At 38.7% G+C, this 72,089-nt stretch overlaps 2 protein-coding genes and 2 long non-coding RNA genes across 10 annotated transcripts; 2 read left to right on the top strand and 2 right to left on the bottom strand.

Moving 5' to 3' along the window:
* Window positions 1–12,079: 12,079 nt before the first annotated feature.
* On the top strand, window positions 12,080–14,169 carry LOC113302308. Its single transcript, XR_003336741.1, has 4 exons — window positions 12,080–12,266; window positions 12,649–12,816; window positions 12,913–12,983; window positions 13,065–14,169. It is a non-coding gene; the product is annotated as an uncharacterized LOC113302308 (long non-coding RNA).
* A 9,065-nt stretch (window positions 14,170–23,234) lies between these two features.
* LOC113303184 lies at window positions 23,235–26,832 on the bottom strand. Of its 7 annotated transcripts, XR_003337337.1 has the most exons (9): window positions 26,290–26,832; window positions 25,676–26,210; window positions 25,522–25,593; window positions 25,360–25,431; window positions 24,971–24,996; window positions 24,777–24,829; window positions 24,613–24,683; window positions 23,799–23,870; window positions 23,235–23,625 (listed from the first exon to the last, which is right to left on the bottom strand). It is a non-coding gene; the product is annotated as an uncharacterized LOC113303184 (long non-coding RNA). The 7 variants fall into 7 exon arrangements; XR_003337336.1 differs by having other exon boundaries at window positions 24,613–24,996; window positions 25,676–25,914; window positions 26,109–26,210; XR_003337333.1 differs by having other exon boundaries at window positions 24,613–24,996; window positions 25,676–25,914; window positions 26,038–26,210.
* A 6,534-nt stretch (window positions 26,833–33,366) lies between these two features.
* LOC113303636 (NAC domain-containing protein 86-like) lies at window positions 33,367–38,156 on the top strand. The gene is made up of 7 exons (XM_026552682.1): window positions 33,367–33,421; window positions 33,632–33,986; window positions 35,363–35,640; window positions 35,739–36,110; window positions 36,273–36,755; window positions 36,967–37,045; window positions 37,167–38,156. The coding sequence occupies exons 2-7, from the start codon at window positions 33,830–33,832 to the stop codon at window positions 37,937–37,939; spliced, it is 2,142 nt and encodes a 713-aa protein (XP_026408467.1). The 5' UTR covers window positions 33,367–33,421; window positions 33,632–33,829; the 3' UTR covers window positions 37,940–38,156.
* An 842-nt stretch (window positions 38,157–38,998) lies between these two features.
* LOC113306593 (NAC domain-containing protein 86-like) lies at window positions 38,999–41,804 on the bottom strand. Its single transcript, XM_026555524.1, has 3 exons — window positions 41,466–41,804; window positions 40,817–41,094; window positions 38,999–39,669 (listed from the first exon to the last, which is right to left on the bottom strand). The coding sequence occupies exons 1-3, from the start codon at window positions 41,620–41,622 to the stop codon at window positions 39,373–39,375; spliced, it is 732 nt and encodes a 243-aa protein (XP_026411309.1). The 5' UTR covers window positions 41,623–41,804; the 3' UTR covers window positions 38,999–39,372.
* Window positions 41,805–72,089: the final 30,285 nt, after the last annotated feature.

Below are 72,089 nucleotides of genomic sequence, written 5' to 3' on the forward strand. Positions count from 1 at the left end.
CCACGCCATGGCTCCAGGTGGTTCCAAGGCCAATATTGAAGGTTAGACAGCCCATATTCGGAAGTTTTGGTAACTAATTTAACTTCCGATTAATTCAAAGACAAAATTTGAAAAGTATAAGTTTTTCCCAAATTCTGATTTTTGGGCCATCGTACATTCAGAACTTTACAAAAAACCTATCCTCCGAATATTACAAGTTCAAAACAAACCATGCCATGGCTCCAGGTGGTTCCAAGGGCCAATATTGAAGGTTAGACAGCCCATATTCGGAAGTTTTGGTAACTAATTTAACTTCCGATTAATTCAAAGACAAAATTTGAAAAGTATAAGTTTTTCCCAAATTCTGATTTTTGGGCCATCATACATTCGGAACTTTACAAAAAAATTATCCTCCGAATATTACAAGTTCAAAACAAACCACGCCATGGCTCCAGGTGGTTCCAAGGGCCAATATTGAAGGTTAGACAGCCCATATTCGGAAGTTTTGGTAACTAATTTAACTTCCGATTAATTCAAAGACAAAATTTGAAAAGTATAAGTTTTTACCAAATTCTGATTTTTGGGCCATCGTACATTCAGAACTTTACAAAAAACCTATCCTCCGAATATTACAAGTTCAAAACAAACCACGCCATGGCTCCAGGTGGTTCCAAGGGCCAATATTGAAGGTTAGACAGCCCATATTCGAAAGTTTTGGTAACTAATTTAACTTCCGATTATTTCAAAGACAAAATTTGAAAAGTATAAGTTTTTCCAAATTCTGATTTTTGGGCCATCGTACATTCGGAACTTTACAAAAAACCTATCCTCCGAATATTACAAGTTCAAAACAAACCACGCCATGGCTCCAGGTGGTTCCAAGGGCCAATATTGAAGGTTAGACAACCCATATTCGGAAGTTTTGGTAACTAATTTAACTTCCGATTAATTCAAAGACAAAATTTGAAAAGTATAAGTTTTTCCCAAATTCTGATTTTTGGGCCATCGTACATTCGGAACTTTACAAAAAACCTATCCTCCGAATATTACAAGTTCAAAACAAACCACGCCATGGCTCCAGGTGGTTCCAAGAGCCAATATTGAAGATGCAAGTCCATCATCAATCGAAAACATACTTCGAAGATGCAAGCGAACAATTACATCAATTGCAACAATGGAAGAAGAAATACAAAAAACGAACAAACAACCCAAAAAAATTAAACCATCGTTAGTGGCAACGGAGGAGGAGGAAGAGGAAATCAAGGCTAAGAAGCGAGGTCAAGAACAATTCCATCATAGAGAAAGATTAAAACAAGTTGAGGAAGAGACCGAATGGATAAAAAATTATTACATTGTGAAAGATCTACCCAAATAACAACAGGACGATCGTATATTTTGGATTAACGTTTCATTGGGTCCTTTTGTTGGTAAGTACAAGAAGCCACGCCACAATTATGAACCATCGCATGTTTCTTCAAGGGTGCACCATGTTATAAAATTGTGTACCGATTACAACCGTATTCTTGCTAGGCACAGAGACGACAGGTTTGCGGCACAAGATGCTTATTCCAAGTGGAGAGGAGAGTCGTTTCTACATTTCGAAGCCGCGTTGATTGTTGCATATCGGACTGGGAAAAAAGAATAACATGTGATGTTTGAGTGCTGTAAATTCAAATTTTTAATATTAATCGGCGGTTTGATAAAATATGGAATTCCCGAATATGATTAATCGTATTGAAGTGTTATAATACTGTTGTTCCGATTACATAGTTTCAAAAAAAATATAGTAATCAGCCGTTCCTCGAAAAAAAACGATCAAACATCGTCATCATCCGAGGGGATCAATTCGAGTAACTCAGCGGGAAAGTTGTTGTCCATAACAGGATCCCAATCAACCATGTTGGACTCATATTGTTTCACCCAATCCTTGCAATGGTTCATCGGGAAGTAATCGTGCCACTTACTCAACGGAGGTAACGGACAATCTTTCTTTACTCTTAAAACGATAAAATGCATTTCATTCACAAATGCCATTACGATTCTTCTACCTTTAACCGACTCGTCGCAAGACGTTCTTGTGGGTGCAAACGTCATGCTAAGTCCATACATAAGAGGAACAAAGAAATGTACCACGCAATTCAAAACGTCCGCTAGGAGATATCCAAATTTAGGCATTGTCATCCAATACTTGGATCCGATCGTCTTCAATCCCTTTCGACACTTCACACGCGCAACTAAGTTTTTGAACTCTTGTTCTTTGTCGTATCTATCTCCTCGCCTCATCATCTCCATATAAAAACCCTTGTCCTTCACTAGTTGTACCGCCATCTTATTTCTTAAATATTGGCATTGGGTGACATCTTCGATATCCGCCTCTCTAAAGTAACCCATTTGTTCCGTAGCAACGTGAAACCCACAATTTCCATCCCCATCAACCTCGTCGGTCGAAAAACAAATGGAATGATAAGTGGAGGGAGTTGTTCCAAATACTCTTTGTATATTGTATATGTGGATCGATTTGGTCTTCCATTAAGATCTCTAGGGCAACGAAGAGTACCTTTGTCCTCTTTTATAGTAAGAATTTCCATTGGTTGGGTTTTTGCGAGGCGTTCATTTGTCAACAACTTCTTCAACAACATTGGGTTGACTTACTTGTCGGGTGGTTGGTCCACTTTGATCATTTCTTGGACGACCTCTTTTCTTAGGTTCCGGCTCATCTTCAAATTCGGCTTCCGAACGCTCGTGCCTAGACAATATTCTTTTATTAGACAAATACTCCTTCAACTCTTTTCTTTGGATGGTCCTCGACACTTCGGTGTTCGGCCTACCGGTGTTCTTTTGCTTAATAGGTTCATCAACCTCCCTTAAACAAGGGTGAAGGGCTTCCTCCAAATTATGCATCAATATTTGCTTTTTGGTGCCGTTTGATGTAGCGTAACGCTCGGCTATTCGTGCACACAATTCCGACTCGAAGAAAGACGGACCATCAACTACCGGGGTGTTCGGAGTGAAATTTAATTGCTTCCAAAATGGGTGAATATCATCGATGTCAATCACTTCAACATACCTACCCAACTTATGACGACATGGGAGTCCAATACCTATCATATCCTTGCAAACACAAACCGTATTCTCGTCATCATAAGTTTTATATAACTTCAATTGTTTCATCATGCGATTTATTGCCCATCTTGAAACTTTATGAACAACTCCCCTTAGAAGCAATTTTTCCTTAATATGTTCCATCGGGAATTGGTGTACACTAAATTGCATACATTTCCTAATCTTTACGAGATCACGATTGGTGAATTCATGGATTGCTTCTTGGATCGACACAACTCCATTTTGACTACCAATTAGTATTTTCTTTAGTCGACCATGAGACCCCTCCGCAATGCTTGTCGCCTCGTTCTTGAAGTTACGATATTCATATGTCCATGCAAACACAAACCTCTCCTTAATCGTTAACCATTGTTTTTACAATACTCAACCGGTTTTGGGTAGTCCGTGCCGTATTCATCCTCAAATTTCTTCAAGTTACATTCGTAAATTTCCTCGGTCATCGACCAAACGATTTTGTCCCATGCTTTCATGAACATTTTCCAAATTATTCCATCCTCCTTCCACTTTTCTTCAAATAGCCTATCCTCTTCCTTACGTTCTTCCAGGTTAATTTACTAATGCGCTCATCCTCTTCCTTTGACCTCTTGGTACCCTTCCTTGGTCTTTTAGCTTGGAAATGATGATGGCAATTGGTTTTGAGATTGCATTGAATGTGCCACGTACATTGCAAGTTTTGGGCTTCCGGAAACACTACCGCTATTGCATGCATTAAGGCTTGATCGTTATCCGTTACAATAACCCTTGGAAAATTATCACCGTTATAAATGGACCTCAACGTCTCCAACATCCAAATGAAACTCACATTGTTCTCATGATCCATTAAACCCCATGCAATCGTAAACGTGTTTTTGTCCGAAGTATGGCAAGCAATGTTCAACAACGGCATGTTATACTTGTTTGTCTTATAAGTAGCATCTATCAACAAAATTTGATGAAAGCATTGAGCCAATTGGATCATTTCGGGATGTGCCAAGAAAATACGAACCACTATACCATCCTTTTCTTCCCTTCTCAAGGTGTAGCCGTGTAACTCCGCTAACCACTCCGATTGTTGCATGACCGTTCTACCATCCCAATCAGTCCTTTTGATCGTAGCTAGGGCCGACTTAATTGTAGACAAAGAAGACAAGTTGTCGGGATCGTCCGCCTTTATTTTACTTAAGATCGCACTCGCTTTTTGGATCCGCATAGACCTCACCGTCTGCATTTGATGTGGTTTTAACTTGGCAACCATTACATGTCCAATTAAATCCAACGGATCATCATGGTTGTGACAACCGTTATCAACTTTATACATTTTATACTCTTTACCTTTAATACCATCGGGCTTATAGAAGACAATCTTAAATGGGCATCCTATCTTCTTGGTATTGCTTCGGTATTTCCTATTCGTCTTCCGTATGTTACTATTCTTTCCCTCGTGACTCTTTCGCGTCCCACCTCGCTCACAAATCATTTCAAATCGAGTGTCACTAACATGATTATTTTGAACTACCACGCACATGTTATCTTTTGCCTTGTTCATAAGCCATTCCTTTGCCTCCTTCTTACTTCCAAATGTCTAAACGTGCATAAAACAAAACAAATCTAAGCATAACCATTTAACATATAAATTTTGAAAAAAAGAAAAAAAGTAGTAATGAGTATACCAAATCGTTTGCATAGTATAGGGAAGTGTCGGGCCTCAAATAGAAGTCATCAACAAACTCTTCAACGGCCTGCATATGAAAGCAACAAATTATTATACAATAATCGGAGGTTATTAAATAAGTCAAACTTCCGAATTCTATATTCGGAATCCTATCGGTTACCAAAATACCCGATTTATGCAAATGAATGTACACAGTTTACTGAGTGCAAAAAATGATATAATCGGAAGCTAAATATATAGTAAACCAGCCGAATATAAATAACCGGAAGATAACTTTAATCGATAAACATCCGATTTTCAAGTTTTCGGAAATTTTATTTCGAGGCCACTGTTATATTCGGCGTCAAAGAATGTTAAACTATTACCGATTGTAAAGGATAAGAATACTGAGTTTTGAAATTTTCTGAGGAATTCGTTTTTGGGGCCATTCGGGGGTAAATAACTCTACATAACTACCGAATGTAGATATTTTTGGAAAACCAGTTTGGGGTTTTTTCTCATCTTCGGCAGTAAACTAGTATCTTGTAACTACCGAATATACATATTTGGTACTCAGTGTGTTATATTCGTAGGTTTATTCTACAAATTATCTACCGAATCTGGGTAGTTCATGGCATTCAATGCATGCAATAATCGGTTTTTCTTGTTTACAAAAGCACACAAACGCATGCAAATCGAGTATTTGAGTTTCTTAACACAATACCTGTGTTTTACATGCATCGTTAGCTTCAATATCGGGCGATTCTCCATTTTCTTCCATGAAAGGGTCGTCTATGTTTTCCTCTCCACAAAAGTTTGGATCATTCAACATATACCCCAAATCGTCTTCTCTAAACGGTCGTGAACCCTCAACATTTTGTTCTTCGTCATGATTCTCACCTTCTTCTTCATATCCATCCATTTTTGTAGTGATAAAATGGGTTTTCTCTTTTTTTCCTTCACCTTCTTCTCTATAACTCTAACAACTCAAAAATGAAAAAGAAATGGAAAAAATGAAACACAAATCATTCTAATACTGCACCGACTACAACCGGAAGTCTGGGAAATATTTTGGCTTCCGATTGCAATCGGAGGATAACAATGTTATCATATCCTCCGAATTTATAAGGGTAATTTCGCCATTACGAATTACGCGAGATAAGGGCTGGCTACATTTTCCCTTTGGGTGACCTTTTTTATTTTATTATTGGCCCCTAAATCTTTTCGAGTGGCCCCTAAAAACACGAGGATAAAAAGGATTTGCAGGGAAGTTTCTTTTCAAACTATTTATTCTTTTTTTATACATATCTTATTATCTTTGTTGACATCTGTATACAACTTTGACTTTGAAATCTTAACTACCTTTTCTAATTTTCTTTGTAGCCAGGGAGGGTATGAGTCGTTGATTTGTTGATTAACGCTTGTGATATGACAAACACTAGATTTTACTCTTATCTCAAACAGAACTCATTGAGCACAAGCACGAGACATCAAAACGCTAATATACAATGACGCGATTGACGACATTGTTTCTATAAATGGGTAACAGAAAATCTGATCGGTATTATTTTATTAACTTATATTCACGTATTATAGTGTTTTATATATTATTTGATCAATATTACCGAATAAATTTGATTTTCCTTCTTCTCTAATTTTTTTATAAAAGCAAAAAAATAAAATAACCATCTTAAGATGGTTTATAGTTTTTATTCCTTTGATAAAACTATAATCACCAAAAATTGGTGTTATCACATATTTGGTTACTTTATAGTAACTAATCACGATTCACATGCATGGTTCATTAACCTCCGTCCAATTAAGTTTGGTATCTTCATTTATTCGACGGAGATCATGTGATTTTTATAATCGGTTTCTATATTTTTTCTACAAGAAACCATCTATCAACCGCGAAGTGGATTTTCACTATGCGATGACTAAGTCGACATTTCTTTTTCTTTTCGTCGATGGAATTTTGGTGTATCTTACATACCAATCGGTATTGGTTTTCTCTATCAGATGGTGTTAAGATTGGCATTCTAAGAAATTTTAGCCAATATTTTTTTCTCTGTAGTTTGACGATAATCGCCTAAACAAACCTTTACCAATCATGGTTTTATTTTTCTACTAATAAACCATTGGTTTCCATTTCTTACGGGAAAACGCGGATTCCTTAAGAACGAAAATGATCTCTTTATTTCTTAATAAGAATCATATAAGCCAATTGATTTGGTTTTTCCCTATCCATCCTAAAGGGAATATACAAAGTATCGTTATTATGATATTAACTACCGTTGTTATAATATTAACAATTGCAAACACCAAGAGGAATTGCTACATTCTTAAGGGATATTGAGCATTTTTTTTCTTCCTCATGGTAAATCTCCAAAATTTAAATAGTTCCATTTGTAGTTGGAATTGGACAATAAAGATCAAAGAGTGCGCACCCAGCTTGTTAACCTATATTACTAGTCTTTGTAATGATCACATTGATCTTAAAATTAGTTTATTTTGATGAAATAAAATGTCCATAATTTCACTCTTAGGTGAATGGATATCTCGTCGACCTTATAGGTCATTGGAGATTTGGTTGCATATTTTATATACTATAACTATTAAAATCCATGGTTGATGTTAAATTTGTATGTCAAGTGGACTGCAATTTTTAAGGACTTTTTCTTTATGACTTTTGAAGTCATTATCTACAGTCCAACTGGTATTGTTAAAATGCAGAAATTATTATGAGTATATGTCCTTGATTTAATCGGATAATACTCTATGAAACTTGTTTTCGTATATGAGATGACAATTTCCGCCAGAATCAGGGGGAGGCTCTATGCTATTAGAGGTTGACATTAATTAACTTAAAGGTTATATCACTTCTCTCCGATCGTGATCAAATCGAAAAAAGGCTGTCATTAAATAGGCGTGAAAAATCTCATTTAGCTTTCCAATAAGCTCATGCCATTTGAAAAGGCAAATCCAATCACATCTAGCAAGCATGTACCATTTTTATATAGGCTACAAATATGTCCCAACAGAGTGTATGGTAATATGATTCACATTCTCAAAATTCATATCTCCTGATTTGAACAATAGGATATTATAACGCCCATGGGTGCTGGTACCAGAAAATTTTGAATTTTTCAAAGTATGCATACACTGAATATTATGTGAGATCGTGATAAGCTAATATGATTGTTGAATATTCATTTATGGTAGCTACTAAAATAATAAATACGGTGGTTCTTAACCACTCTGAGGAGGAATATCGACATATGTGATCGGTTGACATACAATCCAATTAGGTTGGATTAATTTCTTGATTGATGCAATTTTGGATCCAAACTTAACACCTTAAACATTCCAAGCCTATTAATTACATGTTGGTGTAGTGATATTGCGCCTTTATATGAGAAATATTTTCGCTGTACAAACGATTTGAAGGTTTTATTTGTTTTTTCTCAAACCCCAAGATTGGTTTAATATATTGATCTCTTTATATGATGCATTTGGCGTGGTAGTCTTTGAATGACTCTTATATATCCAGAGACCATATTTGTATTTGTAACCCTTGTAGGATTCAAATTATATTCTGGCATCCACCTGACTAAATTATCAGGTTTAACAATCCTTTAAGTGTTTTAAAAAAATTTGGTACAAAACCAAACATCCGGATTAATCAGTTGAAGATATCAACTTTATAGATCTCTTGAAGGGTCCTTAAAAACACGAAAATCCACGTTTTAGCAGCATAAGTTCTATTTTTCTTTTATTTCTTAAATCTGCAGGTAGAATTATGCTAGCGTAAACTCGTCTTTAAGATAGACTAGAGTTACTATTTTGATACTTATTTTTTTGATAAACTCATGTAGTTGAGTTAGCATCGATAAATACGTCAAAAGTTGTACTCTTTTCCCTTGGTTTAAGGTTTTGTCCCATGTGGTTTTCCTGACAAGGTTTTAATGAGGCAACATCTCGCAGATGATGATTTTTTATTCAGAATGTTGATATTGTTCTCTTTTTCCTTCGTCCAGATATTTTTTTCCCATTGGGTTTTACTGGAAAGGTTTTAGTGAGGCAATTTATTCAACATGGTGGTCATCCAAGAGGGAGTTGTATTGGTGGATTCCCACCATTAACTAGGTCATTTTGTTAGACCAAATCAATATAACAAGCCCTTAGTAATTTGGATGTCATTCCGATCCACATAAGGTATGACCACAAATTCAGTTTTGTTCACTTAAGGTAATTTATCTACATCTTGGCTCTTTTTTGAAGAAACTACATCAACAACTTCTGCAAATCATCTCGGGAAGCTAACAATCCATGACACAAGCTCTCAATGTGTTGAAGAAGAATGTAGACTCCGGAAAAGTATTATCGAAGGCATTACTGCTTGTGCAACACAAATGAAGATATCATCAACTACCCGACATCTTCATGAAAGCACAATCCTCTTCTGCATTCAAGAAATTCGTTCTTCAAGAAATTCTTCTTTACCGATCAAAAAATAAAATAAAATTGGAAAGTCTCGACTAAAAGATTTGCTCGCCAAGATTTGACTGAAGTATTTATCAGGGGAGCGCCATCATCAAATTATGGTTGGCCTTTCAGCCTTCGTCTCCTTATGATTATACAACATGTAAAACATAAAACAAAAGAAACATATTTGCCTTGACCACATGTCATAAGTCTCTTATGCCAAACTATTTTACTTTATCATGCGCGATCCTGTACGTTTTACTTTGGACTGTTTGGTGTAGGAGAAAAAAAAATTGCCTTCAAACTATCATTCACCGAGAACTATTTTTACTCTATCCTCTCTAGTCTCTTTTCAAAACCTAGAAAACTCTTCACCACCATTAACCCTTCCTGTTCAGATCTAGTCCATTTAGGGCCCTGAAAAAAAATCTTTTCTTTTTCTTGTATTCTTAGTAATTAGCTAGTAGTTTAGGTTAGGTTAGTTTAAGTTTTTGTTTCGAGCATCATTGCTTTTAGAAGATTCATGGTGTTTTTGTAGGTGTTTTTTCCCTTTTATTTGTGTCTTCTCCTTTATGGAGATTATCAATGCGCTCTTGTGGCGTTTCTCTTTGATTTTAAAGGAGATTTTGGGTGGAAGTTCAAATGTGGTGATCAAGACTCAAGACTTTGGGCATATTACTCTATTTAGATTAGAAGAATAAAAAAATCTATCAAAATGGTTGGATTATAATCCCAAAACCATCCTTTTAATTTTTCGGTTGCTTTGTACTCTTGTTAGAGTTTCTTTATTTCTCTTGATGAATTACTCTTTGTTAGTACCTTTTAATTGTGTTTTGATTTTGATCTTGATGTTCTTAAAGTAAATGTAATATATATTTTATCATGAATGAAACTTTATGAGATCTTACCAAAGAAAAAGGGTTATATAACCCTTGTTAGGCTGTTCTAAGTTTTCCTATATAAAAATAAAAGGGTTCCATGTATCTTAAATAGCTTTCTGCGTATGACTCTAATTTGTTTTTCAGCAATGTTGGTTTCCCAAAGAAATTAAGTTTTTTTTTTTTTTTTGAAACAAAAGAACTTTTCATTAATGACAATTCATTAATGGGTTTAAAATCAAAATTTAGAAAGGTAGGATCCTATGATATGGTTATATTGACATTGTCATGATGAGGCCATTTTTCTACAAAACACAAAAGACAACGAATCTGAAGCTATTTTTTAGCGACATGTTCCTCATACAAAACTTTACACTCCTGCAAAAATTAGAACATTCCGAGACGTATAAGATCACCGTATACCATTTTTAATATCAACGGTTGAAATTAAAATTTGTGGATGATGAAGATTCGTATTTCAGAATACTCTCATTTTTTATAGGAATGTAGAGTTTTATAAGAAGAACATGTCACCCGGAAAATTGGTTTCAAATTTTGTGTTTTGTAGAAAAAATGGCCTCACCATGTCATGATAATGTCAATAACCATGCCACCGGATCCTACCCCAATTAATACAAGGAAAAATAAAAGACATACCATATAAGTATATTACCGAGAAATCCGACAAGAAAAAGAGAAGAGTTGCCGAAATATGCCAAATACAAGCATGCATAAGATCCATTAAATTGAAGGAGTAATGGTTTTTCTGGGATTATATTCCAATAATTTCATTAGTTTTTCTTAGAATTATAGATTTTTTTTTTAAAAACTTTTTTTATTGGATAACAAATATTACATGAAACTAGTTGGAGGCCTAACAAGCTAAGCTCCAACGGCGTACTACTACATTATCTGAAAAGGTTTTCGTGCTAGCCTACCAGCGAGCCTCATGAGGAACCAGCCAAGGTTATTAGTTTTTCTCAGAATTATAGAATTTGGTTTTTTAAACTTTTTTTTTATTGGATAACAAATATTACATGAAACTAGTGGAGGCCTAACAAGCTAAGCTCCAACGACGTACTACTACATTAACTGAACATGTTACCGTGCTAGCCTACCAATGAGCCTCATGAGGAACCAGCCAACGGAGCCGAAGCGGATAGGGGGATTGATTATGTCGCAAGTGGGGCAAGCAAAATCTACCTTCCATGTCAAATACTGTAATATTGCATCAAGGACTCGAACCTGGGACCTCCTGGAGCACATTAACCTTTTGAGGAACAGGGATGTCCAGCTGAGCTGGCTACCCGTTTTAATTATAACTATAGAAATTATAAGTTTTTTTTTTTTTTTGAAGCATAGAATTATACTCTCTCAATTCCTTTTTAATAGGATGGTTTTGTTTTTAGAGAAATTTAAGGAAATTAAGAGAACTAATCATTGAAAGTGGTTCTCATGACACTTGTCAATAAAAGAAGTGAAGTGAAATGGTCCCGTAACACTTGTCAGCAAAAGAAGTAAAGTGAAATGATCCACGTGACACTTGTCATCAAAAGAAGTTAAGAGAAAAGTGGTTCCAAAAAATTAAAGTAACATTTGACTTTTCCAATTAGGAAACCAGCCTATTTTTTTGAAACATATATTTAGAGAACCCATCCTATTAAAAAAGAACGGAAGGAGTAAGTTTTTGTAGCAAGATGGAAGCGGGGATGACATAATTAAATTATAAAAGGAGAAAAGAACGTAAAGATGGATTGATGAAAAGGAAAGAGCGAAGCTCTGGAATATTACGTATTCCATCAAAAGGTACTAAATTGGTTGAACTCGCTAAAAACCTACAACCATGTGCGCGTTGGGAAAACAGTTGGACCGGCCGTGTGAGTTATTAACATTTTTACCTAATTGACCTTCATAGTCGAGTTAAGTACAGTGATGCGGGTTAGGTTAGAGTATATCATTTTCCGTATAATTAGAGCATAATTTTTTTTTTGTGTTAAAGTTCTGGGTATTCATATGTATGTTGAGATACAAGTCAATTAGAGCATAATTTTTTTTTTTTCATTTTCCGTCATGGCGTTAAAGCTTGTGTTTTTATGGCTGATTATGGTGATACTACAGAGAAGGAGGAGGAAGAAGAAGAATCAAGTTTGCTTGTGAGGCAGAGTAACAAGGTAATACTATAATTTAGCTAATCTGCTCATAGTTTGATGCTTGAGTCCTTCATTTTTCTTGGGTTTTCATAAATAATATTATTCCCCTCCATCACTATTTTAATCATCTGCCAAAAGAAAAGCAAACAGTATTGCTCACTGCTGTTTAATAAAATGTCTCAATGAAATAATTGTCATGTGCCTTAAATTTGATTCAGTTTTGGATGTTAAAGAGGTTTTGATCAAATGGTTTTGTTTATATAAGGTTTTTGAGTAATGGGTCTTCATACTGATAGTCTATACCTGCCATTTTTTATGCATTTTGTTTTATTGATGTATAGTTCAAATGTGTTATCCCTAATCTTACAGTTGTGGTTCCTTGTGCCCTACACTCAATTGATAGGTTAAGGTGAAATGGTGAATGAGTCTGCTACTCTATCAAGTTACAACACTATTTCATAATTTTACAAGGCTAGTGTCCAAGCAAGGCATGTTGGCATAACACGGGAAATTCATCCCTCACAACAAATACAGGGAAAACTTCTGCATGAAGCTCAAAAAATAAATAGAGGTAAGAACTCTCAGTGTGGTGGTAAGGTCATGTTTCTTCGCATCATGTAGAAATTCATATTCTAATGCGGTTGTCATGCTGTGAAAGAAATTCCAGCTAAGTTGTTGAGAATACAAGAAGCTGCAGCCAAGCGTGTGAGAGCAGTTGCATAGGCCCCGTCTCTTCAGGTAATTTATGATGTATAATTTTTTTTGTCATCGTTATATCTGAAGTTGTTTCTTATATAAATTCTCTTGGCCTTAAACCAGCTCCTTATAGTGCATGACGGTGGGGAGTCGTGTTTTCTCTTTCTTGTCGTGCCCTCACTCCGCTACCGCGCACGGTCATGGAATTGTAAATCCTAACTTTCTAAGAAAATCGATCTGAACTCATAGGAACAGAAACGGGTGAGTTGAGCTCCGTAAATCGGGCGACTGACTCAGTGAAAATTTCTTCGTCAAATCTTCGTTTCTTGTGCTCAGTTCCATTAATTCAGGTGAAATTTACCCTAAACTTCATCTGAATCCGTTTCTTTTCCTTATGACTAGTCATTAAATCAGGTGGTTTTATGGATTCTCGTCCTAAATCCACTATTTTTGAATCTTTTAAGTCAAATATGTTAGGTTTCAATAAAGAAAATAATTCTCAAGTAATTCCATCGATTAAATTACCAGATGATTTGTTTGAAGAAAGCATTAACCTTTGGATATTTTCTCTTATTGGAAGACTTAATTTACAACAGACTAAATGTGTTGATGCTGCTGTTATTCTTCGTCAACAATGGAAATTGACAGGTGACTGTAAACTCATTCCATTAGGAAGAAGTTTTTTCATAATTAAGTTGGATAATGAAACAGATCGTCAATATATCAAGGAAGGCAAATAGGAAGTTCTTAATCAGATTTTAAAAATAAGAAAATGGATCTCTAATTTTCGTCCAGAAATTCAGAAAACTTCAAAAGCTATGGTATGGGTTAGATTACCAGGACTAGGTCTTGAATTTTGGAGTGAAAAGATTCTGTTTAAGATTTGCAAGGAAATTTGTACACCAATCAAACTAGATGAAGCTACAACTAAATGTGAGGTTGGGTATTATGCAAATGTGCTTGTTGAAGTTGATTTTGCAAATACTATTCCTAACAAAGTTTGGATTGGCACTAAAGATGGTGGTTTTTTTCAGGATATCTCAATTCCTGTACGTCCAAAGTTTTGCTCAACATGTAAAATAGTTGGGCATTTTATTACAGAATGTAGGGTTGAGAGGAACAAGATACATCAAGCAAGTAATGATCAGATTAATAATAATAGCAAGCCTACATCAACTCATGTTCAGCACCAAACTCCTAAAGCTAATATTGATCATACTCCATTTGATATTTGTGACACATCAGAGATTGAGAAAAATATTGCTAATATTGAAAGAAGGCAAAGTTCTATTGCTAATAGTAATCAATGCCTTGAAGAAGATGATATTGTTTCCAATATAATAACACCAATGAATTTTCAGGTTACTAGTAATTTAACTTCAGCAAACATAAATAGTGGGAGATTCAATGCTCTCAACCAAGAGCAACAAAATGAAGATGATGTGATTAGTGTTGATGAAGAAATCTTAGAAATGGAGCCTCAAAAACAGATCCGTATTACAGAAGATACTGAAGTGGATAGTGTTGTCAAATTTGGAAATGCAGTTTCAGATACAACTTCTAATAAAGTCAAGACCAAAAATCAAAATATGGAGGTTGGAAAAACTGATCAAGTAAGTGGAGCAATAAACTTGCTCAACATAGCTGTAGCAAATAGCTTACAAAACAGTACTGTCAATTTTGTAAATGGTTCAAATGGTAAAGTTACTAATGAAGCAGTACAAGTTACATTTTGGGCTAAGGTGGTAGAAAAAGAAACTTCAACTTCTTCTCCAGTCAGTCCAAGAGATAATGTGAAAGGAGTTAAACAAGTTCCAGTCAATAATAAGTATAACTTTAGAAAGAATCAGGGTAAAGGGGGTACCAAAAACCTCTCTTCCAAACAATGAAGATTTTGTATTGGAATATCAGAGGCCTTAGAAGAAAAAGGGCTCAAGACAAATTATGGTATATGATAAATCAATTCAGCCCTTCTTTAGTATGGATTGCTGAACCAAAAGTTCAGTGTAGTGTCTCCTTTTGCAGCAAATTAAATCTTCCAGGAATGGAAAGAATTGTTATTCATAACTCTACTTAAAATAATAAAGGTAATATCTGGCTTTTTTGGAATAAAAATCTTACTCAACCTACAGTTATATCAATGTCAAGTCAAATGGTTACTGTTAGTATAGGTAATGTACTTGTCTCTGGAGTTCATGTACATGTTAAGTTAGTGCAGAGAAGATTTCTTTGGTCTGAAATGGAAGTGATTAATGACCTCAACAAACCTTGGATAATCCTAGGTGACTTCAATGCTATATTATCTCCAGATGAAAAAGTGGGTGGAAGGTCTCCTAACAGAAACTCAATGTTGGAATTCAGTGAATGTTTGAATAAATGTGAACTTCTTCAAGCTCCAAAAACAGGTATGCAATATACTTGGTCTAACTGCCAGCAAGGAAAAAAGAGAATACTCTGTACACTTGATAGAGTAGTTTTCAATCAAAAATGGCTGCAAATATATGGTGATTGGGGGTACAAAGTAGGACCAAGAATTGTTTCAGATCATTCTCCATTATTGGGTGGCTGTGCTAGCATTCCAAAACCAAAAAATGTACCTAGAAAATTTCAAAAAGTGTGGATCAGCCATCCAGATTTCTTGTTTGTAGTAAAAGCAAGTTGGTCAAATGTTATTGAAGGTGATCCTGCATTCATCTTTATGCAGAAAATGAAAGAGTTGAAAAGAGTATTAAATGACTGGAACTAGACAGTTTTTGGAAATGTGCATGTAAAACTCAAAGAAGCTGAAGAGAAAGTCTTGGAGATGATGAAAATATCTGATAATAATCCTTTTGACTCTGAAGCATTGGATGAGTTAGTTAAGGCACAAAATGAACATGTAAATAAAGAAGTGCAACTCAATACACTAATGAGGCAGAAGTCAAGAATCAAGTGGATAAAGGAAGGAGCAGACAATACAAATTTTTTTCATACTAATCTGAAAATAAGGAATTCAAGAAACTTAATTACTAAATTGGAAGTCAATGATGGGAATGTAATATCAGATCAATCTCAAATTGCAGATGAACTGGTGCGATACTTCCAAAAAAAGTTTGAATAACAAGGTGTCAACATTAAAGAAGAATTACTAGAAGTTGTTCCTCAACTTATCACTGAAGAAGATCAAAGTTTTTTGGATGACATTCCTAGTGCAGAGGAAATCAAGACAATGGTGTTTGATATGGACCCTGAAAGTGCTCCAGGTCCAGATGGTTTCTCTGGAATTTTTTATAGAAGCTGTTGGGAGATAATATAAGATGATCTGGTGGCTGCAATTCAATTTTGTTGGAGGAGGAGATTCATTCCTAAAGGTATGAATTCTAGTTTATTAGTGTTAATACCAAAAACACAAGGAGCAAAGACAGCAAACCAGTTCAGGCCTATAGGTTTGAGTAATGTTATATTCAAAATCTTTGCTAAGATTATTACTAAAAGAATGAGTAGCTTTATGATCAAATTAATATCTCCACAACAGTCAGCTTATATAAAAAGAAGAAGCATACAAGAACAAGTTTTACTTGCATCTGAGTTAGTGAATGAAATAAAGTTTAAAAGAAGGGGAGGAAATGTGGGACTAAAATTGGATATTTCTCAAGCTTATGATTCTGTAAGCTGGGAATTTCTCATGAAAGTATTGATGAAATATGGTTTCTCTTCCTCTTGGTGTAATTGGCTAATAACTCTATTTCAATCAACAAGAATTTCAGTTATGGTGAATGGTGGTCCATGTGGATTTTTTCCAGTTAGTAGGGGGTTAAGGCAGGGAGATCCATTATCTCCAATTATATTTGTTCTAATGGAAGATGTGTTGAGCAGAAATATTTCAAAATTGGTGTCCAATGGAAAAATTCAACCCATGGTGATAAAAAATGGCATACATCCCACTCATTTGTTTTTTGCAGATGATGTGTTCATATTTTGTAATGGATCTAAAAAAATTCTGAAGAACTTACTAAATTTATTGGATGATTATCAAGCCAGTTCAGCACAAATTATCAACAAAACAAAAAGTAAGTGCTTTGTGGATGGAGATTCAGCTGCAAGGAAACAACAAATAAGTGAAATAGTTAACATGGAACTGTCTTATTTCCCAGATAAATATTTGGGTGTCATTTTATCTCCAGGAAGAATTACTTCAGCAATGGTGTGGCCCATGGTAGAGCAGATTCAAAGCAAATTAGCTTCCTGGAAGAGTAAGTTACTTTCATTTCAAGAGAGAATAATTCTGATTAAATCAGTATTATGTAGTATTCCAATATTCTCAATGGCTATCTATAAATGGCCAACATCTGTTATCAAAATTTGTGAAAAGATCATTAGAAATTTTCTATGGTCTGGTGATGGTGAAAAAAGGAAATTGAAAACAATATCATGGAATAGAGTTTGTACTCCATAGAAAGAAGGTGGACTGGGGATTAAAATGCTTGAAGTGATAAACAAAGTGCTTCTCATGAAAATGCTGTGGAAAATGAATAATTCAAATGAGGAATGGGCTCTTTTTTTATCTGCAAAATTCAAGAACAAGAATGGACAGTGGATCACAAAATGGAAACAATCATCCATATGGAAAAGTTTAAAATGGGCATTGAATTATCTAAAAGAAGATATAAAGTGGAGTATTGGGGATGGAACCAAAATATCAGTTTGGTTTGATACTTGGATTGGAGAAGTACCACTAGTGGAACAAATTGGTCACTCTGAATATGTTAGAGATAATATTGGAATGAAAGTTGCAAGTCTACTGAAAGACAATTCTTGGAGTATTCCTACTGAAATTCAACTATTCATAAACAATGCAAACCTACCTGACATCAGTGGTGGTGAAGATAAACTAATTTGGATTTGGCACAAAAGTGGGAAATTTGAAAATTCTGCAGCAGTTGAAAAAGTAAGAATCAAAGAACCAAATCTTGTATGGCCAACTTACATTTGGAAGCCATTTCTGCACCCCAGCATTGCTAGCAACATTTGGAAGTTGCAGCAGGGTGTGTATATGGATGATGAAGAAATGAGGAAGATGGGATATGACATGGTTTCTAGATGCTGCATTTGTCAAGAAGAGCAGGACAACATGGACCATACATTATGGCATTGCAATTTTAGTCTGGAAATATGGTTTTGGTTGAGTTCAATTTTTGGTTTTAGAAAACCAATCTTATTTGTTCAGCTGCAAAGAACAAAAGCCCCATTATAAGAGAACTATGGTTAACAACTGCATGTGCAACCATGAGGGAACTTTGGTTTCAAAGAAATAAAATTTTATTTGAAGAAATGAAGCCTCACAACAACAATTTTAAATGCAGAATTTACAAACTGATACAGGAAGGAAGCCACAGAATGAAGGGAAATAAATGGAGCCAAAACTATGATAGTCAGGTACTATCCTTTTTCAAAATTGGTGACAGAAACATCAAGATTAACTGCATCAAAGAAAATTACTGGACTGCTCCTGCAAATAGTGTTACTTTATTTTGCTGTGCTGGGAAATCTTTTGGAGAACCAGGAAATGCAGGCTTGGGTGTAATTTCAAGGGACTGCAACAGTCAGGTAATAGGCACTCTTACAGGTGGAATTTGTGTTGCTTTATCCTCCATTGCATGGGAATATGCAATACTCTGTGCTCTTGAATGGGATGCTTTTCTAGAATGCACTAATATAATTATTCAGTCAGATTCAATAACTGCAATTGAATGCTTCAAAAGCAATGAAATACCTTGGTATATTAGAGCAAGATGGAAGAAAGCAAGCATGAAATTAGCTGAGTTTGCATTTATTCAATGCCCCAAAGAGATAAACTTCACAACAAATAACTTGGCACAAAGAGGAGCAGTCTTGAATGCTCGAGAGAGAATCATACATTCTGGGAGACCACATTTCCTGAAGAGAATAGAATTGGAAGGAGTAGCCTATCTTAGCCTATGTTAATTCATGTGTTTACTTTCCTTTTTACTTTGGCTTTACATAAGTCAGTCCTAGCTTTAGTCTTGTAATAATTTGGTCTATATTTTAGTCGTGTAACACTTTAGTCTTGCCTTTTGCCTTTAATTTTAATAAAATATATGATTTAGCAAAAAAAAAAAGGATTATATGCAGAAGTAGGCCTGGTCTGGACCGTCACTTTCATTTCTAGGCCACTTTTTTTATTTCTTGCAAAACTAGGCAAGTTAAACGGATTCCATCCACTTTAACCATCTCGGTCAATTTATCGCGTTGACTTGTCAATATCTCGCCAAAATATCATATAGGGAGATCTCATACATGTGGTAAGATTACTGAAATGTCCTTCACACGTGTGTGTCAGTCACACTAGATAAGATGTCCACGTGTTGCTATCTGAGAGCCTAATCTAACTAAGACGACATCTCGAGGATTAATTGAACGACCATGATAGTGACGCCATGATTATCTGATACCAGTCGAGATAAACTCGATCTCATTCATTCTTCTTCTTCTTATCTTCTTCTTCTTTGTTTTCTTCTCCTTCCGTTTCTTTCTTCTGCAATATTTCTAGAGATAAATTCTTAGGTTTATTGAGTTGCTGATAGATGATGGGGTTGAGGAATTGAATAACAAGAGGGTGATTGTCCAATAGATGATGGGGTTGAGAAATTGAAGAAATTAGGGTTTACTAGAGAAGTCAAGGAAGGTGGAATCGAGGGTTTAGAAGGCTAATTGGAGGTGGGTTTGTCACTAATTAAGAGAAGGTTGAAGTTTTTATTAGAAGCTGGAAGTCGGAGTTTTGAATTTGAAGATGAGAATGATGTTCTTCCCCAAATTGGGAATTAGGGTTTCTGGATTTCAATTTGGGTTTGTGTGGAATTAATGATGATATTGAGTTGGTGAAAACTGAAGAACGAAGGGGTTGATGTTGCGCTGATTATGCAAACTTGTACTGATGAAAACTCAAAATGAAATGGTAATTTGGGGTTTCTTTGATTTAGACCCGACGACTTATTGAATTTGGTTAAGAGTTGATGAATCTTATTTGGTGGTTGTAGCTGGCCTGCAAGCAAGGAACCAAAAATGTATGAGATGATATATTGGGATTGAATCATGCTTATCTAGACACGGTTTTGGATCTGTGCAACAGGGTTGTCGAAGATGGCAGGTGAACCTGTTATTAGATGGCAGGACGAAGATATGGTATAACGTTGTTGAAATCAAAACGCGATGATCTGAGACAAAGTTTTAAGGGAATTGTAATCTGGAGAATCGAGATAAGGTGGTGTGTTACTGCTTCAGGGTTCAATTTGTAATTGCTTAAAAAGGTTGCAATGGAACTATGGGATTGTATTTGGCAAAAAAGGGTGAAACGGTGTTGATGAAGGAATATAGGCTTGCAGTGGCTTTGTTGCACAAGTATGGCTGGAAGAAGATCTTTTGTCGTTTGAAACAAAGATGGTTGAAATGGTTTGGTTAGATTGCAGCTGTGGGCTGAGTTGTTGCCATGATTAGATGTATGTCTAGGATACAGGGATGGTACAGCAGGTGTTTTTGTTGAAGCTGGTTTGCAGTGGAGATTATGTTATTGTTGAAGCTGGTTCGCAGGTGTTTTTGTGGCTGTGGCAGAGTGCAGTTGGCAATGGCTGTGAAAGAAGTACAGTTAAGAGCATGACAAGGAGTTGTTGCTGCTAAAGTTGGCAGCTTTGTGCGATTAACTGGTGGTAATGAGAGGGCTCTCAATTGTAGAATCAGGTGGAGAGCAGGAGCAGTTGGTGGCAGCTGAGCTGCAAATGGTTTATGGAAATCTAAAATGGCAGCTCAGCTTAGTTGAATTTCTGGTGTAAATATGAAATTGGGTTTTACATGGATTGATTTTGAATTGAAGGACATTGGGCCAACTAATGGAACTGTGAATGGTGATATGTACAAATTTTTCCCGTGACATGATTCCCACGTAATCAGTCCACATGGCATATCCGAGCCCACGTAAGCAATCCACATGGCATATCCGAGCCCACGTGTACAGTTTTCATGTTGATTTAACTGAGTTAAATCAATGATATAACATTAAATCAGTGATACAAAGGACTTTTAGGTCTTTTTAGTTACACCTAACGGTGCTAACTTTCCATCCATCACTTTTGGTCAAAACTTGCCTAGTCTAGCAATAAATAAAAAAAGTGGCCTAGATTTGAAAAACACCAAAAAAATAGGCCTATTTTTGTAAAAAGCCCAAAAAAAAAAAAAAGAAAAAAAAAAGAAAAAAGATCTGAACTCATAAAGGTGAATTATAAGTTTCTTTAAATTGGGTATAAGTCTTATGAAGTAATGTTAAAATTAGTTAGGTACTTTTTCCATCAAGTAGTGTTAAATTAGTTAGGTAGGTGTTTCAGGAAGTAATGTTAAATTAGTTAGGAACAATTGATCGGCATACAAACATGCATGATGGATACAACTGAAATAACCAAACTATCAAAGTCTTCAATTTAGAGTTTAATTCCGTTAGTTCAGCTATATTTCCCTAGTCATGCAAGATTTAATCAATTTTCAAAGCAAAATGTTGGCTGTCTTGTGTTGGTCTTAAAGGAAGTCGAGCTATTAATGCTTTCAATATTGGCACCCTTTGTTGTATGCATTAACTGCACAAAAACAGTAGCATCATGTTATTAGGTACCTGTACCTATTACTTTCTCTTGTGAAGTCAAAGTAGTCTTGTGTAGTGCACCTAATAAACAATGAACTGGAAGTCCCTTCCGAGATACAATCAATTGTGAGGAGCTCACTAGCACTTTGCTCAACTGTGTACGTAACAACAAGTTTCTTTGGGATATTGTTCATGTTACTAGGTCAATAACAGTTGTGTACAGAACAAAGGAATACTGATTTTGTTTAATTATAAGGCCAATACTTGGATTTAGTAGTTTTAATCGCTGAAACTAGTGGATAGATTACTGATTTTGTTCCATTATTATTTCGTTGGTGCTACTTACCGAAGGGTTTGTGATGTACAGGTAACTCAAACTCCGTGTGGTGGATGGCGCCGTCCTCTACAGTGTTGCATTACGTTGAGAAGGACTTCAGTTATACCTTTGCTCCAACAACTGTAAAAATGTAGAATCAAACGAAGAATAAGAACATATTCATGGGTTTCGTCGAGGGGAACCACTTCATCAGCCTGAATTTAAGTGGAAATTTTCCATTGCCTCCAGAACCCAACCTTAGCTACTGGGAAGATGTAAATAATGAATGGTCTGAAGAGTGGCTCAGTCAATATGAGCTTAGAATTTCTCAATGGGACAATCAAAGACTAGTACAAGATCCAAATTCAACTCCAATCGATTTGGACAATGATTAAACCTTTGGGAGCTAGAATTACATGTTTTTGTAGTTTTTTGTTTTGTTTTCTTGGGTAACTTGCACTTGGATCAGTAACATACAGAGAAGCTAACATCACACACAATGATCCGTTATTTTGTAATTATAAAGTATGGCCCTGTCAATATTTGTCCGATATCCGGTATCCGTTTCCGAGTATTCGAGATCCTATAGGATTTTATCCGTTTTATCGGATATCGGATATCAGATCGGATATTTTATCGGATATTTCTTCCTTAACATATCGAAAACGGATTAGACCCCATCCGAAATGTTAATATCCGATATCCGATAGTATATGAACTTATTTGTAATTTATCCTAATTTCGAGTCTAGTATCGGATATTGTCGGATAAATATCCGATAAGTGTCAATTATGAAAATGTTTTACAAAGGTTTTTAAGCTTTTTTGTTATAACCGGATATTATCGGATATTTATCGGATATCCGACAGCTTAGCCTATCGGAATCGATATCTGATTTTGATATCCTATAGGATATTATCGGATATCGAATATCCGGTAGTGCTTAACATGTCGGATATCGGATTTCTAAATATCCGACGGATATTCTACCATTGACAGGCCTAGGTGTAGTGACATAGAATCACACTTTTGTAAAAGAAACATAGTGGTCGATGTAACCGTTTACATGTAATATATATAAACTTATTTTGCTACTGCGTTGTGTTTGAAATTTGCAGGTCTAATTTCTCAGGGATATCGAGTGGATTATAATGGTATTCGACTGATATCACATAAATAACTCGGGCACCTTCCCTTATAGACTGCATAAATAACTCGGGTACCTTCACTGATGGACCGCAGAAATAACTGAGGTAGCCTTGCTGATGGACTACATAAGTAACTAGGGTACCTTTGCTGGTAGACTAACTAAATAAGTCAGATATCTTGACTGCTGGATCGCATAAATAAATCGAGTATCTAAAATTTGTTTGATAGACCACGTAAGTAATACCAACATTGTCGAATCCTTTTACAATGTTATTCAAAAGAATAAGAGAGTACCAGGGACAGTTCAAGAGTTTAAATGCTATTCAAATGGATATTAGTTTCATTGTCATCTTCTTGAGCCAAATCCAGGTTCTCTTCACTTGAATCTTCCGTACTTCCAGTCGATGCAAACCAATGTGAACACCATTATACACAAGCATGAGACTTGTTGCTGCAACAAGCCCTAGCTATAATCCCTTGAACCCGCGGATGACCTCAACGACAATAGCATCCTTTTGCTCCTAATCTGCAGACCATCCAAGTAAAATAATGTGTTGATCTTTGTTATTTTTTAAGCGGCAAGCACAACCTCCCTGTCATCAACAAAAGTTAATTACCGTCAACAGAGGAGTGGATGACCCTTGACAAATATAATAATTCATGCACAAAGTGAAACATATGCAAATGACATGAACTTCTGACTATTGAATTATTGTAAGATTACATGTTTTCTTGTCACAACTACAACAAATGAATTTTCCCATACCCATAAACATGAAACTTTTAGAGGTTGTCACCTGTGGGGATATCTCCAAAGATATTATTGTAAGATACATTTCTGCATTACAGAGAAAAGATTGAGGTTTTCATTAGTATCTCCAAAGTGCTTGGTCGTCATATATTGTGTAAACAGCATTGAATCTGTAGGTAGGCTTACAAAACTAAGAATCAGACAAGATATTAACAACATAACATCCCTTGTTAAATTGTTGTATTTTACTTTCCTGAAATTTGTTATACCCAAAAAGTTTGCGCCGCACAATGAACTTCTTACCAATTAATAATTCTGCATAATTTTTGGGAAAGAGAGAGAGAGAACTCACAGAGAATACAAATTTTGAAGCTGACCAAGCTCGATCTTGATGGATTATCCCAGTGAGACAATTATGTAGTTTTATACTCCCTCCGTTACTTTTTAATAGGCCAGTTTCTATAAATAAAAATTTCAAAAAAATAGGCCAGTTTCTAAATTGGGAAAGTCAAATGTTACTTTAATTTTTTGGGACCACTTGCAGTTCACTTCTTTTGATGACAAGTGTCATGGGGGACCATTCCACTTCACTTCTTTTATTGACAAGTGTCATGAGGACCACTTCACTTCACTTCTTTTATTGACAAGTGTCGTGAGGACCACTTTCAATGATTACTTCACTTAATTTCCTTAATTTTCTCTAAAAACCAAATCAGCCTATTAAAAAGTAACGGAGGGAGTAGAATAAAAGGAGTAGAATTGTAAGTTTACAATATAGGAAATAACAAGGATAATAATATCAAAATATAAAAGTGGAAAGCTTTCTTACATGTCCAGCACACTCCTATATTTCCAAACTCTGACGGAATCCCTTCAGCTAAACGGTTCTTGCTTAAATTTCTATCATGAAAAACCGAAGTGTAAAGAGGAAAGATAAATGGAGCAATACAAATGTAACTTGAAGAAACTTAAGCTCTGAGCATGAAAACTAACAGTGTAAGGAGATGTTCCAAGTCACCAATCGAAGAAGGTATAGGACCAGATATCTTTTTGTTCGAAAGGTACCCGGAGAAACACACATGTTATAAACCCGAAGATCAAAAGTAGCACTATGGCAATTTTAAAAAAGGTTTGCACTTATAGGGTATCCAAATTACAGATTCAAGATAGCTCAGTAAGTATCAGACCTTTATAACTGTTTGATGAAAGATTCCTGCACAGGTCAATAAACACTAAAATCAGTTCAAGGTTAATAAGGCTTTCTAAAGAGTGTACTTACCAAATTCGCAACAATTCTCATACATGTTTTCGGAGAATGTTCTAGAAATACTCAGCCAATACAGTTTTATCTATCTGGCTAACTTTTTAAAATAGAAACAGTTCCACATAATGACTAATGAAAGAAGATGATACAAGTATGTCATACTCTCGAGCCTTTTGAAGGAAGGAGAAATAGTTCCATTCAGTTTATTATTGTAAAACATTAATTGATGTTAAGAAAAAAACTCAATGAGTCAATAACATCCACTTGACCAAAATATAAAAGCTAAGCAACCAGGATGAGGTTTATGCTTACAGGCTGTTGAGAGTGGTACAAGAGATATGATTTGCTAGGAGTGGACTTTCGAGATTGTTGTTAGCATTATTCCTACAAAATCGTTCACATTATTAATTGTCCAAAACAGAAGAAGATATACTTAAATCAAGATAGATGAAATAGTTACTTAATGAAACTTACAAGATTTTCAACTTTGGAATCTGTGAGGAAATCGAAGGGATCGATCCAATGAGCTGATTATTTTTCGAAATCCTGCTAAAGAATTTCACCGTTCAATAGAATCGCAGAAGAATAGACTATAAATTTGAACCACCCAATGGCAATAGAAACTTACAATGTTTCAAATTCTTTCAACTTTGATACAACATATGGTATTTCCCCATAAATCTCATTGAAAGACAAATCCTTGGCATGACGAATAGATTATACAAAATAATTTATAGACCACCAGCTCTTAAGTCATTTGCATTTTTACCAGGTAGCACAAGTAAATTGCTAAGTACACCAAACGAGAAGTACGAAAAGCAAATGAGTTTCCTGACACTCTAAATTAACAAACATATTTAAGAATTCCTGAAAGAAAAAAACATACTAAGTCACTTATAGTCTGATCACTGATGAACAAAGTTACTCCTATTATGGAAGACAAAGTATATGTAAACATAACAGTTTTGGACTGGTGAGTACATGCTTTACCAAATGAAATCCAAAGACAAGCATCCATAAAATTCATAAACTTGAGAAGTTCATGCATCCATAATCAGCACCTGAAGATTCGAACAAGACGCCATGCTACTTATAGATAGACTATCTTAATTTCTCTTGTCAATATGCTGGGAGAGCCTTCATCTCTCACATTGTAGTGATAGCTAAGAAAAGAACAAAGCTACTAATTATTTCTATTCCTTTTTGAATTGAACTTAATCCAAAGAAGCATATGAGACATACCTTTATTTCATTGATCGATGAGCATTATATACACTAATCCATGAATGTAAAACATTTGTTAAAGCTCATTTTGGGGTAATTCATGAGTCGGTAACTGCTGTTTCTTTTTGTGACTTTTTTCCGAACACCTAGCAGACGTGAAACTGGTGATGGAACAATCCGTTTTTTTTTTTGTTTGATTCATATATAGCTCTCCCTGTAATCTTTTCTCCTGCAAATTCGACGTGTAAACAAACCCAATAATCCTAATTACTCACAACCTTTAGACACTCCTTAATCAACCAACATCAAAACGTGACGGACAGACTCATGAGAAACTGAAAGAGATATATGATGAAGAAAGGGAGAAATCGATGTTCTTTTATTTCCGATACTGTGAAACCTATATGACCTAACCAGAGTACTATACTTGACCGACCAGAAGGTATATTTGGTAAGAACGGGAACTGTTAACTCAGCGAATCAACTGAGTCTTGACTCGCACATGGTTGTTAGCTTTTTAAAGAGTTCAATTGTCCCTGCACCTTTCTCCAGAACAGTGAATATTCATGAGGTTCGGGGAGAAGAACAATTACATCACCATCTCAGTTAAGCCAAAAAGGAGGAGGGGCATATGAGGGACCGATACAAGTGATCCTGTCTCCACATGGCAGCTTTTTTGTCATGTGTTAAAAGCTGGTCCCATAGGACCGTCACTTATCAATTCCACGGCGATTAGTTAAATTAAAAAGAAAAGAAAAAGAAAAAGGAAAAGCTAGTGTTTGATCGTATTATTGGAATAACTTTGTTCACACCTTGCGAACGAAAAATATTTGCTATTGGCAGTTTTCACTTATTGTAGACAGGGAGCCTACATATTTATTTTTATTTTCCTTTTTTGAGAAATGAAGGTTATTAGATGGAATAAAAAAAAATTCTTTTTTGAGAAATGAAGGTTATTAGATTAAATAAAAGTTTTGTTTAGATCGTCAAAATCAGTGCCGAATAATAGTCTTCCTAAGAGCAACCACAGTGGACGATCAAACCTATAATTATGGTCCAGAGACGAGACACAACGGGACAGAGTAAAGAATAAAATCCGGACCAATACCAAATTCCATACTATACTTGGTCGGGGACCAAGACCAAAACTATATATAGTCAAGCGGACGTATAACGTTCGTTTGTCACCGGGCGTGTATATAGTATGATCCTATTGATGGGGTGGGCATATAATGTGATCCTGGTGATGGGGCGGGCATATAACGTGATCTGGAATGAGGCGTACATATAAAGTTCGCCCGATGGCTGATGGGGCGTGCATATAATGTGATCCTGTGATGGGGCGGGCATATAATGTGATCCTGGTGATGGGACGGGCGTATAATGTGATCCTGGTGTATACTTTTTTCCAAACGACCAAATTTACTCTTCCACCCTAATGTAACATTACAGACTAAACTTAAATTTGATCGTTTTTTTTTGGTCTTTGATCTATGGTTTTGATCGCACCATTGCAGTTGCTCTAATATAGAGAAGATAGATGGATGTATATATTTCTGAATGGATTCAAACAAATAAAGATTCCCCAAAAATTGATTTCAGTTATTAAAACCTGATCAAAAAATGACAATTTTTTTGGATAATCAGTCCTCCAAAATGTCTTGTTATTTTGTGAAGGAGGTCCTACCTGAGTATCCTGAGACAGGTTATACATTTATGGTAACGGCTATTAAAATGTCATAAATTTCGGACTGTTCACTTTTTTATTTTTTCATGAATTTGAAACTTCATATATCACTAACTGATGCAGGGCATATTACAATTCCAGAAGATTCCGCTTAGAGGTTTGGCTTCCATGGTTTCTTAGTTTCAGTCTTTCTTATTTTTAGGATTTTTTTAGATTTCCTTTTAGTTTTCTGTTTCCTAGTTTAGTTATTCTTCAAGCCTATATAAAGGCTAGATTAAGTCTTGTAAGATCCATCTATTACTCAATCAAATTATTAAACACAAAACTTATCTTTCTCTTCTTACTTGAATTCTCTTCTCTTCTTGCTTATAGCAATCTAGTATTGCTTTCTTTTACCTTGTTCCACATTAGTTGGTATCAACCGCTTAGTTTTAGGTTTTCATCCTATAACTTGATCCTTTACATCGCTTCCGCAACACCTTTTCATTCCTTTTAAGTACACACAAAAAAAAAAAAAATGACTGCTCAACCAGTTACTCTAGCAGCAATCGAAGCTCTCATCAAATCTCATACCGAGATTTTGGCAAAAAACATTACTGAAGCTCTTGAGAAGTCCATGGAGGACAAATTAGGGTTAAGAGATACCAAGCTTGAAACCATGCAGAATCAACTTTTGAAGCCGATTCGTGGCACTGGGGATGAGAAAGATGGCATGAACGTTAATTTTGAGGAGGACCCTATGCCAGAACTTCCAAAGGCTCGTGACAGTTCCGTTGTTGAGTTAAAGCAATGGGTATGCTCTAAAAGGACTGGTTTGTCTACGAAGTTAGATGGAAAAGATGCTTGTCGAGGATTAAGATATATATCACTGACACGAAACCCATTAGTTGAGAATATTCAGTCAAATGTCAGCAATTCTCCTGAGGAGATACTCCAAAATCCTCCTACTCCAAAATTTGACAAAGAGGTGGCTGGGTCTCCAAAAGCCACTGTAAATCGTTTTAACTGCTTGAATGAGGGCCATCACTTCTTCTACACATGGATGTACTCTGAAATTGTCAAGGACTTCCAAAAATCTCGTTACTTCTCCAAGGAGCAAGAGAGTAGAGGTCCAAAGTGTAGCCATTGCTGAAACTTCTGCCAGTTTGCCCAAGAGGAAGGCTGTATACCCCTCAGTTGAACCATCTTTTTCTAAGTCAAAACCTTATGAAGGGGAGAAAAGCTGTATCTGGAAAAAGTCTCGCATGCATAGATACACAACGAAGACAGGGGAGCAGGTTAAAACAATTTGGTCGGATGTGAATGGGCAATATAGTCGGATGGATGATTCTTCGGAAAACAACCGTCGAAGCCTAGATCAAATCCGAGGGGGTCATGAATCTAATAGACCAAACAAATTTGCAAGGAGTGAAGAAATAGATATGTGCATCAGTGATGTAGCGGTATCTCAACAAGAATCAGAAAAATCTGGAAGGAATAATACCAAAATTTTGGGAGGTTTGGAGTCGGAACCCAAAGCTCCAACTGTGTCTTCTCATGTTGAAGTTCATTTTAGGACTGGTTTTTTCCCGGAGAAATTGAATGACATGGAATTTGCTGCTGAAGAAACTTCTTTTAGTGGGAAGGATGCTACTATTGGCAGACCTTGGCAATACGATCTTCACGCGGTTCACAATGGATTCGAGAATACTTACACTTTTGTTCATAATGGGAAAACCAAGGTTCTTCGTCCATCCAATTCCACTTCAAACTCTTGTGCGCAGACTGATGCTGTCGTAGCCACTGTTATTCGTTCTTTGCACCCACAACATTCTTTACATTCCCATGAAGATTCTAAGCCTATGATTGAGTTGCCTGCAAAGGTGAAGCCCTTATTATTTCAATATAATGTTTTATTTCCAGATGAACTACCAACTGCATTACCTCCTTTACGGAATGTTCAACACTGCATCGATTTTATTCCTGGAGCCTCTTTACCAAACCAAGCACACTATAGCTTGAGTCCTGCTGAGCATGAGATATTACAGGGACATGTAAATGATTTGCTTACAAAGGGTTTGATACGACCTAGCAACAGTCCTTGTGCCAGTCCTGCCTTCTTGGTTAGTAAAAAAGACAATGGATGGAGGATGTGTATCGATTGCAGAGCATTAAATCGCATCACCATTCCTTATAGATTTCCGATCCCGCGTATTGATGATATGATTGATTTACTGTCGGGCTCTATTATTTTTACTAAGTTGGATTTACGCAGTGGTTACCACCAAATACGCATTCGAGGTGGAGATGAGTGGAAAACAGCATTCAAGACACGTGTAGGTTTATATGAATGGCTGGTCACGCCATTTGGGTTATCTAATGCACCTAGTACTTTTATGCGACTTATGAATCAGGTTCTCCAACCCTTTCTCAGTAAATTTGTTATTGTCTATTTTGATGACATACTAATTTTTAGTCGCAGTGAGCCAGAACACCTCCAACATCTTTCACAAGTGTTTCAAGTTCTTGCTGACAACTCTTTATATGTTAATTTGAAGAAGTGTACCTTCATGGCTTCTTCAGTAACATTTTTGGGATATGTGATTTCTACTGATGGTATTCATGTCGATCCTTCTAAAGTTCAAGCAATTGAAGATTGGCCAGTTCCTACTTCTATTCGTGATGTTCGTAGTTTTCATGGTTTGGCTTCTTTCTATCGAAGATTTGTGAAGAACTTTAGCTCTATTTCTGCACCTTTGACTGACTGTCTCAAGAAGGAGAAGTTTGAGTGGACGGAAGCAATGGATAAAAGCTTTATTCTTCTTAAAGAAAAGCTTTGTACGGCACCAATTCTTGCACTTCCGAATTTCGACAATCCTTTTGAAATAGATTGTGATGCATCTGTTGTTGGTATTGGTGTAGTATTATCACAGGAGGGTCATCCAATTGCATATTACAGTGACAAGAATTCAGATGCACAAAAGAAATGGTCTACATATGAATTAGAGTTATTGGCTCTTGTTCAATCTCTTAAGCAGTGGCATACTTATCTTATACATAGGGAATTTTTTGTCAACACTAACAACCATGCTTTGAAGTTTTTGAATACTTCTGCTAAAGTTAACAGAATGCATGATCGATGGCTTTCCACACTCAACAAATACACTTTCTCCGTGAGACATAAAAGTGGCAAATTGAATCAAGTTGTTGATGCCTTAAGTAGAAGAAGTCATCTATTAACAACAATTCGTAATGAGAGTTATGCATTTGACTATATCAAAGACATTTATCCAGAAGATGAAGATTTTGGTAAACTATGGGATCAATGCAGTTCTCAAACTCATGGGGTTGATGATTTTCTTATACAAGAAGGTTTTCTTTTTTAAAGGGAATCGATTATGTATTCCTCAAGGGTCTTTACGTTTACATCTTATGCGAGAATTACATGGCAGTGGTCTTGGTGGTCATTTTGGGAGAGATAAAACCATTGCCCTGATTGAAGGAAGATATTTCTGGCCATCTTTGAAACGTGATGTACAAAAGTTCGTACAAAAATGCATGGTCTGTCAGAGAGCAAAGGGTACAATTCAAAATACCGGGTTGTATACTCCTTTACCAGTTCCTGATGCACCTTGGGTTGATATAAGTATGGATTTTATACTTGGTTTACCTCGTACTGCTAGAGGTAATGATTCTGTTATGGTCGTAGTTGATCGTTACTCTAAAATGGCTCACTTCGTAGCTTGTAAGAAATCAACCGACGCTTCTAATGTTGCTTATTTGTTCTTTAAAGAAGTAGTAAGATTGCATGGGGTTCCAAAGTCTATCACTTCTGACAGAGATACAAAATTTTTGAGTTATTTCTGGAAAAGTTGATGCGCTTAGGCACAGTTTTACAATTCAGCACAACTTCACATCCGCAAACTGATGGACAGACTGAGGTTGTTAATAGATCACTTGGGAATTTGATTAGAGCTAAGTGCCTGGATAATAGTAAGCAGTGGGATGTGTTATTTCCACATATGGAACTCGCTTTCAACACTTCTGTGAATCGTTCTACTGGGAAAACTCCATTTGAGATTGTGTACCCTAAAGTACCTAATCATACTCTTGATTTGGTAGCCTTACCCACCACACAGAGTACAAACACTGCAGCCGACTCTTTTGTAGACAAAGCAACTGAATTACATAATGAAATAAAATCTAAACTGGAGAAGTCCAATTCTAAATATAAAGAGGATGCTGATAAACACAAGAGGTTTAAAACCTTCAAGGAAGGGGAGCTCGTGATGATACATATGAGAAAAGAGAGATTTCCAGTGGGTACTTATAACAAAACCAAGATGAAGAAATATGGTCCTTTCAAGGTTTTAAAGAAGATCAATGATAATGCTTATGTTATTGATCTACCAAATGATTGGAATATCTCCAACACATTTAATGTTCAAGAGATTTTTACGTTTCATGGTGACAATGAACTTCTGGTTTGTTTGGACAACTCGAGGACGAGTTTTACTCTAGAAGGGGGACTGATGCAGGGCATACTACAATTCCAGAAGATTCCGCTTAGAGGTTTGGCTTCCATGGTTTCCTAATTTCAGTCTTTCTTATTTTTAGGATTCTTTTAGATTTCCTTTTAGTTTTCTGTTTCCTAGTTTAGTTATTCTTCAAGCCTATATAAAGGCTAGATTAAGTCTTGTAAGATCAATCTATTACTCAATCAAATTATTAAATACAAAACTTATCTTTCTCTTCTTGCTTGAATTCTCTTCTCTTCTTGCTTATAGCAATCTAGTATATTGCTTTCTTTTACCTTGTTCCACATTACTAACACACCTTAAAAATTAGTTCCAACTACGATTTTGATACTAGCGGCGTATCTAGAATGTACGACGTACAAGAAGTCGGCATAAAATGGTGTAGGTAAATCTTGAGTACCTATGGCGGTATTTTGGGATCTGGTCCATGCAAAAAAAAGCGAAAAGTAAATAAATTAAGCTAATCGGTAGTTAACACAACGATAATCGGCGTTGGAAAAAAAAAAGCCGCCGAAATTCTGTTAAGGCCAGAGTTCCCATCTTTTTAACGGTTTATACCAGTCTTATAACTATAATTCATGAAAATAAACGGCAATCATAACCAATCATTTGTTGCCAGATACTCAGTTTTGTTCATGAAAGGGCAATAGTTAAGCATGGGATCTTTCATCTAACGCGCAGGAAGAAGAGTAGCAGCTAGAGCGAGATATTTGAAGGTGAAGATTGCGAGAATATCAGGCGCAGGAGGGAAAGAGAAGAATCAGAAGATCAAGAGAAAAGATAAAGGGATCTGGGTAGGCTAGGCTGCCACCCTCGTTTGCTTTGCTTTCTTCTCTTTTTGTCTCTTCTTATATGCCCTCAATTATCACATCCTCTGATCCAATCCCCCTCTCTCTCCAGATCATTCCCTCTCTCAGTTTTGGACGACCTTCTTCTCCCTCCAAAGGTATAGAGCTCTCTCTCTCTCTCATCGGTTCTAGTAGCTTACGTTGTGTTACTATATCATATATTTACGTTGTGTTACTATCTAGATATATCTTCAGTTCCATTAATCCTCTTTATCTCTAGCTTATATATAAGAAGCACTTTCTTATTTATATAGTTGGATTGCAGAACTAATCCATCTCTTGGTACGTGGGTTAACTGTTAACTGCAGGTGTTTGTACGTTAATTACTTGTTGAGTGCTGTACCGTATTGTTGGTAATCCTTATTAATTGATAAGGTGTTGAATCTTTTGATAATCACCCGTAGACATACGTGTTTCCAAGTACAGCATTCTCTTAGTATACATAGAGGTCATACATATAGAGAAGAAGGTCTGAGTTCAAGCAAGATACACGCGCGAATAATTAAATGGCACCTGTATCATTGCCTCCTGGTTTCCGATTTCACCCAACAGACGAGGAACTCGTTGCTTATTATCTAAAAAGAAAGATTAATGGGCGGAAAATCGAATTAGAAATCATCCCCGAAGTCGATCTCTACAAATGTGAGCCATGGGAGTTACCAGGTAATTTACTCGCTCTCTTACTAATATTTCATGCTTATTCTCCCTCCTCTTTTTTTAGCTCCATGTATATGTAACAGGTTTCACAAACTGATAATGGCACTGTGTACACCATTAGTACACATATAAAACTTAATTATGTTTTAACTCTGAAACAAATAGAATTATGAGAAAATTTATCTTTGTCTATATTAGATGTTTGATCTGTATGAAGAAAACAAAAAAGATAAAGCTATACACTAGCATCTATATCTATATTATTAATAATTTAAACCTTATATATATGGGTGTACTTTCACTTGCTTTGAAAGTTTGAATGCAATTAAGTGCAAGCAAATTAATTTTGATATTCGACTTAAAAGTTAGTTCTAGTCCCTACTCCTTAATTGAAAGTTCTTTATAATGTGAGAAGAAAACTTAAAATAGACCTCCCTAACTAAAGGGCCATTTGATCCTTCTATTTCTAAATATTTCTTTCCTCCTTGTGTTACATACTACATTGCTTTCTTTGTTTCCTTTTAGTTATTCTGTTTTGATTAGCTTGCATTTTATTTTACGGTAGATCCTGTGTCATCGACACGCGGATTTCATCAACCCTAAAGTTCACGCAGTCGATGATCTAAATTTTAAATGGCTAGAATCTTATAACAAATTTTCTAATATAAATCAATTTCAGGGTATGAGATTGGAAGCTTTTCTTTTTTCTTCTAGAATGTCATTAATGCAACAAAGAAATCACAAACGTACAAATAAAAAGCTGAGTTCGCATTACTCTTCAAAATAAATTTAAGAAGATACCCAGACATATGTAGTTACATGCATCATTACTAGGAATATAGAAAGCACAAATCACTTGGGATTGATATGTGATCATTGATATGGGCCCTCAACTCAAAATCTGTTAGCTTACGAAAAAGTGTGTCAAAATTAGTGGCTCAAAGATAAATTAAAGACGGAGATTCTAGAGTGATAGGGATAGAGGATAGGGTACATATAAATATAAAGAGGTCAAGAAAGCAACAAAAGCTGGGGGGTTGAATAGTGTTCCAGAGATTTGTTCTACATTATTTAATTATGTGTTTACAAACTAGCTTTTCAGCTTTTTTCTAGGGTTTGAAGATTTTGTCTGCAGTAAAGTATATGTATATGATTCATTTAAACAGTAACAAACTTCCTAGCTAGGAAAGAAAACCCACATTATAGTGTTATTAATTGATTAAATTACATCAAAAGTAATTTGATTAATTTAGGCTCTACCAATGACTTGATTGACTCATCCTATACATTGTTTGTAAGGAATGCTTGTTCATTGACACTCAACCGCATTCTGTTATTTCAGTTGTTCGTCATTATTAGTTAACATTTTGATGATTTTACAGAGAAGTCATTCTTGCCAAGCAAAGATCTTGAGTTGTTCTTTTTTAGCCCTCGAGATCGGAAGTACCCTAATGGGTCTCGAACTAACAGAGCAACTCAAGCTGGTTATTGGAAAGCCACTGGTAAAGATCGAAAAGTCAATTCCCAAACGCGTGCAGTGGGGATGAAGAAAACCTTAGTCTACTATAGAGGAAGGGCACCTCATGGTACCAGGACTGATTGGGTTATGCATGAATATCGACTCGATGAGAGAGAATGTGAAACTGCGTCGGGGCTACAGGTTCTCTCTCTCTCTCTATATATATATGTATATATAATACTCTCAATAGCAACTACGTACCGTCACTGACAACACAAATATTTCACTGTAAATATCAGGATGCCTACGCTTTGTGTCGTATATTTAAGAAGAGTGCAGTAGGACCTAAAACAGGGGAGCAATACACTACTTCTCGAAGTGTTAACCCTAATTGTAACCAACAGTGGACATCTGACCATCAGCATGCTCATTCATCTACCATTGAATTGTCCTCAGAAGGAAGGGCTTCAGATTTCGAGAGCTCTGGTTATCCTTTTCCATCAGAAACATGCTCACAAAATGTGGCTCGAGGAATGTCAACATCATCATCATTCGATTTTGATGGCTTGTCTAGAGATGGTAAATGGATGCAGTATTTGGGAGACGATGGATTTGGAGCCACAACCCCAGCATTTGCTAACCACGGGCAAATGCCCTATCTTCCATCAAAGGTATAAGCTCCATGCATAATCCTAGATATATCAAATTTATTGTATTCTAGTTTGGTTTTAGTTTATATATGTATCATAACCCGTCAGCTTGATAGTTGGTTAGCCACATGCATGAAATATATAATTATAACCATAGGATATCGGCTTGGGCTTAAATTGCAGGTTGATATAGCGTTAGAGTGCGCAAGGTTACAGCATAGACTATCATTGCCTCCATTGCAAGTGGATGACTTCCCCGAATTCGACTTCACAGACTCAAAATCGCAGCAACAACAATGCGCGGTACCATATAGGCAAAACACCACTGGACCAGATATTTTACAAGAGATACTTTCAGTTGCTAGTGCATCTCAAGAATTGATAGACGGACCAAATAGTTACAAAGAAACATGGGCTGGCAATTATTCTAGTTACTTGGATGAGTTTGTCATGTCTTTACCGGAAATAGGACAAATAGATCAAGATCATTGCTTAGTCGGTGATATAAGTTCCTCCATAGCCATAAATAATCCTTGGGGAGTAGAACGCGGTAGGTTTATTGATATCAACGATTTAGAGGAAGAATTCAAGACTGACAGTCTCACTGACAGTAGGATGGTAGAAAATCTGAGAGGGGTTGGAATGTCACCCAAAGATCTCGAGAAGGTATGACTAACTAAGGCCTTGAAAACTCTTTAAATTTTCCTTCCTTTGTTATTTGTATGTGATCTTTGAAAATATATAAGCAAATTAAATTAACTCTGATTTTACCGCGCCATCATGACTTTAATAAAAAATTCATCCGATATTCATATTTTGGTTTCTTAGACAAGTTTTCTAAGTCTATTCATATATAAGTATTTTGATGATTGATCAGACAATGCTGGAAGAACACAAGATGGTTCCAATTGAGAATGTCTCCGGTTTCCAAAGAAGAGAGGGAGAAGACGTGATAGGTTAGTTTTCATGACTATACGTCTCTTCTTTCTTCTTAATTAATTATTATTTTTGTGTTTATTGAACAAATTCTATTTAAAATTTGATTTTGACAAATTAATTATTAGCTTTATTTTCCAGGAGATACTAATAATAACTTCGACCAATGTAACGAAGAGAACTCAAATGATTTCTCGAATCCTGAAAATAATGGAATCACTTCGGAAAGGGGGACAACGGATGATTTTTTGAGTATGCCAACTTTTGAAGTTTACGAGAAAATTGAATTTAAGCATGGAATGTTTGTTTCAAGTCATCAGGTAGCTGATACATTCTATCATCAGATGGAGCCCTCCAAGACTGTTACGGTTCATCTTAATCAGGTAACGTCGCATGATTTCCCAATTATGAAACCAAAAGCGAACATCTCGACAAGAGTTAAAAATCGAAGTTCATCATCTAATCTTGGGAATTCTAAGGTCATGGGGTTAACCCAAGATTCAGATAAACCGACATGCACGTTTTCTGACTTATTATCCATATCAATGAAAGTTGTCATCCATATAGTTGCACTTCTATTGACAACTTGTATGTATGAGGAACATCATTCCAATGATGCAACAATGCTGAGAGATGAGTTTTCAACCAGTTGCAAACTTGTGATCCAAAATAGAGATGATGAGCAAGAATACTGCAGTAGTCTTCGACAGAGAGAGAAGGTCATGACACTAACGGTTGGAAGTAGTCATTATATTTCATGTAACACTACTGATGATCAGAAGAGTGGTGTTTGCGTTACTGACGTTGGGGAAGGATACAATGCAAGTGTACTTTTTAACAAGAAATGGTCCTTCTTTGCAACTGCTTTAGCTATCATTGCATTAGGGTTTCATCATACGACATGTTTCCCTTGACAGCATATTACTACCAAGGATTTCATCACTTCTTTGTTACATATTGTACTATACACATACATAGGAGAAGGCACTTCGTATCCATCCATATCAAGATGAAGGATGTTATATATCTTAGTGTATAACCCTTAACTGTAATATTGCTTCATTGATATATATATATATCAACAGAGACATAACTACAATGTAACCAAGATAGTACATGTAATGGTTTTGGTTCCACTCTCAATGGCACTGATTTGATCGTGTATTTTCCCTCGATGAATTCATGGTTGGGTCAATTAGAAGGTCGTAGGTAAATATGTTCCTCCAAATTTCCTTCAAGACGTGTGTATGTTGAGTGTTTTGTTTTAGATACTTGCCATTAGTTTTTGGTTGGTTACACATTTTACTTGGTCGTGAGAAAAACTCTCTAAAATCGGTACATGCCCCAAAAAAAATGACGAATCCTTGTGAAAAATGATGGGTCCTGCAGTGAACGTCATGATACCCTGTAAAACATCTATTAATATAAGTGGGAGTTCTTTGGGAGTTCAATCTCTTTTACATACATGTAATTCTGAGATTTTTTTTGAACAAATTGTTATATCCCTTCCTTCCATTTTAAATGAATGTTTAGGATTATTTTTTTGTTCCACATTACTTGATAGTTTTCATATTTTTTCCACAAATACCATCAATACCTTCACATTTTGTTTTGGAACCATAATTTTATTTTTAAACACACAAATAGTAATTAATGTTTGAAGACTTAGAATTTTTTTGTATCTCTCTCCATTTCTTAATCTGCATGAAAACTCCAAAAACATCATCTAAAGTGGAACATAGTGAGTATCAATAAATTAAGAGGTAAGAGGTATAGCCGCTCCCCTGAAATAAAATAGGGAGTTCAATCCACAGTGTGTTAATAAATTTTTGAATTTAAAACTTGAGATAGGTCTTTTTGGTTACTGTGGAACTGGTGGATGTTACAACGTCTATTGGATGGAAAACCCTATATATATCGAGATACCTAAGTGATTTCCAAAAATAACAGGTATATCAGAAAAAATCCCCATGTTGAACCATGCATCGGTAGATATGAAATTACAATACTGCGTCATATAATGCACCGGCAGTAAAAACTTCTTGTCTTAGTACTTATTCCACAAATTACACCCATAATTAATATAAGATCTCTCGTTTTGCAGAGGCCCCAATCTCCTGACCCTGACAAAACGACCTCCCAAGCAGAGATAACATCATAATCTGCTCTCTAAAGGAGTTGCATAGAATTTCATACACAAATTGTTCTTTTTTTTTTTGTATTTTTTCTTCTGAATTATATAAAAATCTTGTTATAAACCCCCGAGAATACTAATGTCTCTTATTGTTAGAAATGCCACAGTACCGCGAGCCGGAATCAATTAGCCAATGGATAGACGTACACATATTTAGCTTGTGAATCCGATACACGATGTTGCATCTTCTCCACTTAAAGTAGGATTCGATGAGGCATCCCACGCATCCGCTGTTATGAATTGCATCCATGAATCATCTTTATCATTTTCGACTTCATCCATGCATGGCGATGATCCAATTGGCACGTCCGGTGACATAGTTTCATAGTCATTGCTACTTAGCATCTGAGAACTTTCAACAAATGGTATACTACATTGGCCAACTTGATCTTCTGTTACTTCAGTGCATACCCCGTTTTTCTTGAACACACGACATAACGCGTAAGAATCCTACAAATCAAGGAAGCAGAATTAGTAATACGAGAGGTCAAAAATATACACAGTAAAAAAAAATTAAGAAAAACTGACTCAGATTATTACATAGTGTATTTCTCTACCAAGCTATCTACAAATTAGAAACTTCACAGAAAGGATATATCATATATACAGCTCAACAGGATATGCAGAATTGTTTTCATGAGTGATGAGATTAAAAATTGGTAGTGAACTAAAGTGCTAAAAGTAGTGTTCGATGTGTAGAGGAAATTTTGGGGAATAAAGTGCATATGGACATAAAATATAATTGACTTGGAGGATTATGGGAGGAATAAAGTGAAAAGCAGATTAAACCGACACCATCTATCAAACCATGTAAAAGGTAATGGTTTGATGGATAACATACAATTATCTGTTGGTCACTGTTATTGAATGAACAACAGAGAAAGAGATCTACAGATAGAGAGCGGTACTTTTGTCTCATGTGGAATGAATAGAACCCAATTATTTAATAGGAACAGAAGAGACAAAGTAAGGTTCACGTAGAGATCTAACTAAGCCAGTCCAAGCAAAGAATATATCTAACTAATTAACTAATAAAGCCCTAACTTTCCATGCACGTTAATTCTTCTTCTTGCCCCTTAAATTGATGATTTACTATTTATGTTGTTAAAGGGGTCTTTCCATATTACAGATTGTGTATACTACACACCCCTTAAATTTTACCTCCCAAAGTTCTTTCTAGGGGAAATTTCCAAACCCTTTTTTCATGTAGAAAATAAAAAAGGATAAGAAGAAATGATCAAAATAAAATAAAGTTAGTTCATCAAATTATAAGAATGTTGAATCTAGGTCAATTTTGTTTCTTTTTGAACCATACTTGATTTGATTCATTGATGACATGAAACAAAAGAATTAATTAATTAATTGTTTCATCACCCGATGATCTTTGTCGTTGAAGAAGTTTATAGTTTATACCATTCAATCTTTGCATGGTTTTTTATACGTGAGGATATTGATTACCTTAAAAACCATTATAAATAGACTACATTACGGCAAATTTTAACTAAAAATATGATCATAATTTTTAGGTATGTAATTTGAGGATTGAATGGCTTTGATTAGATATATTTGCTAGATAATAAGATGGAAATGAAGGAACCTGAATCCCTAGAGTATCTTCGCAATCCTTGTCGTCCAGGCGATATTCATGCATGACCCAATCTGTCCTGATACCTTGAGGAGCTCTTCCTCTGTAGTACACCAATGTCTTCTTCATTCCAATGGCCCGATTTTGACTACTAACTCTTCTATCTTTCCCTGTTGATTTCCAGTATCCCGCACGAGTTGCCCTGTTTGTCCTGAACCCATTAGGATATTTACGATCTCGAGGTCCAAAAAAATACCATTCTGGATCTCTACTAGGCAAGAATGACTTCTCTGCAATATTCATGATCAAACAAAACCAAGACATGTCAAAGACAAAGAGTACAAAATTAAGAATTAGGCTAAAGCGCAAGATCATTGAAGGCACACACTTATGGAATATGGGACATTGATGAGAGATCCGTCACTGGTGATTTTTTAATACATACTACGAGGAATAACAGTGAAAAATTAACTAAGTACCTTATAAGCATATCACTTGTTGAACTAAAATGAGAAGAAGAAAAAACAAGGCAATTTTTTTTAAAGGAAACGGAAACATCAGTTGATACTGATCAGGAGAGGGGATCGTTTATTTTTTGGTGCATGCATAAATGTTAAGACTAAAGAGTTGAGACAAAACATAACAATAATGATGAAAAGACCTGCTAATTCCCAAGGTTCGCATTTGTAAAGATCAACCTCAGGGATTATATCTAGTTCAATCTTGAGCCCATGAATTTTTCTTTTCAGATAGTAATTTACAAGCTCTTCGTCTGTCGGATGGAACCGAAAACCTGGTGGCAATCCAACCGGCGCCATTGTATTAATTAATCAAGAAGCTAGTAAAACTAATTCCTTGGTAGATATGGGTCGATTATCTCAGGGAAATTTATTTTGATCAATAATTCTGATGAATGATCTAGTTAGCTAGTGGTTGGTTTTACCAATCTTGCTCATAGTAATTGAGAGAGAGAGAGAGAGTGTGAGGGAGAGGGAGGTATTAGCCATATAGAAGAACACATATATACTGATAGTAGTGACTATTTACTGATGATCATAGAGGCCAGGGAGGAAATATGGACGGGGAAAAAAAGGATTCAAAGTAGGATGTCTTTGATAGTCAATTTTCACTTTAGCTTTTGATTTTATTGATTCTCAGACAATCGTTAACTGCAAGCCCATCGATAATTAATGCATGGATATCACACATTCTCAGAGGCCTCGACCTGGTTGCTTAACTAATTTACAATATTTATTTTCTTGCGTCATTTATTCAGCCCTCTACAGCCAAACTTTTTTTTTCATTCGAAAATAAATCCTCCTAGCACATGGGATAAGTAACCGCTGGACCACGGTAACGGCTGCAATAACTTGATGACGTTATTGATCGACATACACAGAGCCGGGTCCGTAACATTGATTGATCAACATTTCTATCCCATATATTTAGAATTATTTGGAGTTGCGATAGTACATTTTTGAATAAACTTGAGTGGCATTATATCAGAAGAGACGGGTCATAAATATATCACATAACTATATTGTTAATTCTTAATCAAACACTAACCAAAGAAAACTAAAATAATAATCCGATTTAATTTTCCACCAACGGTACTATTAAAAGTTTACTAATCCCAAAGAAGATTTTAAATGAAGGCAAAACAAAATGTTTTAGCTAGTTTGATTATCTCTATCTCTAATTAACAAGTTTGCTTCCCACACAATCAATAGAGGTGTGTGTTCAAGGGATGAATTTATAAAGATACAAGAATCCCTATTTATAGAGTTAAGACCAATGTTTGTTTAGAAACAAGATCTATCAATTTCAAAAATACTAAAGATTTGCAATATATATATTTGTACTCAAAATTAGCAAATACCATTTATATTCTAACTCATAAATCGATTTTCTCACATAGAATGACAACTAAGATTTGCTAGAGAACTTTCATATATATACTTTACTAATTTAGAAACTAGAGATATGCATAACTCTGGCATTTGGTAAACATATAATTCAATACCAAAACAGATATTGAAAAATCGGTTCCAGGATCTTGCCTTGAATATCAAAGGAATATATTTGAATAATAAGATATTAGAGTTTAGTACATGTTCACCTACTATGTCAACGCTTATGAACATTCCCAGTCTAACTCATGTACATCTCGATGTCTGTAGAAATCCCAAGATAACATACATATCAAAAATGTACAAGTAAGTCAGACATTCGGTCCTAGGACCGGTCATAACTTGGAATCATTCATGGGATCAATCCTTGCCACAAGGGATGGGTTCTTTTACAAGGATCGATCATTGGATCATAAATATATATAATATTGGGCCTGAGATAGGTCATGAACCCACTTTTCAACTACGAAATAATATTTGCTAGTCATCTTCCTTAACTATGATTCTGAACTTGTTTTAAACTTAATTTCGAAGGTTTGTATTCATCCGGAATTCAATACACTAAATAAAAAGTTACCAATTAGTGCAGTATCAAGAACACGAAGTCCTTAGATAAACCATACTTCGCAACTCCGTATACTTAAGTTGTAGAAACAAATATCGTGTACATTTTTTATGATACTTTGATGATAGCATAATTACCAAGTCACCAATATTAAAGTGATTGTAACAAACTTAACTTCGCATGTTATGTTTTAAGTGAATAAAGACTTGAAAAAAAATTAAAAAAATAGAAATTAAACAGGTCAAGTTTGTAGTTATTAAACTCGAACTGGAGGGTGATGTCTTCATTGTCTTCGGTACGTCTTCAGGTTTTCATGAGTAACCAGAGCATGTATCAACATCTCTATGTTCCTAGTCTAACTTAACGAAGTTGACTTTAGTAATCGACTCAACTAAACTTAATAAACAAACTTGACATACTAACGCTTGATGGGTTCAACCAAGCAATGCTCTAAAATTAGGATTTTAATCGCATTATTGTTGGTTTATCCCTAATTTCTTTTTTGATTCTCTTGCCGAGCGTGTTCGATCTTTAATACTGAGATATTTTGCATTTCTAGTCTTATTTGTTTCCAAGTTGTTTCTTCTTATAATTTTTTACCAATTTCCTTTTTTTATATATATTGTTGATGGTGGTTTATAGATTAGGGTTAAAATCGTAAAACCCTAGTCAGACAGTGACGTCACAAAACTTGAGTAATAATGTCTCCACCAAGCGCATTTATTGAACCCTTTAATATGTCTGCGAGAAAATTACCAGAGTACCTTTTTTTAATACTAATCAGGGTTTCGATAGGTCAAACCCTAATTTCCACACCACATGGGCCAATGACATGCCGTGCAAGCCACATCTCCGCGCCAAGGCATGCCAACCATGCCAGCCACACCACATGTGCCAATGACATGCCGTGCCAGCCACATCTCCGCGCCGAGGCATGCCAACCATGCCAGCCGCACCACATGGGCCAATGGCATGTCGTGCCATCCACATCTTCACGCCGAGGCACACCAACCATGCCAGCCGCACCACATGTGCCCATGGCATGTCGTGCCAACCACATCTCCGCGCCGAGGCATGCCGACCATGCCAGTCGCACCACATGTGCCAATGACATGCCGTGCCAGCCACATCTCCGCGCCGAGGCATGCCGACCATGCCATCCGCACCACATGTGCCAATGGCATGCCGTGCCAGCCACATCTCCGCGCCAAGGCATGCCAACCATGCCAGCCGCACCACATGTGCCAATTGCATGTCGTTCCAGCCACATCTCCGCGCTAAGGCATGCTTACCATACCAGCCGCACCACGGTGCCAATAGCATGCCATGCCAACCACATCTCCGCGCCAAGGCATGCCAACTATGCTAGCCGCACCCTGTGCCAAAGCCACGCGGCCCTACCACCATGTCGTTGGCTTCCAAACGAATGGTTGCAACAATAAACGGCTACCCTTCCATCTGAGATGCAGATCTCAGTCGTACAAGTTCGCCACCTAACACATGGCAACTTCCGGCTCAAGGTCAAACATCACGGTTTATGCCAAAACCCTAATTTTGGCCGCGCCTAAAACATGCCAAAGCCACGCGACCCTTCCACCATGTCGCTGGATTCCAAACGAAGGGTTGCAACAATCAAAGGATACCCTTCCATTTGAGATGCAGATCTCAGCCGTACAAGTTCGCCAACTAACGCATGGCAACTTCCGGCCAAAGAGCCAAACATCACGGTTTATGCCGAAACCCTAATTTTGGCCGCGCCTAAAACATGACAAAGCCATGCGGCCTTGCCACCATGCCGCTAGCTGCTAAACGAAGGGTTGCAACAATCAACGACTACCCTTCCATCTGAGATGCAGATCTCAGCCGTACAAGTTCGCCACCTAACGCATGAAAACTTCCGTCCCAAGGCCAAACATTACGATTTATACCAAAACCCTAATTTTGGCCGCGCCTAAAATATGCCAAATCCATGCCCTACCACATGCCACTGGCTGCCAAACGAAGGGCTGCAACAATCAACGACTACCCTTCCTCCTGAGATGCAGATCTCATCCGTACAAACTTTCCACCAAACGATTTATGGCAATCTCTTGGCCACGGAGCCAATTCTTTGCCACGACGCCAAAACCCTAATTTGGTCGTGCCAAGAGCATGCAAGTGATGCAACCATGCCGCTGGTTGCCAAACGAAGGGTTTCAACAATCTACGGCTACCCTTCCTCCTGAGATGCAGATCTCATCCGTACAAACCTGCTACCAAACGACTCGTGGCAATGTCTTGGTTGCGATGCTAGCTCTTGGTCACGGCACTAACTTGGCTGCAATGCTAACTCTCTGTTAACGGCACCAACCTGGCTACGATGCCTATTCTTTGGTCACGACACCAACTTGGCTACAAACGCCAAATTCTTTGGTCACGCCACACGTAGAAACATGCTACACGTTTTCCACGAAAACATTCGAGACATCAAAACATGTCACAAACTGGGGGATGCTCATCAGGGTATTGGTCTGGCGGTTTACAGCGTGCGGCGTACACTACGCCCGTTACAAGAAAGTGTCATAAGAGTGAGGTGGTTATTAAATACAAGAAGTAATGATGAAACGTTTCCTTCATTATGGAAACATCAATTCCAGGCATTACCCATTACCGCTTTCTTCAACTGTTTTCACTTCTTACGAGACCAGCATACGTTTAGTTGCGACTTGTACAAATAGGTCTCACCTATTTCCACCAAAGGACAAGTTTTGGTCAGGAGCATACAACACTCAGAAATCACCTGTTAGTTTTCACATCTGTTAGCTTTCCACTTTCTGATACAAGTCGTCAAACAACTACTCTCCCAGAATCAACTATTCTGGTCTCAACACTCTCTTCGCTTCCCTCTCCAAGACCAACCCTTCTCCTTCACTTTGTGACCGAAGCAAGTCTGGAACGACCATTTCTTGGTTTAGGCAGGATTTGTACAGATTGATCTCTCGAATCAAAGTGCTCCCTTGCAGTATATTGTTTAGGGTTTAGACTCGTTTTCACCCACACACCCGAAATTACCAAAATCAGCAGAAACTGTTTTCACCCTCAAACAATTGGCGACCGCAGTGGGAGATTAATCTCTCGGTTACAATATCAACTTTCAATTCCTGATTTCATCTTTCAAACGCCGATCCCAAGGTTGTAGAAGCAAAAAAAAAAAATCCGCTCGGGAATCAATGGATCAATTATTAGCTATCACACGACAAGGAGTGATTGGGGACTTCTCGCGATCACGGCGACGCTTCCCACAAAACTCAGACTTGCACCCAGAGATCTAGTTTTGTTATGAGATCCAAAACACCGAGTAAGTCTTGTTAGGAAAAATACATGGAATACTACTTCAAATCTTCACAGAGATGATAAAAATCAATAGCCATATTGTTCCCATGTTTCATTTCATGCTTTCTACTGTCGCACAACATTCACAATTCCATAGCTTTCCCGAGGTACTTATGCCACTTACAGTCATAACCAAAACAACATTATTCTAAAACAATTCACTCCAAAAGAATAATCCAAAATCCTCGTAGATAACAGTTATCTATCAATTCAAATAAAACCATAAACCAGGCGCTTTGTTTGCCTTTCAAAAAATAAATAAGAGGAGAGCCAACCCCTTTTATAGGCATAACACTTTTGGAATTTGAATAAGGAAAGGATTTCCTATTTAATCTACGTATGGAAAGAGACAACTGGGACCGCAAGAAAAAGCCTCACGGTGCCCAACAGTATGCGCCACTCCCATCCAGCGTCGTGCCAAGACAGCACCGTGCCAAGCCAACAATACATGCCACGCCAAGCCAGCGTCGTGCCAATCCAACAGTCCGCACCATGCCCAGCCAACAGTCCGCGCCATACCAAATCCAAGCCAACGCCCATTCCAAGCCGATCCAGCACTAAAAACTTGCATCCTTCCAGCGCTAACAGCTTGCATCCTTCTAGCACTAACATCTTGCATCTTTCTAGCGCCAGCAGCTTGCATCCTTCCAGCACCAGCAGCTTACATCCTTCCAGCGCTAACAACTTGCATCTTTCCAGCGCCAGCAGCTTGCATCCTTTCCAGCGCTAGCAACTTGCACCCTTCCAGCGCCATATTCTCCGCTCCACAACCAGCCAATACAGCGCCATACTCACCCTTTTAAACAGCGCCATGGCTCTAGCACTCTGTGATCAAAACTGCGCCATCTCTGCACGATATACCTACGATCACCATAACCAGAGTCGTTTCCGCCACCCCAACATTTTTTCAAGTATGACAGCTCCAACCGTCACCAGAGACGCTGCTACTCCACCATCAGGACAAGATACTGGAACAGCCGGAAGAAGCCGACCTCCTTTTACCACTGTTGATTTTATGGAAAGACAAAAGGTTCTCGTAAGGATCAGACAGACGTGTTTATAACTCGGAAAGAGATACATATTCCTCAAGACACTGACGGAGTGGCCACCATAAGAGTCACGTCAACCCAAGAGGGAGCTGACAAGGAATACTTTTAACATCCGGCGCAGACACTTCAGCAGGACGTGCGTTTATAGATGAATGGGCTCGCGTTGCTCTTGAACGCCCACTAGAAGGGAATCAGCAATCCAATTTCATCACACGTAAAGATCATAAACGACTTCTCCAAAATCGAGGCAAAGGAAATCATCAACCCTCATGAATTCACAGAGACCCTCTTCCCGTCAGGAGATGCATGATTTCTGGGGACTTCGCCCACAAAATCGTGCAGTCTATGATGAAACAGTTATGTGAGATTCTATATTTCTCCAAGGCGTAGCGTCAAGACATATTTGCATCCCTCAACCACACTGCATCAGGAAAGCAGCTGTTTCCAGCCAGGGAAGCCGTTCCCAAACCCCAACCTCTCCTGGAAAGCACGATTGATAGATGAAACTGGGGACTCCTAAACACTGTTCACTTGAAGGATGTCGAGTTTGGCAGCACTCTGATTGAAGTAGCCGCTTCTCTTCAACGTCCTCCAGCAACGTCTCCGCTTCAACGTTCGCTCCAGCAGCCGCTCCGCTTCAACGTCTTCCAGCAGCGGCTCCACTTCAACGTCCTTCAACAGCCTCTCCACTCTAAAGTCCTCCAGCAGCGGCTCCGATTCAGCGGTCTCTCCATAAGCGGCTCCAGAATCCGAAGTCGAAGCTTCAGCGTTTGGCTCCTTAAATTTCAACGTCCTCTCCAAGAGCCGGAGCCGCTTCAACGCCACTCATTCCTACAAAGGGTCGTGCCACCACGCTTCCCATGTCAAGGATCATGATTGTAGTCAGCCAATCTTCATATTCATGGCCATCTTTTGATCCATCCCGCCAAAACTCATGAGCATGGACAGTTAGCTCGCTTACGCATCCATCCAATCCTTTTACTTCCATGGATGCCCATACAATTCCAGCCAACCTAGTTTGTTCCCACGAAAATGTAGTCTCTTTTGATTACATCTGCTACCAAGAACTGTTGTCACTCATTTGTTGATACCAGCCAAAGCTTCACCGCAGCAACAATCACTACAAAGGTAACCCGTACTCCTCCATATTTTAGTTTCATGTGGAAGAAGTAACAAAATCACCAGTACGAATGCACGATGGTGATGTCTTTATCATGGTCAACCCACTAACCATACAAGATGAAAACATGTAAACCATACTTGGGGACTGAGGATCTACACGGAATCCCTTCACTGTCAAAGCTCAGAAGACACAGTCAACCGAAATCCATAACCACAACAAGGTCATCTACTCTTCAAGGGTGTAGCACAAGAATATCATCACCTCTCTGTCTAGAAGACGCCTTCAACACTTTATGAGGTCGCGGTGTATCCCAAGCCTGCTCAGAGGAAAACAACTTTAGAAACTAAATAAAAATGCGACTGGGGACTGCTCATCGCAGTCCATCTCGACGACCATCAAAGACTCATGAGATAACTCCAGAGACGCGGCTGAAACATTTTCTTGAAGAAACAGAGGGAGCCACGATAAACAACATAAATCTCTCATTCCTACCTCTTCGCTATCCAGAATATTTCTTCCATGTGATATCCTGAGCGTCCCAGCATCACATCCAGAAGAGTACAATAAGCTTGTATCAAATCTCGTGGACATGGATTCAAGCCGATGCAATGAAAATAGGCTACACATGGGGACTACCAGTATGGGACGCTTTCACTCCCCTCAACCTGGTTATTTTTGATTTCAACATCATCACTGCCGAAGTTTTACGAGCCGCAGGAATTTCGCAACATGAAGCCGTACATGTGCATCGAAGACTCCAAAGAGCGTCACAAAGATACATTCACATATTCGGCCATGCCATCGAATCTAACAAAAATATAACTTGGGACTGCTCACCGCATCCCATTTCATACGATAGTCCAAGATTCAGAAGCTGGTTCGAAGGATGTCTCTCGGAACAAAGTCCTTGAAAACTTGATAGCAGCACATCGGCAACAGAATGTCTCCCAACTCATTTATTTCATCCTATGGCTTCGTAAGTTTTTTACCATACAATCATCCACAGCATATCATCATCGCGATCATAAGGTCCAGACACTGAACAACCTAAAGTCAAGGATGGACCGATAACGCAACCACAATCTCCAAGATTAGCCCTGACGTGATCGTTTCCGAGCATATATTTCATCCATCCATCCCAAGAATGCAGTGGAGTTTTGGTAAAATTTGGAATCCACTGGAGAGACACTGCAGATGAAAGCACAAATCCAGACGAGCAACAGAAGAGGGTCGATACCTCTTTTCATGTGGACGGAGTTTCTAGAGTTTGAACAGAATGAAGATTCCTTCTTGCTCCATGAACGGAAATAATTGACTGGGCGCGACAATGTCACCTCGGGCCCGCAACATTCCTCCTGAATCCTTCCTGAATTTTACTGTCGAGCTGTTTTCACCTCCCGAACGAACTCAAAACCTAAATATTCCCGCGTACGGAGGTAGGAAATTCTTTTCCGTTCATAATGGAGGGGTGGACCGTCAAAATCCGAGTCCGTACGAGAATTTTACAGCGATTCTAGTAAATGGCGCTAATTAGGGTTTCGGCATGCCAAACCCTAATTTAGACAAAGTTACCATCATTTCACGGAACTGAAGCCGGTCGTCATCCTTCCACGGAACTGAATCCAGTCATCATCCTTCCGAGGAACTCAAGATAGCTCAACTCCAAGACGCGCAACGCAAGCGGCTCCATTCCAAGCTGACCAATGCTGACGGATCCATTCCAAGCCGACCAATAACGGCTCCCTTCCAAACTGATACCAACAGTCTGCATCCCGGCCAGCAATCGTATCTACCACTCTGTGGCCTAACCTGCAGTTCCACGAGCAGAATTGACGCAAAGCCGCCAAATAAGGATCACGGATTCTCCTTATTTCTCGAAAAAGGGTAGACGAATCTTCCTGACCATCTTTCATGACTTGCGTTTCGTTTTTGTCCTCGTCTTTCACCGTCTTATGCTTACCTCGCAACAATGCCCCTGTTTCGAGCTAAGCAGGGGACTTAATGTTGATGGTGGTTTTTAGGTTAGGGTAAAAATCGTAAAACCCTAGTCAGACAGTGACGTCACAGAACTTGAGTAATAATGTATCCACCAAGTGCATTTATTGAACCCTTTAATATGTCTGCGAGAAAATTACCAGGGTACCTTTTTTTAATGCTAATCAGGGTTTCGAGAGGCCAAACGTTAAATTCAACACCACATGTGCCAATGGCATGCCGTGCCAGCCACATCTCCGCGTCAAGGCATGCCAACCGCACCACGTGTGTCAATGGCATGCCGTACCAGCCACATCTCCGCGCCAAGGCATGCCAACCATGCCATCCGCACCACATGTGCCAACGTCATGCCGTGCCAGCCACATCTCCGCGCCGAGGCATGCCAACCATGCCAGCCACATCTCCGCGCCGAGGCATGCCAACCATGCCAGCCGCACCACATGTGCCAATGACATGCCGTGCCAACCACATCTCTGCGCCGAGGCATGTCGACCATGCCATCCGCATCACATGTGTCAATGGCATGCCGTGCCAGACACATCTCCGCGCCGAGGCATGCTAACCATGCCAGTCGCACCACATGTACAAATGGCATGCCGTGCCATCCACATCTCTGCGCCGAGGCATGCCAACCATGCCAGCCGCACCACATGTGCCAATGGCATGCCGTGCCAGCTACATCTCCGCGCCAAGGCATGCCAACCTTGCCAGCCGCACCATTGTGCTAAAGCCACGCGGCCCTACCACCATGCCGCTGGATGCCAAACGAAGGGTTGCAATAAACGACGACTACCCTTCCATCTGAGATGCAGATCTCAGCCGTACAAGTTCGCCACCTAACGCATGGCAACTTCCGGCCGACCAATGCTAACGTATCCATTCCAAGTCGACCAATGCCAACGGCTCCCTTCCGAACCGATACCAACAGTCTGCATCCCGTCTAGCAATCATCTCTACAACTCAGCGGCCTAACCTGCAGTGCCACGAGCAGAATTGACGAAAGCCGCCAAATGCAAGGATCACGGATTCTCCTTATTTCTCGAAAAAGGTTAGACGAATCTTCCTGACCGTATTTCATGACTTGCGTTTCGTTTCTGTCCTCGTTTGTCACCATCTTCTGCTTACCTCGCAACAATGCCCCTGTTTCGAGCTAAGCAGGGGACTTAATGTTGATGGTGGTTTTTAACTTAGGGTCAAAATCGTAAAACCCTAGTCAGACAGTGACGTCACAAAACTTGAGTAATAATGTCTCCACCAAGCGCATTTATTGAACCCTTTAATATGTCTGCGAGAAAATTACCAGGATACCTTTTTTTAATGCTAATCAGGGTTTCGATAGGCCAAACCTTAATTTTCACACCACATGTGCCAATGGCATGCCGTGCTAGCCACATCTCCGCACCAAGGAATGCCAACCATGCCAGCCGCACCACATGTGCCAATGGCATGTCGTGCCAGACACATCTCCGAGACGAGGCATTCCAACCATGCCAGTCGCACCACATGTGAAAATGGCATGTCGTGCCCGTCACATCTCCGCGCCGAGGCATTCCAACCATGCCAGCCGCACCACATGTGCCAATGGCATGCCGTTCCAACCATATCTCTGCGCCGAGGCATGCCGACCATGCCAACCGTACCACATGAGCCAATGGCATGACATGCCAGCCACATCTCCGCGCCGAGGAATGCCAACCATGCCAGCCACACCACATGTGATAATGGCATGCCGTGCCAGACACATCTCCACGCCAAGGCATGCCAACCATGTCATCCGCACCACATGTGCCAATGGCATTCCGTGCCAGCCACATCTCCGCGCCAAGGCATGCCAACCATACCAGCCGCACCACGTTGCCAATGGCATGCCATGCCACCCACATCTCTGTGAAAATGCATGCCAACCATGCCAGCCGCACCACTTTTCCAAAGCCGCGCGGCCCTACCACCATGCCGCTGGATGCCAAACGAAGGGTTGCAACAATCAACGGCTACCCTTCCATCTGAGATGCAGATCTCAGCCGTACAAGTGCGCCACCTAACGAATGGCAACTTCCAGCCCAAGGACAAACATCACGGTTTATGCCAAAACCCTAATTTTGGCCGCGCCTAAAATATGCAAAAGCCACGCGGCGCTACCACCATGCCGCTGGCTACCAAACGAAGGGTTGCAACAATCAACGGCTACCCTTCCATCTGCGATGCAGATCTCAGCCGTACAAGTTCGCCACCTAACGCATGGAAACTTCTGGCTCAAGGACAAACATCACGGTTTATGCCAAAACCCTAATTTTGGCCGCGCCTAAAACATGCCAAAGCCATGCGGCCCTACCACCATGCCGCTGGCTGCCAAACGAAGGATTGCAATAATCAACGTCTACCCTTCCATCTGAGATGCATATCTCAGCCATACAATTTCTCCACCTAACGTATGGCAACTTCGGACCAAGGCCAAACATCACGATTTATGCCAAAACCCTAATTTTAGCCGCGCCTAAAACATGCCAAAGCCATGCCGGCCCTACCACATGTCACTGGATGCAAAACGAAGGGTTGCAACAATCAACGACTACCCTTCCTCCTGAGATGCAGATCTCATCCGTACAAACTTTCCACCAAACGATTTATGGGAATCTCTTGGATACGGCGCCAATTCTTGGCCACGACGCCAAAACCCTAATTTGGTCGTGCCAAGAGCATGCAAGCGCTGCAACCATGTCGCTGGTTGCCAAACGAAGGGTTGCAACAATCTAAGGCTACCCTTCCTCCTGAGATGCAGATCTAGTCCGTACAAACCTGCCAACAAACGACTCGTGGCAATGTCTTGGCTGCAATGCAAACTCTTGGTCACTGCACTAACTTGGCTGCAATGCTAACTCTCTGGTCGCGGCACCAACCTGGTTACGATGCCTATTCTTTGGTCACGACACCAACTTGGCTACAAATTCCAAATCCTTTGGCCACGCCAAACGTAGCAACATGTTATACGTTTTCCACGAAAACACTCGAGACATCAAAACATGTCACAAACTGGGGGATGCTCATCAGGGTATTGGTCTAGCGGTTTACAACGTGCGGCGTACACTACGCCCGTTACAAGAAAGTGTCATAAGAGTGAGGCGGTTAGTAAACACAAGAAGTAATGGTGAAACGTTTCCTTCATTATGGAAATACCAATTCCAGGCGTTACCCATTACCGCTTTCTACCATTTACTGAACCGTTTACTTTTTATGAGACCAGGGTACGTTTCGTTTACGACTTGTATAAATAGGTCTCACCTATTTCCACCAAAGGACAAGTTTTGGTCAGGAGCATACAACACTCAGAAATCACCTGTTAGCTTTCACATCTGTTAGCTTTCCACTTTCTGATACAAGTCGTCAAACAACTACTCTCCCAGAATCAATTATTCTGGTCTCAACACTCTCTTCGCTTCCCTCCCCAAGACCAACCCTTCTCCTTCACTTTGTGACTGAAACAAGTCTGGAACGACCATTTCTTGGTTTAGGCCGGATTTGTACAGATTGATCTCTCGAATCAAGGTACTCCCTTGTACTACAATGTTTAGGGTTTAGACTCGTTTCTCACCCACACACCCGAATTGCCAAAATCATCAGAAACTGTTTCACCCTCAAACATATATATAGCTCAGGGTGCTAAAGGTTCTACTAGTCTTTGTTGTCTTGTGTTTCGTCCAAAGTGGTAATTTCTAGAGGTTGTTAGAGCATATTGCTCGTTTGAACCCACCAACTGTTGGTATGTCAAGTATGGTTGTCATATTTTAACTCCAAAACTCGAGGCTGCTTGATTAGATTAATATATAGTCAACTTTATTAGGTTAGACTAGGAATAATAAAAATTTTGAGACCCGCTCGTGTTAATCTAGTGTTACTCTGAAGAAAAGACGTATCGATATCGATGAACACATCATCCTTCCGTTCGAGGTTAGTAATATAGACTTGACTTGTTCCATTCCTATCTATGTTTCTTTCAGGACGTTTAGATTGAAAATATAACATATAGAAAAAACATAGCTATTATATCTCCGAAATAGGTATTTCGATGACAACCCATCAACTACCGAAAATATATTCTTCCGAAAAATAATATTATTCTCAAGAATTATTTTCATTATCTAGATTTATTCTCATAAAACACATAAAAAGTGTGCTCGTTCCAATAAAGTGGTAATTAAATTCGTGCACTAAAACTTGTGAAAATTGGTTTTAGACCTAAATTCTAATACTAAAATAGAAAAATCAATTAAAAGTTGATATCAAGATTATAGAAAAAATTAAGACTATGAATTCACCATTAACCAATTTTTAAGTGATTCGACCATTAATAATAGTTATGCAATACTTACATTCAAATATATTCTAATATATTGCCTAAATAAGTAGATTTTTCAAAATAATAGTTGTAAATTAGAAGCATGGAGCATCAATATCCCTAGACTAAGCATGGACCATCAAAATAAATCACAACTAAATGATCCAATGCAAAAAACATAAAAGACTTGCAAAATAAACTAAATAAGAAATTACGTACAACTTTTTACTATTGGAAAAATAACTTCCTTCGTTGCCTCGGTAATGGGGTTTAGCACCTCACAGAAACCACTCTCTCAAAATAATTGTTCATCGCTCACAACAATTACAAGAAGAAAATAAAAACACCACAAATAATTTACAACGAATATAAGTGTTGCAAACAAGGAAGCTATTTTTCCAATAGTCTTCTCTGCTGAGAATAGAAAACTAAGACATATACAAAAACGACAGTCTTTTCTGCTGAGAATATACCATGGTGTTGATGGTGGTTTTTAACTTAGGGTTAAAATCCTAAAACCCTATTCAGACAATGACGTCACAGAACTTGAGTAATAATGTCTCCACCAAGCGCATTTATTGAACCCTTTAATATGTCTGCGAGAAAATTACCAGGGTACCTTTTTTTAATGCCAATAAAGGTTTCGATAGGCCAAACCCTAATTTCCAAACTACATGTGCCAATGGCATGCCGTGCCAGCCACATCTCTGCGCCAAGGCATGTCAACCGTGCCAGCCGCACCACATGTGCCAATGGCATGCCGTGCCAGCCACATCTCTGCGCCAAGGCATATCAACCGTGCCAGCCGCACCACATGTCCCATTGGCATGCCGTGCCAGCCACACCTCCACGCCAAGGCATGCCAACCATGCCAGGCACACCACATGTGCCACTGGCATGCCGTGCCAGCCACATCTTCGCGCCAAGGCATGCCAACCATGCCAGCCGCACCACATGTGCCAATGGCATGTCGTGCCAGCCACATCTCCGCGCCAATGCATGCCGCGCCAGCCACATCTCCGCGCCAAGGCATGCCGTGCCAGCCACATCTCCGCGCCAAGGCATGCCAACCATGCCAGCCGCACCACATGTTCCAATGGCATGTCGTGCCAGCCACATCTCCGCGCCAAGGCATGCCAACCGTGCCAGCCGCACCACATGTGCCAATGGCATGCCATGCAAGCCACACCTCCGCGCCAAGGCATACCAACCATGCTATACACACCATATGTTCCAATGGCATGCCGTGCCAGCCACATCTCCGCGCCAAGGCATGCCAACCATGTCAGCCTCACCACATGTGTCAATGGCATGCCGTGCCAGCCACATCTCCGCGCCAAGGCATACCAACCATGCCAGCCGTACCACATGTGCCAATGGCGTGCCGTTCCAGCCACACCTCCGCGCCAAGGCATGCCAACCATGCCACATGTGCCAATGGCATGTCGTGCAACCACATCTCCGGGCCAAGGCGTTGATGTAGTTTTGAAAGTGGTAGTAAAGTTCGTTCAACTCGGATTGTGTAAAGGTTTGTTTTAAGAACTAAGAATAAAAATACTAAAAATATATTCACAAGGTTGTCACGAATATCGAGAGAGACTGAGACTCAGGATTCCACCAAATTCCATTCATGTGATTCAAATAATAATTCCAGTCAATTATAGATCAAATATTAAAAATATGGACTCTTATTCTTTGCCAAAAAGTAGATTTTTGAAAAGTAATGATTGTAAATCAAAAGCATGATGTATCAAAAATACATAGACCAAGCATACACCATCAAACGAAATCACACCCATTCAATAAAAATCATAAATCGATTAAAAATCAATGCAAATAGTCATAAAAGAATTATTAGAATTAACACATGCGTGAAATAGGGCTTCCTCCGTCATCCCAGTGTTGGGGTTTAGCTCCTCATATTAATCACTTGCTCGAAATACATGTTTATAGCCCAAAAGTTGATTAAAAGAGTGAAAAGAATAAAATCAGTGAATCTGCGACCCACAGAAGGCGTCCAGAAAAGAACGATAAAACTGAAGTGTTGTTTCTGTTGTTTTAAGACTGCCAAGCGTCTGTCCTTTTCAATGTAGAAGAACGACTGTGTTTGGCAGTCTGTTCTTCGTGTTCTTCGTGCTCTTCAATGGCGGCAGCAGCAGCAGCAGAGACGTAACTTCCTGCAACTCTAATTCTCGCCTCCTGAGCTCTCCTCTCGACCCAAAACCTCTCCGTTCCTTATTCTAGGGGACCTAAGCATCCTATTTATACATAAAAGGGTCATTGAATCTTTCCCAAATCGCATCAAAATCTCTTCTTTCCTTCCTTGGAAGTCACGGCAATAATTCTTTCCAGAAATTGTTTTACGCGTTTCTGAGATCTCCCACTTATATCAAACTCTTCCTTAGATAGAATATGTACCTTCGAAACGAATTTTAGGTCTTTATTCTCTCTGAATTTCCTAAAACAAATCCATATAGCTGTATTTCCTTATTCACATCTGTTTCCCTTTTCCGGCCATTCCAGCCCAATTCGATCGATCCAATTGCTTCTAGTAAACTTGTAGAGCCATGAGAAGTCTATCCCAATCAATTTCCGGTGTTGAATCTCTTTAAAACTGCCCAAAGCTTCACGTCCAAAATCTGCAGACGTGAAGTCTCTTTTCCCGCCAATATTTCTAATTTGAAACGTGAAGAAGGTGGGTGTCCCCCTATCCTGTGTTGTTCTCCCTTTAGCAGCTGCCTGGAAATAGGTCAACCCTTAGTAATTAGGTTACCCCTTATCCAAAATGAGAGTCTGTATAGTAATTTTCTCCCACGAGAACAAAAACCGCTTTTCGAGCCAATTTCGCCTCAAAAGCTTATTTCTCCAAAATACCTACAGGGACATAAAAAGCCATAATAAATATAAAATCGAGCACTAATAATATATACAATTGAGATTATATAAGACACAAAAATGTGCCTATCAAATACCCCCAAACTTATTATTTGCTAGTCCTCGAGCAAATTAAATAGAAAATAAAATCCTAACTCACTGTCGCAGGCATCGTCGATTGCATTTAGCGTATGCAATAAGCCTTTAAACCCCTAGGTGTCCCTAGTGGACGAGTTATAGTCTCGGGAGGGCTTACTAGAGATATACCCACAAAACCTTTACTCAAGACCTTAGCTATCTACGCAGAACCTTGGAAGGCACTAAAGAATCTCCTTGGTTGGCATACTTATTGACTACAGGAAGAAGTACCCTGATGCGAAATTCCAATTGTTGTACACGAGTTTACACTCAAGCATACTAAAATTCATATAAAGTGACAGAGCTCTACTCAAATAGTTGCACTATGGACATCAATATCCGGAGTCAAAACTAATCACATGGATAGATCAAGAAGATGGATATAGAAAAACATAGATGGTTTTGATGTTTACTAAGTGAACGGCGTTTCCCATATATGTCTGAAGGCCTCCGCCAAAATGAACCTATCCTAATGGATTGGGATATTAGTCTGACTAATATCAACACACTGGCATATACAAGGGAACCAGTGGTCGATAACCTAACTCTAGGTCAACACAACTGGCATATACAAGGGTACCAGTGGTCGACTTTATTGAATTTATTCCTTTTGGTCAAATGGTCTGGTCTCAATTTATTTATTTATTTTCAACTTTTTGGTAACTACCATTTTTTTTTCATCTCTTTTTTTTTTTTTTTTTTTTTTTTTTCTTTTTCAAATTTTTTTTTCTCTTTCATGGTATCTCAATCACTCTAATTCACCCTAGCATTGGTAACAACTTGAATCGTGGGCCCCACCTATCACTTAGAGAAACATAGTTTAAAACACAAAATAAAATAAAAATAGAAGTGAAAAGGACTCAACGAGATATGGTGAAACTATCATGTTATTTCTAACACCTGAGCTCTGTGCTTTTATGGATAGACTCTTTAGATGTTTCCATCTAATCAGGTTGGTTCCTCAACTCCTACAACCAAAATGCTTCCATCCACTTAGATTAGTTAGTGCAATCCTTAATAGGCATAAATTTCTAGGTTCTGGAGTTTATTTATTCATACTGCAACTAAAAAGTTTCTCCCATACCCCCAAACTTAAATCTAACATTGTCCTCAATGTTCTAAAGATGAAATTAAAAGCATGAAAAAGGAGAAATTGTTACCATTTGAAGCAAAAGAGATAAGGAAATATATTACCGTGTCGCATGAATGTTGGGTTACCTCCCAAGAAGTGCTAAGTTTAAAGTCTTCAGCCAGACTAAGAAAGGATTAGTCACCTCATAAAATCATAAAGTAATAGCCGAAATTTCTGTGGGTCATCAAAACCAAATAGAGCTATCACAAATAAAAGGAATCTGCAACCTGCCAAGAAAATTAACAAATAAAGCGCACCCTTGTCTAGTTTCCTGTTTAAGACAACTACATCTAGCTGTGGTTCAGGTTCATCTTCTATAACTGGGTCCAAATAAAATATTTTCATGGGTTGGAATTCCTCAAAGCTAAGATCCGGTTCAGGTATTAGAGTCTGAAGAAACTCAAGTAAAAATTTAAAAGCACATAATAATAACCTGAATAATTGAGGATCCTTAAAGTCAATCAGTTTTGACTCACACAATCGACCATGATGAAACTGGTGGTCAATCTTAAGCAAATGTATCGACCCTAATCTCTTAAAGTAATTAGGTTTAGTCTCAAAACTAAATAATTGACACATCTGAAATTTATACGTTCCCACAATTGGTTGAAAAATATTTGGTGGGAAAACAAAGTCAATCTGGATATCTTAGCTTGGGTAAACCACATCAACCAGAGGATGGGTTTCTAACAACTGAACTTCCTTATGGACATCACTAGGTTCAGGAAAACGTGTATGAAGATAATCTTGTAAAATGGTTGAGGCACATATGTCAAGTCCCAAGTGAGAGACCTTTCTAATAGTTAAAGCACATGGAGAATTATAATCACCCCCAAACTTAGAGTTTTCAGTGTCTCTAGAAAGACTAGTCACAACGTCCCTAATTTCAAGGTCATTAGATTCCTGAAAATGGTTAATTGATTCTTCTAAGTATGGTTCATCCTCACTCATCTCTACGAGTTCACTTTCTTTGTCTAAGACTAATGTTTCTAAATCGCTAGACTCTAAAACAATATTCTCAGAAAAACTCGTTCCTCCAAACCATTATCGGCTTCGTAATCAAAAGGAAATACTACATCGTCTAAAACGGGGGTATCTCTAGTCAAATCCTCGTCCTTTTGAATAGGTGAATAATCATTAAAATTATCGGGATCTGAACCAGAAATAACACTATCATCATAAAGTTCATTTGGAGTAACAAATTCCTGATCACTATGCCTACATATTTCAAATTCTTCCTCAACACTATCCTCGTCATAATCATCATAATAGCATGAATATGGTTGAACCTCATCTAAAAAAGTAGTGTTACCAATTCTAACCTCGGCATCTTGATTATGCAAATAACTATCCTCATTTTAAAGGGTACTATTGGAAACACTATATTGGAAATTAAGACTATCTTGAGCAAATCTGTTCTGGGACTCTAACAACATTTTCTGAGTCGACTCACATGACTTCCTTATGGTATCGTGTATAGAAGGTGCATTTTGTTTATTCATTTCTAACACAAACCTATTTGTATTCTCAGTTAATTGTTTGAGAGACTCTTCTAGAGGAAGAACAGGTTCAGAAGGATCATAATAGGGACTAGTTTTCAAAATTTTCATTATATTGTCCAAAGACGAGAAACTAGTACTATAATAACCCTTATTTTCTTGCTCGTATGACCGGTGTGTGTGTGTGTATAGTAATTGGGCTCACCATGGTATGAGTCGTAACCTTGAAAAGGTTGATGTTCCCAATCACTATTCACACTATGGTTAAAATTGTAACGTCCATTTTGAAACTCAGTCGGATATTCGTTGTATTGGCTATTGTGATACCAGTTCGACATTCTATTGCAGGGGTGTGAGTTGTCACACAAAATAAAACCCACTGAGAGGGGATTCGTGGGTGGATAGAGTCTTACCTCCCGTACCAGACGGACGATGAACCGTTGAAGTCGACTCAGGCCACCGACTCTGATGTCAGCGTACGAACCCGAGGGGCCGAGACAGTATCGTAACTGTCGTCCTTCCCTGCAAACAGTTTATATTTAATCTTAACCCTTCCGTAGGGTTTAAAAATAATGTCCAAGAATGTCCAAAAAGTCCAAAAATAAAAATGTCCAAAAAGGAAAAGAAAAATTACAAAAATAATACCCTATTTACAGTTTCTAAAAATAAAACAAAATAACTATATACAAAATCTTCTTCTTCATTCCTTTCGGATTCCTCTTTTCTTTCCTTCTTTGGCGATGCTTTCCTTTTATAACACTTTTTCTTCCCTTGTAGCTTCGCTCCAAATCTGAAAAGAATCGAAAAATACCAAAGGCGTAAAAGAGAACAAAAATTCTAAAAGAAATAAAATAAATCTAAAACCTAATACAAATCCGCGTCGGCGGAGCCAAAAATTGATGTAGTTTTGAAAGTGGTAGTAAAGTTCGTTCAACTCGGATTGTGTAAAGGTTTGTTTTAAGAACTAAGAATAAAAATACTAAAAATATATTCACAAGGTTGTCACGAATATCGAGAGAGACTGAGACTCAGGATTCCACCAAATTCCATTCATGTGATTCAAATAATAATTCCAGTCAATTATAGATCAAATATTAAAAATATGGACTCTTATTCTTTGCCAAAAAGTAGATTTTTGAAAAGTAATGATTGTAAATCAAAAGCATGATGTATCAAAAATACATAGACCAAGCATACACCATCAAACGAAATCACACCCATTCAATAAAAATCATAAATCGATTAAAAATCAATGCAAATAGTCATAAAAGAATTATTAGAATTAACACATGCGTGAAATAGGGCTTCCTCCGTCATCCCAGTGTTGGGGTTTAGCTCCTCATATTAATCACTTGCTCGAAATACATGTTTATAGCCCAAAAGTTGATTAAAAGAGTGAAAAGAATAAAATCAGTGAATCTGCGACCCACAGAAGGCGTCCAGAAAAGAACGATAAAACTGAAGTGTTGTTTCTGTTGTTTTAAGACTGCCAAGCGTCTGTCCTTTTCAATGTAGAAGAACGACTGTGTTTGGCAGTCTGTTCTTCGTGTTCTTCGTGCTCTTCAATGGCGGCAGCAGCAGCAGCAGAGACGTAACTTCCTGCAACTCTAATTCTCGCCTCCTGAGCTCTCCTCTCGACCCAAAACCTCTCCGTTACTTATTCTAGGGGACCTAAGCATCCTATTTATACATAAAAGGGTCATTGAATCTTTCCCAAATCGCATCAAAATCTCTTCTTTCCTTCCTTGGCAGTCACAGCAATAATTCTTTCCAGAAATTGTTTTACGCGTTTCTGAGCTCTCCCACTTATATCAAACTCTTCCTTAGATAGAATATGTACCTTCGAAACGAATTTTAGGTCTTTATTCTCTCTGAATTTCCTAAAACAAATCCACATAACCGTATTTCCTTATTCACCTCTGTTTCCCTTTTCCGGCCAATCCAGCCCAATTCGATCGATCCAATTGCTTCTAGTAAACTTGTATAGCCATGAGAAGTCCAACCCAATCAATTTCCGGTGTTGAATCTCTTTAAAACTGCCCAAAGCTTCACGTCCAAAATCTGCAGACGTGAAGTCTCTTTTCCCGCCAATATTTCTAATTTGAAACGTGAAGAAGGTGGGTGTCCCCCTATCCTGTGCTGTTCTCCCTTTAGAAGCTGCCTGGAAATAGGTCACCCCTTAGTAATTAGGTTACCCCTTATCCAAAATGAGAGTCCGTATAGTAATTTTCTCCCACGAGCACAAAAACCGCTTTTCGAGCCAATTTCGCCGCAAAAGCTTATTTCTCCAAAATACCTACAGGGACATAAAAAGCCATAATAAATATAAAATCGAGCACTAATAATATATACAATTGAGATTATATAAGACACAAAAATGTGCCTATCAGGCGTGCCAACCATGCCAGCCGCACCACATGCGCAAATGGCATGCCATGCCAGCCACACCTCCACGCCAAGGCATGCGAACCATGCCACATGTGTCAATGGCATGCCGTGCCAGCCACATCTTCGCGCCAAGGCGTTCCAACCATGCCAGCCGCACCACACGTGCCAATGGCATGCCGTGCCAGCCGTATCTCCGTACCGAGGCATGCCGACCATGCCAGCCGTCCCAACATGCCATGCACAACGCTGGCTTCCAAAACGAAGGGTTGCAATAATCAACGGCTGCCCTTCCTTCTGAGATGAAAATCTTAGCCACACAAGTCACCACCTAAGGCATAGAAACTTGCGTCCCAAATCCAAACATCACGGTTTATGCAAACCCTAATTTTGGCCGCGTCTAACACATGCCAAAGCCATGCACGAAGCTGGCTGCCAAGACGAAGGGTTACAATAATCAACGTCTGCCCTTCCTTCTGAGATGAAAATATCAGCCACAGAAGTTCACCACCTAATGCATGGAAACTTGTGTCCCAAATCCAAACATCATGGTTTATGTAAACCCTATTTGGCCGCGCCTAACACATGCCACAGCCATGCACGACGCTGGCTGCCAAAACGGAGGGTTGCAACAATCAACAGTTGCCCTTATTTCTGAGATGCAAATCTCATCCACACAAGTTCGCCACCTAACGCATGGCACCTTGCGGCCCAAATCCAAACATCATGGTTCATGCAAACCCTAATTTTGGCCGCGCCTAACACATGCCAAAGCCATGCACGACGCTGGTTTCCAAAACAGAGAGTTGCAACAATCAACGGCTATCCTTCCATCTGAGATGCAGATCTCAACCGTCCAAGTTCACCAGCCACATATTTGCGCCAAGGCATGCCAACCATGCCACATGTTCCAATGGCATGCCGTTCTAGCCACATCTCCGCGCCAAGGCATTCCAACCATGCCACATGTGCCAATGGCATGCCGAGCCCGCCAAATCTCTGGGCCAAGGCATGCCAACCATGCCATCCGCACCGTTATGCAAAAACCGTGCCAGCCTTTCCTTCACGTCGTTGGCTGCGAAAACGAAAGGTTGCAACTATCAACGGCCACCCTTCCATCTAGGATGCAGATCTTAGTCGTCCAAGGTCACCAGCTAATGCGTGGCAACCTTTGGCCCAACGCCAAGCCCTAATTTTGGCCGCGCCCAAACTATACCAAAACCCTAGTTCTTGGCCGCTCCTAAACTATGCCAAATACCTAGCTTTGCCACGCCTAACCATGTCAAAGCCATGCCGGCCATGCTTTCATGCCGCTGGCTACCAAACGATGGGTTGCAATAATCAATGGCTGCCCTTCTTCCCAAGATGCAAAATCTCGACCATCGAGGGTCACCACCGAGCCGGCAAGTTTCCCAAGCTCAACTTGCCAAACAGCAGCAACATGCTACATGTTTTCCACGAAAACACTCGAGACATCAACATGTCACAAACTGGGGGTGCTCATTAGGGTATTGGTTTGGCGGTTTATAGCATGCGGCGTACATTACGCCCGTTACAAGAAAGTGTCATAAGGATGAGGCGGTTAGTAAATACAAGGAGTTATGGTGAAACGTTTCCTTCATTATGGAAACATCAATTCCAGGCGTTACCCATTACCGTTTCCATCCATTTACTCAAACTGTTTCCAATTATTACGAGACCAGGGTACGTTTCGTTGTGACTTGTATAAATAGGTCTCACCTATTTCCACCAAAGAACAAGTTTTGTCAGGAACATACAACACTCAGAAATCACTTGTTAGCTTTCACATTTCTGATACAAGTTGTCAAACAACTACTCTTCCAGAATCAACTATTCTGGTCTCAACACTCTCTTCGCTTCCCTCCCCAAAACCAACCCTTATCCTTCACTGCGTGACCGAAGCAAGTATGGAACGACCATTTCTTGGTTTAAGCCGGATTTGTACAGATTGATCTCTCGAATTTAAAGTACTCCCGTGTAATATATTGTTTAGGGTTTAGACTTGTTTCTCACCCACACAACCGAAATTACCAAAATCAGCAGAAACTGTTTTCATCCTCAAACAATTGGCGACCACAATGGGATATTAATCTCTCGGTTACAATATCAACTTTCAATTCCTGATTTCATCTTTCAAACGCCCATATAAAGATGGTAGAAGCAAAAAAATCCGCTCGGGAATCAATGGCTCAATTATCAGCTATCACACGACAAGGAGTGACTGGGGACTTCTCGTGATCACGGTGGCGCTTCCTACAAAACTAGGACTTTCACCCGGGAGATCTAGTTCCGTTAAGAGATCCAAAAAGCCGAGTAAGTCTTTTTAGGCAAAATATATGGTCTAATACTTCAAATCTTCACAGAAATGATAAAAACCGATAGCCATATTGTTCCCCTATGTTTCATTTCATGCTTTCTACTGTCGCACAACATTCAAAATTCCATAGCTTTCTCGGGGTACTTATGCTACTTACAGTCATAACCAAAATAACATTATTCTAAAATAATTCATTCCAAAAGAATAATCCAAAACGCTCGTAGATAACAATTATCTATCAATTCAAATAAAACCATAAACCAGACGCTTTGTTTGCCTTTCAGAAAAAAAGAGAGGAGAGCCAACCCCTTTTATAAACATAACAGTTTTGGAATTTGAATAAGGAAAGGATTTCCTATTTGAGCTACGTATGGAAAGACACAACTGGGCCCGCAAGAACAATCCCCACGGTGCCCAACAGTCCGCGCCACGCCCAGCCAGTGTCGTGCCAAGCCAAAATTCTGTGCCACGCCATGCCAGCGCCGTGCCAAGCCAGCAGTCCGCGCCATGCCCAGCCAACAGTCCGCGCCATACCAAATCCAAGCCAGCGCCTATTCCAAGTCGATCCAGCTAACAGCTTGCATCCTTCCAGCATCAGCAGCTTGCATCCTTCCAGCGCTGACAGCTTGCATCCTTCCAGCACTAACAGCTTGCATCTTTCCAGCGCCAACAGCTTGCATCCTTCCAGCGCCAATAGCTTGCATCCTTCCATCGCTAACATCTGGCATCTTTCCAGCGCCAGCAGCTTGCATCCTTTCCAGCGCTAACAGCTTGCACCCTTCCAGCGCCTTCTTCTCCGCTCCACAACCAGCTAAAGCAGCGCCATCCTCACCCTTCAAAACAGCGCCATGGCTTCAGCACTCCGTGATCAAAACTACGTCATCTCTTCACGATACACCTACGATCACCAGAACCAGAGCCGCTTCCGCCACCCAACGTTTATTCAAGTATGACAGCTCCAACCATCACCAGAGATGCTGCTACTCCACCATCAGGGCAAGATACTGGAAGAGACGGACGAAGCCGACCTCCTTTTAGCACTATTGATTTTATGGAAATACAAAAGGTTCTCGTAAGGCTCAGACAGACGTGTTTATAACTCGGAAATAGATACCTATTTCCTCAAGACACTGACGGAGCGGCCACCATAAGAGTCACGTCAACCCAAGAGGGGGCTGACAAGGAATACTTTTAACATCCGGCGCAGGCACTTCAGCAGGACGTGCGTTTATAGATGAAGGGGCTCGCGTTGCTCTTGAACGCCCACTTAAAGGGAATCAGCAATCCAATTTCATCACACTTAAAGATCAGGAACGACTTCTCAAAAATCGAGGCAAAGGAAATCAGAAACCCTCCTGAATTCACAGAGACCCTCTTCATGTCAGGAGATGCATGATCTCTGGGTATTTCTCCCACAGAATCATGCAGTCTATGATGAAAAAGTTATATATTTCTCCAAGGCGTAGCGTCAAGACATATTTGCATCCTTCAACCACACTGCATCAGGAAAGCAGCTGTTTCCAGCCATGGAAGTCGTTCCCAAACCCCAACCTCTCCTGGAAAGCACGATCGATATATGGAACTGGGGACTCCTAACCACTGTTCACTTGAGGGATGTTGAGTTTGACAGAACGCTGAGTGACGCAGTCTCCGGCTTCAACATTGTAACCGTCAAGGCTCTGAGAGTTTGAAGGCGCCGTTTCGACGTTCTCTCCAGACGTGGATCCGCTTCTCCAGCAGCCGCTCCGCTTCAACGTAATCTCCATAAGCTGCTCCAGGATCCGAAGCATCATTTGTCTCCTAAAGTATCAACGTCCTCTCCAAGAGCCGAAGCCGCTTCAACACCACTCTTTCCTGCAAAGGGTCGTGCCACCACACTCCCCATGTCAAGGATCATGATCGCAGCCATCCAATCTTCGTAGTCATGACCACCTTTTGATCCATCCCACCAAAAATCATGACCATGGACAGTTTGCTCGCTTACGCATCCAGCCAATCCTTTTACTTCCATAGATGCCCATACAATTCTAGCCAACCTACTTTGTTCCCACGAAAATGTAGTCTATTCTGATTACATCTGCTACCGAGAACTGTTGCCGCTCATTTTTGATACCATCCAGAGCTTCACCGCAGCAGCAATCACTACAAAGGTAACCCGTACTCCTCCATATTTTAGTTTCACGTGGAAGAAGTAACAAAATCACCAGTACGAACGCACGATGGTGATATCTTTATCATGGTCAACTCACTGACCATACAAGATGGAAACATGTAAACTATACTTGGGGACTGAGGATCTACACGGAATCCTTTCACTGTAAAATCTTAGAAGACACAGTCAACCAAAAGGTCATAACCACAACAAGGTCATTTACTCTTCAAGGGTGTAGCGCAAGAATATCATCACCTCTCTGTCTAGAAGACGCCTTCAACATTTTACGAGGCCGCGGCGAATCCCAAGCCTGGTCAGAGGAAAACAACTTCAGAAACTAAAGAAAAATGCGACTGGGGACTTCTCATAGCAGTCCATCCCGACGACCATCAAAGACTCATGAGATAAATCCATAGACGCGGATGAAGCATTTTCTTGAAGAAACAGAAGGATCCACGATAAACAACATAACTCTCTCATTCCTGCCTCTTCGCTATTCAGAATATTTCGTTCATGTGCATCCCAGCGTCACATCCAGAAAAGTACAATAAGCTTGTATCAAATCCCGTGAACATGGATTCAAGGCGATGCTATGAAATTAGGCTACACATGGGGACTACCAGCATGAGACGCTTTCACTCCCCTCAACCTGGTTATTTCTGATTTCAACATCATCACTCCTAAAGTTTTACGAGCCGTGGGAATTTCTCAACATGAAGTCGTACATGTGCATCGAAAACTCCAAAGGCACGCCACAAAGATACATTCACATATTCGGCCATGCCATCGGATCTAACAGAAATATAACTGGGGACTGCTCACCGCATCTCATTCCATACGATAGTCCAAGATTCAGAAGCTGGTTCGAAGGATGTCTCTAGGAACAAATTCCTTGAAGACTTGATAGCAGCACATCGGAAACAAAATGTCTCCCAACTCATCTATTTCATCATGTGTCTTCGGAAGATTTCTACCATACAATCATCCACAACACATCAATCATCGCGATCAGAAGGTCTAGACACTGAACAACCTAAAGTCAAGGATAGACCGACAACGCAACAACAATCTCCAAGATTAGCCCTGACATGATCGTTTTCGAGCATATATTTCATCCATCCATCCCAAGAATGCATTGGAGTTTTGGTAAATTTTGGAATCCACTGGAGAGACACTGCAGACGAAAGCACAGATCCAGACGAGCAACAGAAGAGCACGATACCTTTTTTCATGCGGACGGAGTTTCTAGAGTTTGAACAGAATGAAAATTCCTTCTTTATCCATGAACGGGAATAGGTGACTGGCGCGACTATGCCACCTCGGGCCCGCAACATTCCTCATGAATTCTTCCTGAATTTTACTGTCGAGCTGTTTTCACCTCCCGAACGATCTCAAAACCTAAATATTTTCGCGTAAGGAGATAGGAAATTCTTTTTCGTTCAGAATGGAGGTGCGGACCGTCAAAATCTAAGTCCGTACGAGAATTCTACCAGAATAGTTAGCTTTCCACTTTCTGATACAAGTCGTCAAACAACTACTCTTCCAGAATCAACTATTCTGGTATCAACACTCTCTTCGCTTCCCTCCCCAAAACCAACCCTTCTCCTTCACTTTGTGACCGAAGCAAGTCTGGAACGGTCATTTCTTGGTTTAGGCCGGATTTGTACAGATTGATCTCTCGAATCTAAAGTACTCCCATGCAGTACATTGTTTAGGGTTTAGACTTGTTTCTCACCCACACACCCGAAATTACCAAAATCTGCAGAAGCTGTTTTCACCCTCAAACACATGGTTAAATAACGATGGTCTTCAACAACAATCTGTTCTTCTGGTGATGAATCTCTCTGCAACTACCTATTTTATGCTCTGTAACTTCCTTAATAAATCTGTCTAGCCTTTATGACTCCCCCACCTTATATATATCACAGGCCCAGGAATATCCTTATAATATGGTATTTCCTTCATCACAAGTTACAGAAATAATAAACTCTTATCATTATCTTCTCGCAAATCTGATGCTCTTCCGGACTTTTACATAATCAAGTATGAGTAGAATATTTTCTCTTAATCCTTCACGTAGCTTCCAAACATACAACCAAAACCCGAGTATTTCTCTCACTCACTCGTTGTTTCATCCAAAATCCATGTAAATATTTTTTTCTTTTTCGAATCTAAAGACTCGCCATCCTTATTTAATCGTACCAGGGTGGTATAAAAAAAAACCACTAATTAAATCTCTTCAGAAATCTTTACAGAATCCTTTGCAGCTAAACAGAATTTTCCCGCCAAAATTATGTGACGGAGAAGTGGTTCCCTTATTCTAAACGCGAGCGTCTTTATCAACTTGGGTGCCCTTATCCAAAGCGGGGATGCCTTTGGTAATTTATCTGGGTGCCTTTATCATTTAATGGTATTAAATGTGTTTATGTTATTGAATCCGGTAACGATGTGGCTGATATGCACTCTTACTAAACATGCGAAGTTAACAAAGTCTATAGTATTTCGGAGTTTAATCCTCCTAGTTATATCTCTGGAGTTATCCACGAGGACAACAGAAACTTGTAAGACATTTATCCTTCTATGATTAAAAAATGAATTTGGTTTTTTTGTGTGCACCATTCAGCAATATCATCGGTTTCGTCTCAAGTACATTGAATATTTAGATAATTAAAATGGGTATATCACTGTCAGCTATATAACATGGTCTATGATGTTCTCCCGCTATTGTAACATGATGATTATATGGATGAAATATATTTAATTTGAAGATTTCGAAATAAACGTAATTGCCTTTTTTTTTCCTTTTTTTAATCATAGTTTGTATTTGTCTCAATGGTAAACATATTGCTCTTGGATAAAAAAAATTTTGTATATATATGCTTCACATAAAATATGTTTTTGTGCTTCGAGAAATAATTCTGAAATGAGTTTCTAAACTAATTTTTGATTTTTACATTCCATTAAGTTGAAAAGTTACTTCGGATTTGGTATCCAAACACATGTTACATACTGTTAGAATATTTATTTTAGTATCAATATACTTTCATTAATGTCAATGGTATGTTAGTCTAGGTGTTAGAGAACTGCTTGGTCGAACTCGCAAGCGTTGTTATCTCAATCTTGTTGTCAAGTTTAGTTGCCAAAACTATAAGTCTTGATTTCTAGTCTACTTATAGCTAAGTCTCAGATTAGGATAGAAAGTGTAGTTGAGCATTAGACTTCACGGCGTTCATCGATTGAAGACGAAGAACCAGTAAGAGGAGCTTTTGGAACTTCATCAACAAAAGGTATGTGGAGACTTGAACTCATCTATCACTCAAAAGTATATCTACTCTATCTCCTATTTGAGACAAAAGTCTTATACCTATATAGACTTCAGTTATACACATTTGATATTTCGAGCTGAGTTTAACTCGCTTACATATTTCTCAAAATATGTGTTTGTACGGTTTTGCTTTAACCAAGTTCATCTTATATTCCTGAAGAAAGTCAAAAAATGATCATGTGAAAATCGCCTTGTAACATCTTACATGATTTGTGTGAGACAGTCATTTGATTTAGACTCGGAATGTTTCGTATTGATCATTCGATCACTTGAAAATTGCTTTGAAGCTAATAGTTTGTGTGAGACAGCTATTTTTTTCTTCCAAGAATGTTTCAATGATTGAAATGGGAGTTTAGAACAAATAACCATGATAGGATATAGCACGGTATAAGTACTTGTATGCTAACTGTTGCATGTTATTCCAAGTCCGAGAACCATAGTATGCATACCCGTGTGCGTACTGGTTGGTTTACTGAAAGTCCGGGAACTTAGTATGCATGCCGATATGCGTACTGGCGTGAGGTTCAGTTCTGGGAATTTCTGCTGAGTTTGGAAGGTATGCGTACCCGTTAACATACTGGCGAACCAAAACTAAGTCCGACCACTTAGGTATGCGTACCTGTTTGCATACTTGAGTAGGTTATGTACTAAAATCGTTTTGTTCATGAACTAATACATTTATATAATAAGGAATGTAATCTTTTGCAAACCGTGGCTATAGTGTTTATGAATTGATTCGAGTGAATCAAAATCGATTTTGCTTCAATTGTGTCTTGTATACTTCTATGAGAATATAAAAAATTGAACAACTCTAAAACTAGTTTCATTTGAGTCATTTGAACTAGTTATGGTTAAGATGAATAAGGTTGATATGAAAGTGTTCATATGGCTAACTTCGGTTAATTATTGTTGAGCCAACAAGGTGCACACATTTAGGTACGGTTACTCATATCTAAATGAAGTCACTTTCGTTTGTGTGTAACAAGCTAAGTTCAATCTAACGGTTGAAATATATTAGCTTGAGTCTAATCAGGTTTTCATCTAACGGTTAATATTGAATGCTTTGTTACCAAGGTAACATTGATTGGAAACCCT

This window comes from Papaver somniferum, chromosome 8, assembly GCF_003573695.1.
Source record: "Papaver somniferum cultivar HN1 chromosome 8, ASM357369v1, whole genome shotgun sequence".
NCBI classification, from domain to species: Eukaryota; Viridiplantae; Streptophyta; class Magnoliopsida; order Ranunculales; family Papaveraceae; genus Papaver; species Papaver somniferum.

Excerpts from the sequence above, each read along its gene's own strand:
- LOC113303636 (XM_026552682.1), top strand. The coding sequence starts at position 33,830 with ATGGCACCTGTATCATTGCCTCCTGGTTTCCGATTTCACCCAACAGAC. Across the intron at positions 33,987-35,362 it reads TGAGCCATGGGAGTTACCAG|AGAAGTCATTCTTGCCAAGC; the intron begins GTAATTTACTCG and ends ATGATTTTACAG. Across the intron at positions 36,756-36,966 it reads CACCCAAAGATCTCGAGAAG|ACAATGCTGGAAGAACACAA; the intron begins GTATGACTAACT and ends ATGATTGATCAG.
- LOC113306593 (XM_026555524.1), bottom strand. The coding sequence starts at position 41,622 with ATGGCGCCGGTTGGATTGCCACCAGGTTTTCGGTTCCATCCGACAGAC. Across the intron at positions 41,095-41,465 it reads CGAACCTTGGGAATTAGCAG|AGAAGTCATTCTTGCCTAGT; the intron begins GTCTTTTCATCA and ends TGAATATTGCAG. Across the intron at positions 39,670-40,816 it reads AAGATACTCTAGGGATTCAG|GATTCTTACGCGTTATGTCG; the intron begins GTTCCTTCATTT and ends CTTGATTTGTAG.